At 42.2% G+C, this 54,914-nt stretch overlaps 2 protein-coding genes and 1 long non-coding RNA gene across 4 annotated transcripts; 2 read left to right on the top strand and 1 right to left on the bottom strand.

The window, feature by feature from the left end:
* The first annotated feature begins 3,175 nt into the window (after positions 1-3,175).
* On the top strand, positions 3,176-14,190 carry ankrd6a (ankyrin repeat domain 6a). Its single transcript, XM_071471084.1, has 14 exons — positions 3,176-3,325; positions 3,444-3,542; positions 4,663-4,761; positions 4,944-5,042; positions 5,328-5,426; positions 6,287-6,364; positions 7,276-7,380; positions 7,518-7,685; positions 9,656-9,835; positions 10,027-10,179; positions 11,479-11,592; positions 11,944-12,244; positions 13,388-13,725; positions 13,978-14,190. Exons 1-14 carry the CDS (start codon positions 3,176-3,178, stop codon positions 14,188-14,190), a joined length of 2,196 nt encoding a protein of 731 aa, XP_071327185.1.
* Positions 14,191-26,118: 11,928 nt separating this feature from the next.
* On the bottom strand, positions 26,119-31,525 carry LOC139614000 (uncharacterized). 2 transcript variants are annotated; one of them, XR_011686873.1, is made up of 4 exons: positions 30,319-31,525; positions 28,031-28,163; positions 26,378-26,618; positions 26,119-26,242 (listed from the first exon to the last, which is right to left on the bottom strand). It is a non-coding gene; the product is annotated as an uncharacterized lncRNA (long non-coding RNA). The 2 variants fall into 2 exon arrangements; XR_011686872.1 differs by lacking the exon at positions 30,319-31,525 and having other exon boundaries at positions 28,031-28,696.
* A 707-nt stretch (positions 31,526-32,232) lies between these two features.
* Positions 32,233-46,331, top strand: LOC139613997 (NLR family CARD domain-containing protein 3-like). The gene is made up of 10 exons (XM_071471058.1): positions 32,233-32,731; positions 34,310-34,441; positions 34,554-34,694; positions 38,170-38,248; positions 38,403-38,631; positions 38,908-40,708; positions 40,825-40,998; positions 42,403-42,576; positions 44,860-44,906; positions 45,069-46,331. Exons 2-10 carry the CDS (start codon positions 34,353-34,355, stop codon positions 45,596-45,598), a joined length of 3,264 nt encoding a protein of 1,087 aa, XP_071327159.1. The 5' UTR covers positions 32,233-32,731; positions 34,310-34,352; the 3' UTR covers positions 45,599-46,331.
* The last annotated feature ends 8,583 nt before the right edge of the window (positions 46,332-54,914 follow it).

The following is a 54,914-nucleotide window of genomic DNA, read 5'->3' on the forward strand; positions in this document are numbered from 1 at the left end:
CTCGCCTCTCTCTCTCTTTAAGCTGAGCTAGCAAACAGCTGGCATCCTCTGTGCACATGTTCACACAGTGAGTAGTGAGCCTGCTGTTGATGCAGCAGCATCATCCTCTTACACAACGCCGACACAGCCAGCGACACTTTGAAAGGCTTGTTTATTTGGATTTTACATGGATGCTCCTTTTTGCTCCGGCAGAGAATAACCTCGTCTACAGGCTCTGTGGAGGGAAAGGTAAAACACACAGCACCGCTCTGCTTTTCTGCCAGAATCTATAACTGAACAAATTGAACCTTTAACTGAAGCCTCGTGGAAATATTAATGATCACATTGAGAAGATATTTGAAATATTTGAACAGTGGTGAACATGAGCTTCTCTGAACACAGTTTTATACAGAGGCAGTTTACTATTGTTATATCTGTCATTAAACATCACTAATTTCACTATTTTGCTCCCTGCTTCTTTGATGGCATCTCAAGGTGATTCAGGTATAGTATAAGTGTTACTAATGAAATTGTGGTTTTACAATATGAAACAATACAGTATTAAAGTAATAGTCCATTTAATATGAAATATGTTTAACCTTCATGAGAAGATCAATACCAATCTCCAGCACTGTCTCCTACAAAATGATATTTTACAACTAATTAGCAGCAGGAAAAGGTTTTGAAAGAAAACAGTGCAGGACATGTCAGACCAGCATAATGAGGACAAACCTGCCAAACTTTCACTGACCACTAAAGCAGTACAATAATCATGACATTTTTATGGTTGTGTTGAGGCTCTCACAGCACTGGGTTCAGGTTAGATGGTGATGAAGATGGTGGTATTCAACAATGACTGGAAGCACAAAACAGGACATAAACAACAGGGTACAAACCCAGTGGGCACCGTATGTAAATAACTTCAGAAAGACAATGGACTCTAACTGGGGTTGGCTAATTTATATTGTGATGTCATAATTAACAGCATTTGTCATTTTTTTAAAGAAACTTCTCAGAGAAATTTTGAAAAATTCCTGCATCAGTAGAAATCATTTCAAAGGTCCCAACATTCTAAAAGTAGATGTCCATGTGTTTCTTGATTATAGTTAAATAAATGCAAACAAACCAAGTGAACCCTTTGGATGTATCTGAATTTATGTATAAATTGTGAGATGTCCATATGTTTGTGATTATAAAGCAGGTCTAGGTTCTATATTAATACTGTGAAAGTATCAAAGCCTCAGTCCACAGAGAAATGCACACAGCCTGTATTCAGAAACTGAGCCTTAAAACCAGCCGTCAGGACTTCTGGAACTTTGTGATGTCAATAGAAAAGCAGTCACCGATCTCAGCCATGCCCCAAGCCCCGCCCACTTGGACCCACCATCCAATCTTGCAGGATTTGGTTTCTCTGAGTGTTTACCTGAAATCTGCTATATTTGTATTGGATCAGTCAGAAAACAGTCAGCCAATCAGAAGAGAGGTTCAGATCCTCTCTTCTGATTGGCTGACTGACCGATTGTTACTAGAGCTCCAGAGAGAAACCTGAAAGAGGAGATGTAAAACTACTCTGAGATGGTTTTTGATTCTTAAAACCCCAAATACTTCAGATAAAACACTGGAGAAGTTCAAATATGGAGCTTTAAAAAATCATGAGCACAAAATATCAAAAGACATTTAATGCAGCCGGGCTCTGAACCAGCCAGAACACCAAATAACACCATAAAACATAGAATATCATACAGTCTGAAGTATAATTACAAATACAGACTAATCTCGATCATGTGAGAAGTCATACATACAGTCATACAGAAGATAAGTAGTTGTGCTACTGATGGGATCAGTGAAAAGAACAGAACTAGAGAAACTGACGAGCCCAGGAGTTTCAGTGATGTATGCACACATGCTTTAGGTTTAAGACTGTTTATAATCACCAACAAAGATTAAAGGTTGACCCCTGACACAGAGCATAATCTGATCAGCTCTGATGCACTGACAGGAACTCCTTTGTCAGATGTGTGACAGTGAGGGAGCAGGACAGTCAGTGTGAGAGACATCAGGTCAGTGTTAGTAGAAACATCATGCTGGTGAGAGTGTGACAGACAACCCTTGAAATTTACAGCTTCAATTTCATTTACCTGACCAATAAGAAAAGAGAAAATGAACAATGTACCAACAGAGGGTAAAAATGTTTTAATCTCTGCTTAGTGACCATCTGTGAACCTGGTGGAGCTTTTAGCAGCAAATCTTTGTCAGGTCCATACAGGAGCTAAAGAAAGTAAATATTCAGCTTCAGTCAGAAACACAACTCAACAGTAAAGCAGCTTTATTGAGTCTCGTGTTGTCCATGCTCTGTTGTCAGTCCCTTCATTTAAAGGTTTCTAGTGTAGTCACTTCCTGACTGAGCTGGAGGATTTAACATGAACTAGAACCTTCATTATCTGGTTTTTGGCTGTAGAGCCTATGTTGATATGGTGAACATGTCGGTAACCAGCAGCTTATTGAGACATCCAGCAGACACACAGAAACATGATCATTCATGTGTTGTGGTGTTTGTGTCTCCTGATGGATCTCAGCCCAGTTTTCCATCTCCACCAGCTGCTCTCTGACTGAGTTTATTGAAGCTCTCTCACTGGACAGAGCTCCCTGCTGCTGCTGGTTGATGAAGAGACTGAGACTGAACCAGAACAGTTATGTTTCAGGCTGTAAAACCAAAACAAACGCTGAAAAGTGCTAAAATGCTGTGTAGCGCTTACTAAATGTTAGACATTTTACATACTAAATAAAGTCCTGTGACCCATTTATATTATAAAAATAATGATTATAAATGTTTTAAATCAACTTCTCATAATATTTAATATTAATATTTGGAGTTGGAGCCTTTTCAGATATGACTGAAGGTTTTTTGCCTTGAACCTGGTCTTCAAGCCTTTATTTTAATTTTGGCAGTAATAGTTATAATTTTATAAAACATTAAAATAAAAATTGGATAGGATAGATAAGTATTGAAGTGACTGCAGGTTTGTAGGAATATTATTTAAAATATTATAGTGTTATTTTTGTTACTCAAATATATGAATCTATTGTTTTACTGCACATAAATGCACATAAATGTATATTTGTTTTAAAGTATCTGTCTATGGACATGCCTGATGCACACATATACAGATGTGTCTGAATGCGTGTGTCAGCAGTGATGAATGAACAGGCACTGGTCCACGTCCCTCCCTCATCATGCTCAGGCCCCGGTCACCAGACGGCCCTGCACCGAGCAGCCATGGTGGGGAACAGTGACTCCCTGGCTGCTCTGATTCAGGGAGGCTGTGCTGTCGACCTGCAGGACAGAGTGAGTGGACACACTGCTCATGTCGAAACCCGTTCACACTCCATTCACACATTCTCAAATGTGTATAACTGACAGAATGATGATGGTTTGTGATGTGAGGGTCTGATTTCTGTTTGAGGACGGCAACACCGCACTGCACGAGGTGTCCTGGCATGGTTTCTCTCAGTGTGTCAAACTGCTAGTGAAGGCAGGAGCTGATGTGCACATCAGGAACAAGGTAGGACAATAATGATAATAATCACATACTTTATATGTGACAATATGAAATTTACCATCACAAGGTCCAGTTGTTTGGTGTTTCTGAAACTTTCCACATCTTATGGACTTCCACAGCAGTTAGAGCTGCTTATCCAGTCTCAGAGATCTTAATACAGATCCATGTTTTGAATTTTGTTTTGTTTGACGTATAGAGAGCACATGAAGCTATTTCATTATCATGTGTTATATTCTAGGTGAAAAGCCAAAATTTTAGTGACTTCACAATCCCAAAACAGAAATATTGAGGGCATCGATGAATTTTCACAGTGAAGCTTTAAAGAAAGTGGAATAAGATGGATCTCTTCCCCCACCTTGTTCCTCTATGAGTTAATAGCTTTATACTCCTCATCTACTTCTTTCCGTCACCTCTGCTCCGTCTGAGCTGAAACTCACAGTTAGGAGGGGGCGCTCACTTCAAACCTGACAGAACTTGTTCTGGGGGCCAGTGGACCCAAGAGACCTCAGTCTGTTGGGCAGAAGACAGCAGAACGGAGACAGAGCTGGAGACCTTGGGGGGGCATCCCAAAGGCTGCGCAGACAGTCCATGGCAGGGATGAAGGCAGGATCTCACTGAAGGCTGATGGCAAAGGCAGGTCCCCTCAGGAGGTCAGCGTCACAGGTGGAGCCCCTCTGGAGAACAACCAGGAGACTGGTGAGGAGGCTGGAGCTCCAGAGAAGCAGCTGGCACTAGGGGTCAGTGTGAGAAGATGTCAGCTGGTACACCAACAGGAGACCAGGAGCAGATGTCAGCTGGAGCACTGACTGGAAATTGGGGGCAGACTTGGCATCTGGTGTTCAGGAATAGTCTCAGGAATAGATGAGGTGTTGACCAGGAGCCCTGACACCAGAACAGGAGAGGTGTCAGGTGGTCAACTCAGGAAATATGATTCACAGTTCACTACTTTCTTGTAAAAGCTGTTAACAACATGTACAGCTCTTGTTTGGAATAGTTGTATATTGAAATGAATGTGTCAAAATCAGAGTGTCTGCTTGTTTTTACAAACTGCTGTTATAGATGATGGTATCACAGTAAGAAGTAGAGATGAGAGCCTCTGTAGTCACTGTATATGTTGATTCAGGCAGGAAACACCGCCCTTCACCTGGCCTGTCAGAACGCACATGCTCAGACTGCTCGCCTTCTGCTGCTTGGAGGAGCCACACCAGACACCAAGAACAATGTGAGTTGTCCAGTATCCCACAGTGAAAGTGATGTTCCCTGATGAAAACATTAGCTGACTCTTTTCTCCGTCTCTGTGAGATAGTTCAGGTATTGTACCACAGTAAGAAACAGTGTCACTGTGCACTTCATCTTGGTGTCCCTGGATAGAGGACTAAACCAAGGACTCTGCTTTGGTTCCAGGTGGGTGACACATGTTTGCATGTGGCTGCTCGCTACAACAACCTGACCCTGGTCAAAATCCTGCTGAGTTCACTGTGCTCTGTGACAGAGAGAAACCGGGTACAGTACATTAACCATCAACATGATATTCAGACAGATACGCCACTAAATGTGCAAAGTTTCACCGCAAACTTTTTCTATAACAAACCAGACAAGGAGCTTTCCCTAACCTGAACCAAAAGCTTAACCTTAACCAACAAATACATGGACAATTTGCATATTTGCAACCTGCCAAACACATCAGGCGACAACAACAACATATCCTCTGTCAATGCACTGTTGCATATTAGTTGTGTAAAATCGTAATTTCCAGGAAACAGGGTTGGTGTCTGTGTTTGACTGTAGGGAGGAGACACAGCGCTCCATGTGGCTGCTGTTCTGAACCATAAGAAGACAGTTCAGCTCTTACTGGAGGCAGGGACTGATGGGAAAATCAGAAACAATGTAAGTTCTGTTTTACAAGTAAAAACAGTAGAAGAACAGGGGAGACTTGCAACACCTGGTACATTTCTCTCTGTTACGCAGAGACCAACCAAACCTTTATATATTAAACTTATATCTGTCTGCTAATTACCCACACAATTTAAAGAGGATTACATAGGACATATCATTCACAATATTTATTTGAATGGAAGAATTCAGATGTTGCAGCTGACCTCAACCCAGGGGACAGCTGCAACATAGACCAGGGATGGTTGCAACATATAGAAAATACATTAATTTCAATAATTAATTTCTGCCTTTGTCTCAATAAGCATAGTACTCTGAAATATGCATTGTGTTACAGTATTGTAATATTATTTAATTATCTATTTATTTATTTAATAATACTTATCAAAGTACAGTTATTGAGTTTTGCTTTGTGTAAAACATAGAACCTACTTTGAGTCAAAATAGTCCCATCAGCCATGACAGAACATCATTTGCTAGCTAGACACATTGACCTTGACACAACAAAGTTGATGAGACACAGATTCAAACTAAGTACATTCTGATTAATTGATAAAAAGTTCAGGGCAGTTAAACTTTCATACCACAAAAACAAGGTTTGTTTCAACAGCAGATGTTGAATGAATCTTCTGTCCTCCTGGTCAGCGGAGGCTCTAACTGAGCACGTGCAGTATGAGTGTCATCACTTTAGCATATTTCTGTTGCAACTTGTTGCAACTGTCCCAGTCTCCCCCAGTGCTTACACCAGTCATATTATGTGTAGTCTGAGGCCCTTCTCTATGTTGCTTTGTGGGATAATGAGATCTTTATTACAACTAATAGTGTTGTGTATGTGACACACTGTTGACTTGCAGGCAGGAAAAACAGCACTTGACAAAGCCAGAGACAACAATCATAAAGATGTGGCACTTCTCCTGGCCAGAGCTCCTCAGGTCGGTGACCTCAATATGAACTTTTATCAGATCATAATCCAGATTGAGTCCAGATGTTGTCATGTTTTGACAGCAGACCAAGTCCAAATTTTTCAAACAAGTTTTTTAATCCATGATCCAATAAAAATCATTACACACAGAAACCTTGCACACTGAGACCGGTGTGCTTTTATTATTCTGTAAAAAATTTGTAATAGCGACAAAACAGAGTCATCAAGCAGTGATTTTGTGGTTCTCTCACAAAAAATATAAAATACTGGTCCATCCGATCCTGAGAAGCATCATCAACAACAGGGAGAATTTCACCTGCTGATACAGGATCATCTCAAGGTGTACTTCAGGTACAGTTTGATCTGCCACTGACAAAACTGGAGCCATATATTACAAAGAAGACCGCTGTTCAGGGCCAACAGTGGCTGGTGGTGTGTCTATGGTAGGGACACACACACAAATACACACATCATTAGTTTAATGGCAATCTGAGTTGTGACATCAGAAATGTGCGCGCTAGTTGATCAGGAGGTTCAGGGCAGCCTCAAAACGCTGCAACATACAAGATCATGGTCAATAGCTGAGCTGCCTCATTGCCTAGTTTATGCACACAGTGTTGATTTGACTTTAATTTATTGTTCCACCAATTTATCAGTCACAGACATTGATATTTGCATGTATTGTGGCTCTTAGTGGTCAAACAACTGTCTAAATGCTTTTGACAGATGCAAAAGATGCTGAAAATGGAGCCTGTTCTGAAAACTTAAATGAAGGACAAGAGTTTTGGAGTCAGTGTGTAAACGTGATTGACACAGTGCAAAGTCGTATTTATTTTATATTTTTAAACAAGCAATAATTTTGGATGAAAATGACAGACTTGATTTGCAAAGGCCTTTACTGTGAACAGCTATTGTCCTCAGGTACATCGCTTCAATCGAGGAAGAACGATAAGGAAACGGAGAGAAAGACTAATAGCTGAGCACAGGACCCAGTCTTTCACCAGAGTAGAAATACTACCCAACAAAGTAAGAAACTACCAAAAATTTTAAATCTTTGTAGCTTGTGGAGACAAGAGAATGGGTCTCATGAGCTATTTTTCAGCTTTTATCTTGTGTTTGAATTAAAATTCTTCTGTTTGTTTCCTCTGTCCCTGTGTCCCGAGGGGGACAGCAGTTCACTGGTGGAGGAATGTCCCAGCAGTGAACAGATGGAGAGCAGAACTGCTGTCAATAAGGCGGGTCCTCAGCATCAGCAGGAGCTTTACCACAAGACCCCAGTCACCATCAGCAGCCCCCACAGCTGCCACAAAAGAAGGAGAGTCAAGAAGAAGGTGGGTCCACAACAGAGACACCAGGACCAGGATGTTCAGCTGTCATACAGAGAGGCCGCCTATAGCAGTTCTGAGTCACACTTCCATCTGCTGACAGGGTCTTCAACACCAGGGGTTCATCAGCTGCCAGGCAACTGTTTTATTTTATGTTTTATTTCCTGGTGATTCAAATAATTTGGTGCAGTAGAGTCTGGTTGCACCACTAAGGGTTGCAAATGTATCTTTTTTAACTTCTCAAGTGTTTGCTCTGAGAAGAACCTGATAAGGCTGCACTCTGCTGGAAGATACAGACACAGACACTTTATTCTTTTGTGATTTTATTACTTGAATGGCCAATGAGGCTCAATATGAAGTGTTAAAGAGTCTCTTGAGGCAGGTACAATCAGGCAGATCTGTCTTAAGGTGCAGTTCCTCCAGTGGCCACTAGATGGAGGAGCCAACAATGTTTGATTACATACAAGTCCATTAAGAATCAGAATCAGAATCAGAATCAGTTTTATTGCCAAATATGTTTCCACATACAAGGAATTTGTTTTGGTGATTGGTGCAATTGGAGGTTCTTGTAAACAACAGGTTTACACAGTTTTAGTTTCTGCCTGTATGTGGGAATCAGGTGGACCATGACATGGTCAGAGTGGCCCAGTGCAGCCCGGGGGACGGCGTGATAAGCACCACTGATTGTGGTGTAACAGTGGTCCAGAGTGTTCCCCTCTCTGGTCGGGCAATTAACAAACTGTCTGTATTTGGGCAGTTCGTGGTTAAGGTTACCTTTACCAAGGACAATAACTAAGGTTGGTCCGCTCCACACACAGTATCTGCTGTGGCCTGTGGTGGGATGTAAACACCGACCAGGATGAATGAAGTGAACTCACGGGGAGAGTAGAAGGGCCTGCAGTTTATGATGAAAGTCTCCAGGTCAGGAGAACAGTGCTACAGGATCACTGTCACGTCTCTGCACCAGCCACTGTTAGCATAAAAGCAGATTCCTCCACCTTTGGTTTTGCCGGACAGCTCTGTGTCGCGATCCGCTCTGAAGAGTTGGAAGCCGGCCAGCTCCAGCGCAGAGTCCGGAATCGATCCACACAGCCACGTCTCCGTGAAGCACAGGACGGAAGATGAAGAAAAGTCTCTGTTCTTCTGCACCAGTAGCTGAAGTTCATCCAGCTTGTTGGGCAGTGAACGCACGTTGGAGAGAAAGATACCTGGGAGCGGTGTGCGAAGTCCGCGCCGGCAGAGACGCGCAAGCGCACCGGCACGTTTTCCTCTCCTCCGGCGTTTCACTGCGAGTTCAAACTTAGTGTAAAGTTTTTTCCAGTGGGATGGCAGCAGCCACTGAGACAAACAACCAACAGGAAGAAACACAGCATCCAAAGAGCTCAGCTTTTTTTCTTTATTTATTGTATTGGTGCATGACACACACTTATTTACAGCATTGCAGAGCATCATGGACTCCCCATCTCCCCACAACCAGGACACCCAGAACATAAAGGTTCCCACATGAACTATTACCAACACACAAAAATGGGTGGAGTCTACAACAAGTGTTGCAATAAGTGTACACATTATGTACAGTACCTAAAATTTTCCTTGCACAGTTCTCTCAAAAAGCATATGATGTTTACATTTTACTCAAACTAACTTTACTAACCCCAAAACAACACAAACCAACCAAACATAACCAAGCTCCTTTCCGATGTCCCCCCTCTCCTCAGTTCACTTGGTTTGCCCCAACATGGCTGATTGAACACACCAGGCCCCTGTCAACACGAGTCTGATTGGCACCTCCATGACAGCACTGATCCCCAGTTATCACCTTAGAGAGAGAGAACGAAAACAATAACATGCCCTGGAAATTAATCTAACATAACACATCAGTCAATTAAACAAGATCCATCTTTAGCCAATTAATACATTAAAAAGAATCACGTTGTAAAAAAAATGTAGAAAACTACATTTGCAGGTTTTACTAACAGTGTCTTACTTCTGCTCCTCTGAAGGCTCTGAATGAAGATGATGTGAGGAAAGGAAAGAATGGCGTCCACTTTAACTGGGGTCTGCTCCGTGATGATGATGAAGATGGCTCTGCTCAGAATGGGAAATCCTATCAGCTTTACACACTGTACCGTGACAAGGATGACAACATCAGACAGGTTAAAGCAGCAAACATGAGTTTATGAAGCAAATTTAAGCTTAATTTATGAATCAGAAGGTTCCAGAGCTCAGTTAGTCATCGACCTTATCAAACCCACTGTGTCTGGAGCAGGAGCAACCATTACCAGGGTACTCTGGGGAACTGTTTTTGCTGAGTGTGCAGCTTATGACTTGTGACCACTCTCTTTAGGCGCCTGCCAATGGATGTCAATGTAAGCCCCTCATCAAGAAGCTGGAGGGTCAAATGAAAGCCACACAAGAGGAGATGAAGCTGCACATTCTGACTGTCCAGGAGCAGGTCAACAGCAGGATGGACCAAATGGCCCAAAGGAACAGACACCAGGTCTACGTCTACTCTGGTCCTTCATAAACCAACGGTTCAGTTCATTTTCAGTGACTGATAAGTCTGAGCATTGTGCTACGACACAGCAGAAACACTGTCAATTAATTCTATAAATTTAAATTCAAATGACATCATCACTAGTTTACTCTTTTTGGTAATTACAGTTTTAACAAGTCCAACAACCGGTCGAGGCAGACGGCCGCCCACCCTGAGCCCGGTTCTGTTGGAGGTTTCTTCCTGTTAAAAGGGAGTTTTTCCTCCCCCCTGTCGCCAAGCGCTTGCTCTTTGTGGGAACTGTTGGGTTTTTCTCTATAACAAAGTAAGGTCTCAACCTTACCCTGTAAAGTGCCTCGAGATAATGTTTATTATGATTTGGTGCTAAACAAATAAAATTTAATTGAATTGAATTGAACAAAAAGGATAGATGTGGAGTTCTTCACAAAACTGAATCATAATTTTTGCTCAGTGGTTCTCAATCTTTTCCAGCTCATGGCCGACCTCTCAGAATCTGTAAATGGGGTACCTCAGTGGCTTAGCTGGTAGAGCTAGTACCAAAGCAGCCCTGGTTCTGTGCAATTGCCCAGATATATATGATGAAATTTGGACTGGACATGCTCTGATCACGCCATTGTAAAATTTCATATCAAAAAATCTACAGGTATGATCCAGATTCTTGCAAGAACCGGCAAAGGGTAAATTAAAAATGTTGGCAGCCCACATTTGACCCTGTAACAATATGGAGGCCAAATGTCTTCTCAGAGCACTTTATATTTTTATCTTCATGATAATAATCGAACATTCATGATGGACTTTCCAATTTTTCTTCTTTGTTTTACGCAGGGACATCACTTGTTGATTCACCATCTGACTCTCTTCCCTTTTAACTCTAACTGTTGTCAACTATCTTAGCTATCCATTCTGATTCTCCAGTTGTTGCCATGGACGTAATCTTTGAGATTACATCCTAATCAGACTGAGATATAAGTATACGATGTGGTGTCGGGTGACATAAAGGTTTTTTACAGTCTATCTAAGCTTATCACAGTGATAGGCTTTAATACAAGAGAAAAAAGCATTTCAGTTTTATTGTTTTTAAAGATCATTTCATTTTAAAACATTTAAAAACATAATTTATAATTTATCATTATTGTTTGTTTATAATTACATCTTTTCACTGAAATTATACTGTTCTGCAAATTATTTGTCCGCCAACTTTCACAGCCTGCCAGAATTTTAAAAACATTACATAACAGGCTGATTTTTCCACAGTCTGATGATTCTCCTCTTTGGTTCGGGCAGATTAAAGTGTTGAATATGCTGAACCATGAGAGAGCAGCAGCAGAGAGGAAGAACATGATCTACAGGATTGAGCAGAGAGCGGCCCAGGACAGAGAGGAAGCTTTGAGGACACAGGTATCACTCTGGGAGGATCTCACTTTACGTTTGTGGTCTAAGATTAATTTTAATAATGTAATGAAAGTCAAAAATTCTTTGATTAATTTTAGATATTGAGATTTACGTCTAAGCCCATAATTATATTTTTGGTACAATGCAAATAGAAGTGAGAAATAAATAGTCATTTGAACTTAATCTCACAATTTCAACAATGAAGCCAAAGCATCAGGAAAATGAAGAACAGAAAGTGAAGCTTAATGTCGACTGGTTTTTGTCTTGTTTGTCCCTCAGTATCAGAGAGACTGATGATAAGATCTGATGAGATCACAGGTTTGATCACACAGCAGCTCTGTTTCTTATCTCAAGCAGGCAGCAGTGAGCCATGAGCTGAAGAGGTGGTGCATGTCTCACCTGAAAGACATGGATGTCCATGTCCCAGCTGAGGCCCAGTATTACAAACTCCTCCCCTCCCCATCTGTGGAGCAATCTGTGGCAGACGCTGATCTGGAGTCACTCCCCCTGCTGTCTGTGGCATCTGGAGACAGCAGCACCTCACTGGCCAACTACGTCAATGTCCTGCCATCTAGATCTGCCTGCAGTCTGGAGAGTCTGGAGCTGGAGCGGACGGGCAAGAGGACATACTTTGAAATGAGAGTGGACAGGTCACCAGGTATGTCCAAGAAAAAAGTCTAGATGCAGTGAAAGATGAAGGTTTCAGTGACTTATGGCTGTTATCACTGCAGCTGCATCAACAGGCCAGTGGGACAGAGTTTCATAGTTAAAACCACATTTTCACAGCAGAGAGGAGGAAATATCTAAAGCAGAACTTTTGTGTAGTTGGTCCAATAGTCAAATCAAGTTTTGATAAAAGTCACTCATTTATGGAAATCAGTTAAAAAAGAAAACACAGAATTAGAAGCTGCATTGAAACTGAAGATTTCATGGTTTTCCTCTAAAAGATGGAGAAAGTCCACAGCTCCATTACTGAAGTCACAGTCCAGATCCTCCAGGTCAAACATTCCTCCAATACAGTGAAAGTTGTTCAGTCACTTGAGTTAAGGTACTGGAGCACTTGATTTTAGAAATTCTAAGTATTTAAAAGTACATTTTTATGTTAACACATTGTTGTGTTGTTACACATTTACACAACCTGATGACTCTGAAACAACCTGCAGACTGAGTGAAGAATATGATACAAAGACTGTAGAGATGGACATAAAAACACAACTGAACCAACAAAAGGAAAAAAGAGCAGCCAACTACTATGACCTATCTGTTTTAAAGTTGATCTGGAATTAAATTAACGTTACCTCAAGTTGGCGAGGGGGGAAAGTCAGAAGTCAGAAGAAATAATACTCACATAAAGTACAGATACAAATAAATAAAAATGGTACTCAAGTAAATGTCCATCCCTGCTTAGTAGTTGTTGTAGGTCACAACTGACCTCTATTACAACACAGCAAACATCCATCGAGGAAGACTACAAGAAGCAATTGAAAGCTGCAGAAAAAGCTAGTTAGTGGACCTTGAGTTAAGATTAAGACAAAATAAAGATTAAAATAAAAAAAATTTTTTGGGAAGCACACAGTGGAGAGATGACAAGAAGCAAAGGGAGAGATAGAGAAGGACGACATCAGTCAGACTGAATCTGAAATTAAAGTTTTTCTATGAAACGTGCTATGATTGTTTCTTTGTTGAGAGGAACCTTTAATGTTTACATCTCAGCCACTGAATGAATGAGTTATTGAACAGATTATCTTCTCATTTTGTGTTAACTGGATGATTTATTTTGTCGCAACCCCGCTCCGACCAGATGACTATGAGAACACAGCCCTGTTTCCTCTGCCTGCCAACCACACCTCAGGCCTCCCTGTGCAGGACGGCCACATAGCAGCAGTGGTGCCGCTGTGTGGGGAGGTCTTCTCAAGCAGCAGCAGCAGCCAGTCCAGTATCAGCGACCAGGGACCCAGACTCATCACACATCAGGGTCACAGGTACAACAGGCAACACAGGAAACAGTTTGTGGAGCTGATGAGCACCCGCAGGCCTGCAGAGATACACGCTGACGGAACCAGAACCCTGGAGTTCTTCATCGCCTGTCCAACTGAACCCACATTCAGCCAGGAGAGGAAGAACCTGCATGCTATGGAGGTGAGTGTACTGATGGGTAGGATGAGGTGTAGATAGGTGATAGGTGTACTCCCCCTCCTTTCGGTCTTTATGCTAAGCTAGGCTAATTGCCTCCCAGTTCTAGGCTTGTACAGACAGATATTAGTCTTCTCACTGCCAGAAACAAAGAAAACAGCACATCTGTCAAACTGCTGGACTGTTCCTTTAAGCAGAGAGGAAAACTAAGGAAGGAAACTTCAGTCCGCTTGAAGAATGTCATTGTTTTCCCGTCAGGTGACTCAGTGTTTCTTTGACACGGTGTCGACTCAGTTGGAGCGCTGGTATGAGAGGAAGATTGCAGAGGTGGAGCAGCAGACGGAGCTCATAGCCCAGCAGGACAGGAAGGAGCTGCTGCAGCAAATCAGCACACTGGAGGAGGAGCTTCAGAGGCTGAAGACCAATGAGAATGAGGGAAAGCTAATGTGTCCTGACAGTCATCGGTGCTGAAGGGAGACTAAGAGAGAATGATCTTTTTCAGCTTGATCAAACATTTAAACACATGGATCAACTTCTCTCCACTCGACCTCCCAGCAACAATGACCAGTCAGACCAGTTCTACGCAGCACCTGAGGACACTGGTCAAATCTGTCTGGATGATCAGGATACGACTGATCCTCCTCCAAACCTGTCACCTTCCAGTTGTTGTCAGACAGTTTGACCTTTGTGCTCACTGTGTTTGTGTCAAGTGTGAGTTCACAGTAATCTGATGGAGAGAACAAGACACAGCTGCAGTTATTGATCAATCATCTTATCAGTTATTGACAGTTTGATGATGATTCATGACATTGATCTGACTGAGTGATGTGACAGGTGAATGTTGCTTTGCTTTGTTTTCATGAATCAAATTAAAACACACTTACACTTCTCTTCCTCTTTCCCTTGTTCTCTGCATGAGCACAAACCCCCCTGCTGCTGATTGGCTGTAGCAGTGCTGTGTGACTTGATGCGAGCCACTTTATTTCCCACAGAACAGACAGCCAGTGGACTGTGAGGAGATGACAGTCATTTCCTCTACCTCTAATGGACATATTAGTTCCATTAGAGCTCAACTGATCAATAATGAATAACTGTTTTTGCTGTTGGGACAGACATTGAGGGAGAGAAAAACAATTGTATAAGTCATCATGAGATTCATGAGGCTGAACATTACATTTAGATTCAGTATCATTTAGATATTTCCTGAGTTCTGGCTTATTCGCCATGTTTTCTGACACAGTTCACGTTTCATTGATTTACCTCAGTTTGTGTAAACTCAGCAGGAACCAGGTCTGTATTTTCACTCAACACAATCATTTCTCATCTCTAACTTTTACCATTTTTTGTAAATGTTAAGAAAAAATATATAAGAATTGTCATAGTTCATTGTGCAAGATTTTAAAAAATGAATGATTTTAGATAGAATCTACAAGATGTTCAGTAAAATAGAGATGCAGTGATGGGTCGATAAATTGATCAGTTGATCAAAAGAAAATTAATCAGCAACTATTATGAATCAGTTGATAATAATAATAACACTTTAATTGTGTAGCACTTTTCGATACAAGTAACAAAGTGCTTCACACGAGTCAAATATAAAACATCCAACAAATCAATTAGAATACCCAAACAAATCTAGGTGAAATATAAATAAAATTAAGAGGACATCACACGATAAAATCTTTTTAAAAAAAATGTGTCTTAAGAGGTGAAGAAGATAAAACAGGGACAGGGAAACAGGGAGTCTCATCTCCTCTGGTAGGTCGTTGCAAAGTCTAGGGACCCTGACAGCAAAGGCCTCCTCTGGTTTTCAGCCTTGACCTTGGAACGACCAACAATGAACTACCAGAAGATCTCAGACTGCATCCTGGCTCATAGGGGGATAAAAGTTCAGAAATATAGGGAGGGACCAGGCTAGACCTGGCCTTAAAGGTAATTAAAAGAATTTTAAGATCAATCCTAAACAAAAAGGCAGCCAGTGTAGAGATGCCGAGACCAGGGTGATGTGACCACATTTTTTGGACTTATTTAGCTACCAAGCTGCAGCTTTTTGAGCCAACTAAAGGCTTTGGATTGATTTTTTACCGAGGCAGGTGTAAAGAGAGCTGCAGTAGTCCAGGCAGGAGGAAATAAAGTTGATGGTTTTAGTCATTTTTTGTTTTCAGTCTGAAACTTCTCAGATGATGATTTGCTGATTTTCTTTGTCATATAAACTTAAGATTTTGGTCTTTTTCAATAAAACAATCTGTAACATGATCTGTGGGGATTTAGACACTGCTCAGTGTTTTCTGACATTTTACACACAGAACATTCATAATAGAGAAAATGACTGTCAGATGAGTGGATGATGATTTGAAGTCCCAATGAAGCAGACTCCTCCCAGCGTCTGTTATCTGATTAAAGTTTAGTTTCGTTTTCTCCGATCCCGGTGATGCAGTTTCTTTTCTCCATGAAAAAGGTAAGGAGACATTTTTCACTCTTTTCCTCTAAAATAACTCTTTGCTCATGTTGTCAGGGCTGCTTGCTGCCTGCCTGCGCCTGTACAAACTGCAGAGTCTGCTGCTGACTGATTTTAATCTGATTATGTTACTGTGACTCAGAGCTGAAACCGGACAGTCTGGACTTTAAACATGTCCGCCCTGTTGTGTGGATAATTGCAGTGAAAAAAAGAGTAGAAGCAGAGATAGTTAATGGTCAGTAGTTGAGCAGAGAGTCGTTTTTACAGTGGTTTACTGTGTTTTCCCGCCTGAATCTGCCTGTGGAGGAGGCGGAGATTAGCCGCTGCTCTCCCGCTGTCTGAGCCACTAGATGCGGCCTGAGCTCGGCCGGACAGCCGCTGGAGAACGCTGTGACTTTCTCTGTGGGTGAATGGTCTGCCACTAGATTTACTCTACAGGACTGGGGACCACTCGGTGTGGCGGGCCGAGGGGCTGACAGGGTTTTTAAGGCTTTGTATGATGATATGCCGCATCCGATAACACTGGAGAACAATTTGAAAAAAACTTTCTGTTGAGTTAGATTTTTATGCTGATTAAAAGTAAAATTGGCATGCTGATTCCAAAATTGCAGTCAGTTTTTTTCTAGCACGTCAAGTTTTTTCTCCACAGCTTACCCCCCAGATAAGCAAAATTCCACTGATTAGATGTAGTAAGACTTGCCAGCTGATTACGATTGGACTCATCAACAGCTACGTGGCAACTTGTTTGTGCAGTCACAATTGAGACAGTGCGGCGAGAGGAGTGTGCAGCTCCCAATGGGTCAGTACCAATATTCCCTCTATTTTTTCATGTGTCTGGGCATACACAAGCTCCCTGAGCACACTGAGGACCATGGTGAGCAACATCAGATGTGCCCGCTGTGGCCACACCAGTATCACACCTGATCAACACCTGGGATCATAGCAAGTTACATGGCTTATTAAAAGAATCAAATTACAGCAGCAATTTCCATCCGTTTACTTTTAATATAAGTGATTTGGCCCACTTAAAATGAAATGCACTGTTGTTAGCTAGCTAACTTGCACGGCGCTGCGGCGCGTATGGGAAGGGCACCTACGTAAGCAATGTCAATGCTGTGATTGGCTGTGTAGCGTAAGTGAACCGTATCGTATCATTGGCTGGACATCTGTCACTCACTGTGTTACACTGCAAAAAGTTACAGAAAAAATGTTATTGCTCTAGTTAATTTACAGTTTATGTTGAATTTTATTTTATGTGCTGTATAGATTTTCTTGTGCGCTGAGAATGTGTGAGCAGTGCGCGATTGCGCAAGCGCGCAACTTAGAGGAAACATTGGTCAGTACTATCAATATCTGCAAACAGAAAGCTAGCATAGTAGGAATTAAGAGGATTTGTGCTGGCTTTTCTCTTAACCTTGTAACCATGGGCATACCGTTGTAAGTTCTATTTCGTTTTATACTGTTTTTTTAGTTTTCAAAGCTTGTAACTATTCCATCTTAGTACTGTATTTTTCATATGTTTTAAGAAAACGGGGATCCTATAGTTCAAAAACTTGACGTGATCAGTTTTGGATTCCGCACCCAAAAATTAGTTAAAAACAGCTGTCAGACCTAACTCAACAAAAATTGTGTTCCCCAGTGTAAGTCATAGGCTCCTGGTTCTCCACTAATGTTGCTTATTACATTTTACATGAATACTAGCCTGATCAATACTGTCTGTTACTCCCGATCGCTGATCAATAACTGAACATGTTGTTGTCAGAGCTTTAGTGAGACTTTATTATTTCTTTCTCACGCTTGGCTCAATATTCAGGATCAGATTATTCAACAGTGGTGGAAAGTAACTGAGTACATTTACTCGTGTGCAGTCGAGGTACTTTCAAGTTCTGCTACTTTATACGTGTACTGCAGCTCATGTACCTGACAGATGTAGTGACTGGTCTCTTTCCAACTGCAGATTGTAGTTTAAAAACACATGATCAGCGCATAAAACACATGATCAGCATATAAAACACATGATCAGCATATAGAACACATGATCAGCATATGATTAAAAATGAAACCGCAACATGTTTGTCTCGTGACTCTGTTGGTTAGAGCAGCTCAGAGATTCATTTGAGTGGATGAATAAGACAAGGACCAGCTGGACACTGTCACTGTTTCAATGATAGTTCATGTCTGTAGTTAAAGTCCTTTACAGGAAACTCTGTCAGCAGTTATTAGGAATTTACACACCCATAAACAGTCAATAGTGTTAATCATTAAAGAGTAAAAAAAATAATAAATGTTAAGAATCTTTTAGAGCCCCAACAGTAGTTTGATCAACAGAAAACATGCAGAAATTTTGACAATCATCATTTTAACTCTATTCTAAATACAATTCTATAAATTGTCAGTGTCAGTAAAATGACTGAATGTTGTAATATTGGAGCTTTGATGTGAAATAAACTCAGTCCCGGTTGTTGTGTGTGAAATAATCAGCTGTAGCTTGTTTCATAAAGTCATTTTCTACAGGGACTCTGTAGACTCAGAGACCGTGTAAGATAAACTCAGTGGAGCTGTCTGTGTCACTGCAGCCTCATGACTCCATCTAGTGGAGTGATAGTAGAACTACAGGAGCTTCCTCTTCCTCACACTGCTGTATGCATTCACTGATATGAACCAGAGAAGCAGAGTCAATATTTTTAGAGCTGAACAATAAAACAAAATATTATAAAAATCACAAGATGGCCAAGTACAATATCCAAATCGCAGGAGCTGCAATTGTTATTTTGTGTCACAACAGACCATAAGTGAAGCATGTTGGTGCTATAAAGCCTACAAATCATATTCTCTGGATATGAGAACATTCTTATTTGGTACAAGCCCCAACAAAAATCACAGCAACATAATTTCTCAATTTTTTTCTTGAAAAATTACCTTTCCAACTTAAATTGTGACTCATATCGCAATTGCAATATCTACTGAAATAATTGCAAAATTATGATTTTTTTTTTTTTTTTTTTAAGCATTCAGCCCTAATATTTTAACAGGAGAAAGGATTTCAGTTGATGCGTAGATGAATGATTTGTGTTTTGTCTCCAGGTGAAGGTAGAAAGTGTGTGTGAGCTGATGTGGATGTGAACTCATCAGCATGGATCAGTGTGAGGACAGAGAGGAGGGAGCCCCTCACTCTAACACCACTCTGTGTGGGGACTATGAGAGCCAGACCAGAGCTCAGAGGTGAGATGAGGATCTCTAACTGTCCATGACTCTTCTCCATGTCCGAGATCAGCACTCAGATCATTGCTCCATCAGTATTCAACCTCAAAGCTCTGTGTGTGTTGTGTTGAAGCCCAGAGCAGAAGCACACACCAGACTCTGCTGGACCTGGACCCGGGCCTGAACCTGAACCTGGATCTGTACCCAGCTGTGTGTCTGTGAAGAGTGACCGGCCCATGAATTGTCCTATTTTTTTCAGCCAATCTTAGTTGTTAGTTGTTGTGTTTAATAAAAGATTGAACTTATTTTTCATCAGTTTTTATCCAACATGCACATCTATCAGTTCTGTGTTTGTTTCCGGATCCAGCAGCAGAGACCAGACTCTTCTGAACTCAGCTGTCTGTCTTTAAAGAGCGATGTGTCGAAGCATTTGATTATTAACTTTAAAGGACGACGTCCATCAGCTGATCAGATGTAAGCTGTAACCAGGGTAAGAATTTCACGATGACCCCACCTTCTGGCCATGATTTACATATTTATAGAGTCTGGTTAAAGATACATGATACATGACAACAGACTGCGTCTTAAAACATGTCTTTTTTCTTATTCATAATGTGAATAATCTATAATTTTCATGTCTTATTTTCTTGTTTTTCTTCAAAGTCAATTTATTTATTTGTAGGTATCAAATCACTCAGTTGCTTTGTGCCCTAAAACTTTTGTGACACCAAAGGCCAAACTGCCATGCTCCAAAATGATGAAATTCCTAGCCTGGCTGTAACTGACAGCAAGACTTGGGTTATTGTAAGAAATAACTCGTTTTTCAAAGTATTTCCATCTCTCGTGAACGTCCACACTGGAAGGTTGAGGTAAAAGTCTGGCCATCATAGAGAGGGGGGAGACATGATGTGGTTTAAATACAGAGATAACATCTCCCATGTTCAGTCTTTCCTGGAAGATATTCAGAGAGTTCACCTCAAAGTGACAGAAATAGTTAAGGTTCTTCAGCAGTGTTGAGTGAGGGAGGGAGGGCTGTATGGAGGGTTGGTGAGAGCTGCTGGGACTAAACCAAACTGGTGAAGCCAAACATTGAGCTGGAAGCTACAAACAGCTGCAGGCTGAGCTGTTGATTCTCAGTGGGATCAGCAGGACTAGTAAACCTTTACCACTACAGGGAGTGGTCTGATTCACTGTTCACATCCAAACATGGACCATGAAGTGATGGTCACGGTGAGCTCACATTGAGGTCACATTATGTCTGTCCACACAAATCTGTGTGGACAGACATAATGTGAACTAATTCTTCATGATTCCTCCACAGAGTGGACCAGGAGAGCTCAGAGGTTCCCAGTGGTCAGTCTGCCCAGCAGCATCAAATAGACCTGGACTCCATATTTACGGTCTGTACATGTACAACAACTACTTTCACATCTGCTCACAATAATCTCCATGCTGCACTTTTAGACCAGTAGATTGTCAGTCTGTCCAACATGGATTTGATGTTTGGCTCCATGATTTTAGTTTGATGCTGTCACTCATATACAGGGGTTGGACAATGAAACTGAAACGCCTGGTTTTAGACCACAATAATTCATTAGTATGGTGTAGGGCCTCCTTTTGCGGCCAATACAGCATCAATTCATCTTGGGAATGACAGATACAAGTCCTGCACAGTGGCCAGAGGGATTTTGAGCCATTCTTCTTGCAGAATAGTGGCCAGGTCACTACGTGATGCTGGTGGAGGAAAACGTTTCCTGACTCGCTCCTCCAAAACACCCCAAAGTGGCTCGATAATATTTAGATCTGGTGACTGTGCAGGCCATGGGAGATGTTCAACTTCACTTTCATGTTCATCAAACCACTCTGTCACCAGTCTTGCTGTGTGTATTGGTGCATTATCATCCTGATACACGGCACCGCCTTCAGGATACAATGTTTGAACCATTGGGTGCACATGGTCCTCCAGAATGGTTCGGTAGTCCTTGGCAGTGACACGCCCATCTAGCACAAGTATTGGGCCAAGGGAATGCCATGATATTGCAGCCCAAACCATCACTGATCCACCCCCATGCTTCACTCTGGGCATGCAACAGTCTGGGTGGTACGCTTCTTTGGGGCTTCTCCACACCGTAACTCTCCCGGATGTGGGAAAGACAGTAAAGGTGGACTCATCAGAGAACAATACATGTTTCAAATTGTCCACAGCCCAAGATTTGCGCTGCTGGCACCATTGCAACCGCCGTTTGGCATTGGCATGAGTGACCAAAAGTTTGGCTATAGCAGCCCAGCCGTGTATATTGACCCTGTGGAGCTCCCGACGGACAGTTTTGGTGGAAACAGGAGAGTTGAGGTGCACATTTAATTCTGCAGTGAGTTGGGCAGCTGTGGTTTTATGTTTTTTGGATACAATCTGGGTTAGCACCCGGACATGCCTTTCAGACAGCTTCCTCTTGCGTCCACAGTTACTCCTGCTGGATGTGGTTCGTCCTTCTTGGTGGTATGCTGACATTACCCTGGATACCGTGGCTTTTGATACATCACAAAGACTTGCTTGGTCTTGGTCACAGATGCGCCAGCAAGACATGCACCAACAATTTGTCCTCTTTTGAACTCTGATATGTCACCCATAATGTTGTGTACATTGCAATATTTTGAGCAAAACTGTGCTATTACTCTGCTAATTGAACCTTCACACTCTGCTCTTACTGGTGCAATGTGCAATCAATGAAGATTGGCCACCAGGCTGGTCAAATTTAGCCATGAAACCTCCAAAACTAAATTGGCAGGTGTTTCAGTTTCATTGTCCAACCCCTGTAGTTTTCTGTTCCAGCTGCTGGAAGAGAACATGGTCACTTTTGTGAAGAACGAGCTGAAGAAGATCCAGAAGCTTCTGGGTACAGATTACCCAGAATGCTTAGAGATTCAGAGGGAGGATGAGGAGGTGTTGGACAGTGAGGATGAAGAGCAGAGGAGGAGCAGCAGAGAGGCATTTGTGAAGATCACAGTGAATTTCCTGAGGAGGATGAAGCTGGAGGAGCTGGCTGACTGTCTGCAGAGCAGTAAGAGGTTTTCTCTGAAGATTCTCTAAAGTGGCAATGAGCAATTTTCCAATCCCATAGTTTCCAAATGATATTAATGTTTGCACTCCTGTTACAAAGACCAGAGGACTTTCTGTTTTATCAACTCCATGTGCTATGTTCATGTATACATTCTTTATTACATTAAAATGTCAAATTGTTTCTCACAAAATGTGTTCATTCAGGAACTTCTACTGCAGTTTGTAAACTTAAAACTAACCTGAAGGAGAAGTTCCAGTGTGTGTTTGAGGGGATCTCTAAACCAGGAAAACCACATTTCCCTTCACTTTCAGAGAGATGAATGTGCTGAAAGAGAAAAAGTTCAGCTTTGTGGAACTTGTTCATCACTTCTTCACTGAAACCAAAGAAGCAGGAATTTGCAGGTTTGAACAGTTCCAGGTTGTGTTCATCTTTGACGGTCTGGATGAGTGTCGACCTCCTCTGGACTTCCACAACAGAGTCCACCTCAGTGCACGTGTTGCTGACAAAGCTCATCAGGGGGAACCTGCTTCCGTCCACTTGCCTGTGGATAACCACATGACCTGCAGCAGCCAATCAGATGCCTCCTGAGTGTGTTGACATGGTGACAGAGGTCAGAGGGTTCACTGACCCACAGAAGCAGGAGTACCTCAGGTGGAGGTTCAGAGATAAGGAGCAGGCCAGCAGGATCATCTCCCACATCAAGACATCATGAAGCCTCCACATCTTGTGCCACATCCCAGTCTTCTGCTGGATCACTGCTACAGTTCTGGAGGATGTGTTGAAGACCAGAGAGGGAGGAGAGCTGCCCAAGACCCTGACTGAGATCTACATCCACTTCCTGGTGGTTCAGTCCAAACTGAAGGTCAAGTATGGTGGAGGAGCTGAGACAGATCCACACTGGAGTCCAGAGACCAGGAAGATGATTGAGTCTCTGGGATAACTGGCTTTTGGGCAGCTTGAGAAAGGAAACCTGAAAGAGTGTGGCATCGATATCAGAGCAGCCTCAGTGTACTCAGGAGTGTTCACACAGGTCTTTAAAGAGGAGAGAGGACAAGGACAAGGTGTTCTGCTTCGTCCATCTGAGTGTTCAGGAGTTTCTGGCTGCTCTTAATGTCCACATGACCTTCATCAACTCTGGAGCCAATCTGTTTTCAGAGGAACAAACAACCTCCCAGAAGCCAAAAAGAAGAAAAATCCAATCTACAGAGACAAACTTCTACCAGAGTGCTGTGGACAAAGCCTTACAGAGTCCAAATGGATACCTGGACTTGTTCCTCCGCTTCCTCCTGTGTCTTTCACTGCAGACCAATCAGACTCTTATACGAAGCCTGATGACACAGACAGGAAGTGGCTCACAGACCAATCAGGAAACAGTCCAGTACATCAAGAAGAAGATTGATTTATGCTCTGTTATATGTGGTTGTAGATGGTTACATGTCAGTGTTAAACGTTTTGATATTGGTACATAGCTAACATTAGCATTAACAGCTATTTACGTAGTCGTCCAGAAGAAATGTTGTGAGCTAAGCATCAAACTTCATTCTTTACTCACCAAGCTCCAGTCATGGAAAGCAATGTCAATGTTAACTTTTGCTTTGCTTCTATTACTATTATTTATTTTCCTCTACTTAAGTTAGCATGCTAACCAGCTGACTCCAGCCCATTTGGCCCATCCTACATTCTGATAGCGAGTCAATTCAATTCAATTCAATTCAATTCAATTTTATTTGTATGGCGCCAAATCATAATCTCACCCCCTCCTTCCTTTAATGCCGACCATATGCTCTAGTCTCTGTAATAGAATCTTATGATCGATGGTGTCAAATGCAGCACTAAGATCTAGTAGGACAAGTATAAAGACAAGTCCATTGTCTGAGGCTATGAGGAGATCATTGGTAACCTTAACCAGAGCTGTTTCTGTGCTGTGATGGACTCTAAAACCTGACTGGAAATCTTCAAACAAACCATTTCTGTGCAGATAATCACATAACTGGTTTGCAACAACCTTCTCAAGGATTTTGGAAATAAAGGGGAGGTTGGATATAGGTCTATTATTGGCTAAAACATCTGGATCAAGAGTAGGCTTTTTAAGTAGGGGTTTAATTACTGCAACTTTAAAAGCCTGCGGTACATAACCAGTTGATAAAGATAAGTTAATCAGACTTGATATAGAGGTGTCGATTAAAGGAAAAACTTCTTTGAACAGCCTTGTTGGAACGGGGTCTAGAAGACAAGTCGATGGTTTAGATGATGAAACTGTTGAAGCGAGCTCAGAGAGATGTACAGGAGAAAAACAGTCCAAATATAAGCCAGTTACAGTGGACTCTGAGGCTGCTGAACTGGACAGTACATCTGAGCCAGCTGTGGGGAGGAGATGGTGAATTCTTTCTCTAACAGAGACAATTTTATTTGTAAAGAAGCTCATAAAGTCATTGCAACTGAGGGCTAAAGGTATAGATGGATCAACAGAGCTGTAGCTGTCTGTCAGCCTGGCTACAGTGCTGAACAGAAACCTGGGATTATTCTTGTTTTCTTCTATCAATGATGAATAATAGAATGTTCTGGCTTTACGGAGACTTTTTTTATACGCCAATAGACTGTCTTTCCAAGCCTTTAGAGATTCTTCCAGGTTAGTAGAACGCTGGTCACAGTAGCTAACAATGGTCAAAGCTCTTACCAAGAATAATGTTGGTTACAAATAGATAGTAAAACTTACAAATAGCTTCTTTCATCATGTCAATGAAAACTATGACAAAAAATATTCAACCTGTTTCTTTATTATGAAACCAAGACTAAAACTAAATAAGTAATGAGAAGTATGACATTAAAGTGGTTACATTTCACATTTGTTGTCAATCAACCCAATTAAATGTTACAATGAAAGACCATAAATATTAATAGAGGACCATAATACTAATGATACTAACACTAAGGTGGGCCGCCGGGTTGCCCGACTAATGGCTGCCATGTTTGTGCCGCCATCTTAGAACACATCCGCCAACAAGGGACACATCTGGGAAATAGCTCTGCCTTTCATGTTTTTACGTTCAGTGGCAGCGTGACCGAAACACAGAGGGCGATTAGTCAGAACGTTGTCCTCATCACTGCCTGGCAAATTCAAACACCTGCACTTTCAGGTCAGAATGGAGGATCATACTTATTCATTATCACAGGAGAAGGAGTCCTCTTCACCAAGAAAGCGAAAACGAGAATTGAAAAGGCAGCGTGACCAGAGACACGAGAAAACAAGGGTGAATATTGAGTTGCTTTTCCCAGATGGAAAGCGCTCATGAAAGAAAAGGATTTTAAAAGGGACGCCGAAGTTGCCTGCTTTCTTCTCAACAGGTAATTCAACCTAACAGTCTAAATGGCAAGTTTTTTCATTGCTTGGCTGCCTAAAGCATGTTCATAGGCTCATAGCATAACATTACAAGCAGCTCAACGTTGTCCGTGCTCATCCTCGCCCAGGTCCTACCCATTCTGATCCACTGCCTTTGCCTCTCTGTCCTCTCCCTCTCCCTTTCCCTCATCCTCTCCCTCTCTCTACCATTGAATCACCTGATGATGATCTCTGACTCTGTACGCAGAGAAAAAAAGCTTTACCCGACTAATACCATATAGCTCATAGCACCATTGTAGAGTAACATTAGCACTTTGCAAAGTTTGTATTTGTTTGCAAATGTTACTGTCTGACAACAACAGGAAGGTGACATGTGGAGGAGGATCAGTCATATCCCGATCATCCAGACAGATTTGGCCAGTGTCCTCAGGTGCTGTGTACAACTGGTTTGACTGGTCGCTGTTACTGGGAGGTCGAGGGGAGAGGACAGGTGATATATCAGTGAGTTACAGAGGAATCAGAAGGAAAGGTGACAGTAAAGACTGTGTGTTTGGAAGGAATGATCAGTCCTGGAGACTGGACTGCTCGAATGGTGCTTACCATGTCTGGCACAACATGAAAGGAACTTCCATCCAGAGAGCTACAGAGTAGCAGTGTATGTGGACTGTCCTGCTGGAACTCTGTCCTTCTACAGAGTCTCCTCTGACTCACTGATCCACCTCCACACCTTCAACACCACATTCACTGAACCTCTGTATCCTGGATTTGGGTTTGGGTTCTGGTCCAAGTCAGGTTCCTCTGCGTCTCCGTGTTCAGTGTAGCTTCTTCTGAGAGTCTTCTCCTGTTAAACAGATGGTTAAATCTCTTTCATTCACAAACATGTTTTCAGATTACTGTATTCAATCTTTTTTTTTTAACTCTTGTAAATTATTCTTTTTAGAATAATTTTGATCATTTCTTCTTCCTCTTCTTTAAAGATGAAAGCTACAATTTTTACAGGACAAAAACATTGTTGAATTTTACTTTTTTTTTTTTTACATGTTCAGATCCTCAAACCATTCCAATGGCCAGCAGGATAGCTAGTATGTTTTCTTAAGTTACTATGTGTTGAGCTTTCAGGGTTACAAGGGGACCCTCTCAAGGACCTATGATGGTCCCAGACTCTACTTTGAGAACCAAGGCTCTCAGTACCTACCCCATGACTCCCCCACAAAGGTCTGGGCTACACCCCTAATATTTGATTGGTCAGTGGTATGTCGGTTGACAGGTTTTAATCTGATCCTCTGAAATTAACCTGGTTAAGCAGGTTAGGAGTTCAGCATCAGTTGCTGTGGTGATTTATAACAAGTGAACCACCGTCGTAGGACTGAACACTGGAGTTAAATCCATTACAGACCTCTGATATATCATCATCTTGTCAGGACTCTGGCTCAAACTGAAAAGGCAGAATCAACGCCATTGTGACAGCCACAACCACAGCTACTGTAGTTGCTGGCATGCGGAGCGAACACGCTGGGCACTGATTGGTTAGCTTCAGAGCGGGGAGGGGCCTTAAAGAGCCCAGAGCTCTAACAATATAACAACCCTCTGTCTTAATCGTTGTTTCAGACAGGGTGAATAGAGTACAGTATAAGATGTACAGTAGAAGAAAAATAGTGTCTTTCTGGAACACTGAAGCATATAAATGTATAGACATAAAGAATAAAATGATGAACACTAAAGATGGCCATAATATGTCCAATCCTGATTTTATAACTATATCATCATCTGAAATCAGCAACCACATAAGACAAAGACTGAGCTGTGATTCCAGCTGTATTTACTGTCAAATGATCACTCAGAGAGAAAGTTAGAAGAGACAGAATATCTCTCTCTCACGGCCTCCGTGTCCATTGCTGCTTTGCCTTTCTGCCACTCACTGAACCAATTAGACACACAGAGAGGGCATTACAAGCGAACTTTTCTATGGAAAGTATCTAAGGTTTGTCCAAAAAGTCACTAGCTTTGTCACTAGGTGCTTTTTAGAAAAAACTAAAGGGGTCTGAAAAGTTGGTAAATTATGCCACAAATACATTACGTTGACAACACTGTCTGTGTTTTACAGCAGCTGGCATCGATGGAGTTGCATTACTGCCATCTCCTGGATTTAGCTACATCTAAAAATCCTCAAATTCAATTTAAATGCACAGTATGTAACTTCTGCTGCAAGGGGTCTCTCAACTGACACAAAAACAAAAGACAGCATTGGCTCACGTCTTGAAGTACTGTGGGCTCATGGCAGTTGTTGTCTTCACCATCATTGCTGTCAGCTTCTTCCAGTTTGGTTTCCTTCAGTGTCAGTCGTTCAGGAGGTTTTTACCAGGAGCCAAATTATCCACAGAGGTGTCTTCTCCATAACAAACAGACCAGAAATTAATAGAAATAATGAATAAAGCAGTCTCACTGTAAAGTTAATGAATCTCCAGCAGACACAGGACATCTTCAAATGGCTGGAAACTGAGACTGCCAATCTTTGTTTTTTGATAACTTATGAACCAGACATTCATGAGGTTTTTACTGGCAGCCAAGTGTCAGCACCGTCTAGTATGATCTTCAGTCCTGTTCCCGTTAGCCCTACTTACTGTGTCCCTGTCATAATGTCATTTCTTTTACATATTTACAGCCTCCTTTCTATTGCTCCTTGTGAGGGAGCTGGGAAGCATCCCTCTCAATAAGGTGAAAAAACACACACACTGACTGTGTAAAGTTGGACAAACTAATGCAGGAAGTTCATTTTTGTTATGGTGTGGTTTATTTTGAACTCTACAAACCACTCCCTCTTTGAGGCCTACTTCTGGCAGCATGTTTTCATGGAGTGCAAACATGAGACTGCAGCTACAAGGGTTCAGCTGAGGCTACTGAGTCTTGTTAGGCTGAACCAAGTGGTCAGAGAGGAGAGAGAGGGGGTAAATGGCTTTGGTTAAGTTTGGGCTGTGTTTCTTCAGTGTGTTTTGTATTTTATTTATCCTGTATTAGGTAGTAGTCATGTGTAATGTGTGTATGTAAATATGAATAATGTTAAAATGTATATATATATATATTTTACATTTACAAGACTCCAGGCTTATATACTTGGTGAGAAAACAGCATGAAGGGTCAGAGAGGGGTTGTCGGGTTGCCAGGTTGTGGGGTTGTTGGGTTGTCACCTCTGCAGTTGGAGTCTGCTGCCCTGGAAAAGGGTTAGGAATTCCAAGACATGTCACGGATCCTTTGCTCCATCACTGTAGACAATGACATACTGTAGAGTAGTGTGGGTTCGGGAGGCAGACACCCTCTCTACCTTTAAGATCAGGCTTAAAACTGTCCTGTTTGGTAAAGCTTATAGTTAGGGCTGGCTCAGGTATGTCCTGACCCATCCCTTAGTTATGCTGCTATAGAGCTAGACTGCTGGGGGATTCCCATGATGCACTGGGCTCTCTCTCTCTCTCTCTCTCTCTCCACTACTTTATGCCATTAACTTTGTATTTTTTTCTCTCCCGTAGTTTGTGCTTCTCCTCTCTCTCCCTCTCTTTGTCCTCATTCTGCAGGTATCTCTGCCTCTGGAGCAGCAGGATCCAGATCCACCACTACACATCATTACTATTAACCACTGTTATCTGTCATTATTATTGATAACACCATTACCTATACAGCTGTTCCTGGTCTCTCTCTCTCTCTCTTTTCTCCTTTCTCCTCCCCCCACCCCCCCTTTTTTTATCTTCTCCTAAATCCAACCGGTCGAGGCAGACAGCCCCCCACCCTGAGCCCGGTTCTGTTGGAGGTTTCTTCCTGTTAAAATGGAGTTTTTCCTCCCCCCTGTCGCCAAGCGCTTGCTCTTTGTGGGAACTGTTGGGTTTTTCTCTGTAACAAAGTAAGGTCTTGACCTGACCCTGTAAAGTGCCTTGAGATAATGTATATTATGATTTGGCGCTATACAAATAAAATTGAATTGAATAGAGGTAGAGGTTCTAGAGGAAAGTGAGGATATTCTGAGCTTTTTTCAAATAATACAAAACATACTATGCAGTGTTTTTTAAAGCATCATTTAATAAATTCATTATTTTTTGCTGAGAAAAGGTCTCTTAAAGGTTACGTAAACAATCGTCACTGCCTCTAGATGTCGCATTAGACCACCAGTATCTCAGGCCAAAACAAATTCCTTGTCTGTCACACTCCTGGCCTCCATTCTACCACAACCCCCTTTCCTCCCTTCATTTTCTCAGTGAGTGAGGTTTTATGAATCCCAGAGTAAGTAGTCACTAAACACACAACAAAAAGCTAGACTGAAAAACGTGACCGTGTGTACAGGACAACAAACAAAAAAGAATCCAGACATTACCATTAGTCCATACTATCATTGCTGTGATATGCTCCACAGTAATGCTGACAGTTAGCCAGCTTGCAATAGGAATTTGCAATTTGCTGAACACATTTATAATAAGGGTAACAGCAAGTCAGCTAATGTTATCATGCTACTGTAGCTGTCACTAACGAAAACAGACATCTAACATTATGTTACCTACAAATTGAGGAGAAGAAAACCAGTTCTCAGTCCAGCTGAAGCCTTTAGCAACTTGTAGGGTTCTCCATCTCAGTAAGGACAGACCAGTACTGGCTCCGCGGTTGGACTGGAAAAGAGATTCAGATCTGGACTGATCCACTGGGACCAGCCGCATGAATGACGTTGACAGTGCAGGTAAGGACACTAATGGACACTGTGGGCGGTCCCTGTGTGTTTATGAACGTGGGGAAATAATAGTTTAACATGGAGGGTCTGACATGCACAAGAAAACGAAGGAGCACTGGACCTTTGTAGCACATACATTATCATTTAGAACAATTATGTCTGTACGTTTACCTGTGCTTAAACACACTGAAATATGCAACTGACAGCGCACCTCTCACACGTAGACATGACGGGTGACGCCTGACATCGCCGTGACATCATGTGTATTTTCCATCAACACAATGGAAATCTCACCAGCAGCTGACAAACATAGACGTGTGTCCAGACTTCAGTTCTCTCACTTAGCTAAGTAATCCAGTGAAGCGCCAAAGCCAGTTTACAGGGTGCGTGTATAGAAACAGTGACTGAAGACGCAGGCAGACTCATTGGTTCAGAAGACACTGCCTGTCTTGCGTGTGCTGCATCACTGCTACTGCAGCTTTGTCTGTCTACATCGAGTTTGCCTTGACTTTTGTTTACCCTCATTCAGGGTAGGACACACACACACACACACACAGAGCTTGAGCTTGAGGGTGAGGGGGGGGGGGTAACAGTAAAACACTGCCTTTTATATTATTGACATAATATAATTATAAACAACACTGGGTTTCTGCTATGACCATATAGAACGTGGCCTCCATCTCTCCATGCAGTCGCTAAAATGGTTAAAAAATATCATATTTATGTTTTTTTCATGTCATATTCATATGAAGTCCAGACATTGAAACTATAGTAAAAGGTGTGTTGTATATAATATTGCTGTTAATATTATGTTGTGTTATGTTAATATGACTATCAGCTGATGTCTATTTTTGCTGGAAGCAGCTCCTCACCAGTGAAAAATATGCAAGATGACAAATCTCTAGTTCACACAATGCAGCAGCATGAGAGGTGTCTCTTTGTGAATCAAAGGGTTAAATCATGTGTTTATGAAGTGTTTTAAAGGGAAATTTCAAAATATTACAATATATATAGTTTATCACAATATAGCCTAAAAATATTGCAATATTACTTATAGGTCATATCAACCAGCCCGAGCTATGACAGGACTGTCCATCAGTGAGACCAATCAGAACATGAGAAATGATTCTTCATAGATCAGAGTCTGTGTCTAAAGCCTCATGCAGTTGGTTTTTTTTTTTTTTTTTTACAGTGATGAATGCATAGTGAATGTTTCAGTGCAGAGGAGCTGATTGTCCACAGAGTCTCAGTGTTATAAAGAAAGACATTGAATAGATTTTATTCAATGTCTAGTTAATGGCACAATGTTTAGATTTTGAGCTGAGGATGAAGCCTCCATGTGTAATATTTGATCTCTGTCCTTACACTGATGACTGACTGATCACAAAAGAGGTCACGTTGGTAAAGACAGGACTTAGTTTACACACTAATATCCAACCAGGATTTTCATCTTCTCACATCATCAACTTCTTTAAATGAATAAACTCTAATCTGCACCTTCTACCATGGCAACAGACTCCTCTGTTTTTGCAGTGTTTGTTGTCACAGTTGAACTGACAGGAAGTTGTTCTGGACCTGGCTCCCCCGGGATGGTGACCTGTGTTTACTCTAGAGGTGTTAATACATGCTTGGATATAATGTTAAAAGCCCAACTAAAATGTGCATATAACTAATGTTAAGGTACCGATTTATTTATTTATTTTTGTGTTTCTGGAACACGCAATCCAGTCGAAGTGTACTGTGTTCACAACGGCAGTTCACAAACCAGTGGGTGACGTCACGGTGGGTTGCCACTTGGTCCAGACTAATGGAACCTCCAATCTGCCTCATCAGTTTGTCAATCATTCCAGACCAGGCATGTCAATCAAATAGGCCTGCCCTAAAAAATACCACTCTTTAACAGCTAATATCAAATTAATTAGAGAGTTGTTTTCAGAGGGACCATGAGGAGGATTCCATTCAGGAGTGAATTTGGGCAATGACACCTAAATGAGTGGTGTAAAAATTGTATTCACTGAGTATTAAAAGTTGGCGCTTTTTGAATGGGAGTCTATTGGCGCCAGAATTTTTACAGCCCCCAGCGGCCCTCAGTGGTATTGCACTTTAAGGCACTAAGGCATTGACTTCACTTCTCCCCCAGTGGACTGGAGTCCACGCCCTCTCTCTCTCTCTCTCTCTCTCTGTGGGCGTTTCCTTGCTGAGGTTTAGTTTCACTTTGAACAGAGGCAGACTGCTATCTCCATCTGAAGGTAACGTGAGCAGTTTTTAATGTTTTACTCGTTAACACAGTCTGTCGCTACCTGAGTTACCTAACGAGTTATTGTCGTTATATTGTTGTGTTATGACGGTGTTGTTATCGTAACGTTATTATAATGTTATCTAGTGGTGTAGTCTGCGTGAATACGCCATGTATCCACCAATAAAGCTCCAGAATTCCCGTATGACCACCTAAAAATGCACAAGGATATGTTAACGTAGTTTTGAGACAGAACTTGCATTCACAGTAAACCCACTAAAACAAAGTACACTACACCACTGATGTTATCATCAGTCAGACCTATCATTCTGGACGAGGCAGGAGGAGTTCTGTTCTCTGGATATTTGCAGTAGAAACGATGCAATAAGAGTAGAAGCAGAGATAGTTAATGGTCAGTAGTTGAGCAGAGAGTCGTTTTTACAGTGGTTTATTGTGTTTTCCAGCCTGAATCAGCCTGTGGAGGAGGCGGAGATTAGCCGCTGCTCTCCCGCTGTCTGAGCCGCTAGATGCGGTCTGAGCTCGGCTGTGACTTTCTCTGTGGGTGAATGGTCTGTCACTAGATTACAGACTACAGACTACAGGACTGGGGAGGACTCGGTGTGGCGGGCCGAGGGGCTGACAGGGTTTATTTTTGGGAGGTTGGTGACGTAATAAAAGTCCTCCTGGTTCTCCAACAGAAGCTGTCAGTGGAAATATTTTACTGAATGTGATCAATAGGTAATTAGGATCTTAATTACGATTTTTGTATTTATTGTTTTCGCTTTGGACAAAGGATCAGGACCTTCTAGGTCCAACTCTACCTGACTTCCTGACTACTTATGACAAGAAAGCATTCCAGCTGCTCTGGGAGGTGCTTATATCTTTATGAATGTTTACAGTGCAACTGAAGCTGTCTGTCAAAAAAATATTTGGTATTCTCACTGAAGTGATGCTTCAGTGAGAATGCTGTGTCTCTGTTGTTTGTTGCTGATACTTAATGCAGGTTCAGACTTTAGCAGTAGACAAGGTAGGAAACTGCCTGGAGTCCCAACTAAAAGGTGCTCCTGACAGCTATAGATGTATTAATAAAACATAAAATGACAAAATGAAATGAGTCCTTTACAGGAAGCTTTGCAATAATTAGGAATTTGGCTGTAATGGTCACCATAAAATGGTTCTGTGAATGATATTTTTATTTTCAGTGTCAGTGAAATGACTGAATGCTGTGAAATTTGAGGTGAAATAAATTCAGTCCCAGTTGTTGTGTGTGAAATAATCAGCTGTAGCTTGTTGCATAAAGTCATTTTCTACAGGGACACTGTAGATTCAGAGACTGTGTCAGATAAACTCAGTGGATCTCAGTCTGTCTGTGTCACTGCAGCTTCATGAGTCCATCCAGTGGACTGATAGTAGAAGTACAGCAGCTTCCTCTTCCTCACACTGATGTCTAACTGCATTCAACTGACACTGATATGAACCAGAGAAGAAGAGTCAGTGGTGGAGCAGCTGACATTTTTACAGGAGAAATTAAGTGAAGGAGGATTTCAGTTGATGTGTAGATGAACGATTTGTATTTTGTCTCCACATGAAGGTAGAAAGTGTGTGTGAGCTGATGTGGATGTGAACTCATCAGCATGGATCAGTGTAAGGACAGAGAGGAGGGAGCCCCTCCCTCTAAAACCACTCTGTGTGGGGACCATGAGAGCCAGACCAGAGCTCAGAGGTGAGATGAGGATCTCTAACTGTCGATGACTCTTCTCCATGTCAGAGATCAGCACTCAGATCACTGCTCCATCAGTATTCACACTCAAAGCTCTGTGTGTGTTGTGTTGAAGCCCAGAGCAGAAGCACACAACAGACTCTGCTGGGCCCGGGCCTGGATCTGGACATGTACCCAGCTGTGTGTCCTTAAAGAGTGGCTGTTCTAAACAACATTACATTGATTTTCAAGGACAACAACCCTCTGCTGCAAAAGGGTAAGCTGTTACTAACATAATGCAAGTATAAAATAAGTTTATTAAATGTGTTTATTCACAGCATCATTCTTCACATACATTTATAATCTTAAATCTGAAAGCTGTGCAGTAAAACCATTCTTCACACCGAGACCTGAATTGAACATTTCCTATACACACACACACAGGCACACAAAGGCTGCTCGATTATGGCAAAAATCATAGTCACAATTATTTTGATCAATATTGAGATCATGATTACTTAACACATTATCTCACTGGGTTTGGAAACACCATACCATTGCAAACATATTACACAAAACTGACTGACCATTTTAGCAGGCAAGTTTTAAAGGTAAATTCCTATACCTTCAAAGATGATTTTGATTTTTGTTGATCAAAGGTAACACTTTAAATGTGAACGGAACCACAAAATGTTCTTTAGGCCCTGATCGAGTGCGTTTTGCAGGTTGCAAAACACAAGGCACACAACGCTGCCATTTCTGTTGAAGACTACACTTTAAAGAGGGAACAGGGTGGTGCATTTTTCTTGTTGCAAGGTATCCACTGAATCACCCGTCTTTAGCATAACCTTGATTTTGTTGAGCAGTAAACCCACAGATCGTGTTACTTAAATACACTGCTCAAAAAAATGAAGGGAATGCTTAATCATCACGGTCTAACACTAAGTGCAGTGGACCCTGGGTTCCTCCTGGTCCAGGACAATGCCCGGCCTCATGTGGCCAGAGTGTGTAGCAGTGCCCCAGACTAACTTTTTTCACTACCATCCCGAAACAATCCCAAAAAACACTTTTAACTGTCCCAAAGTGAGTAGATAGTAGATAGTTAGATGTATGCTGCCTGCTGCACTCCTGTTTCTGCTCCTGATAAAACACATTAGTCTATGTATTTCTGAGTATTTCCTAATATTCAGGGATGGAAAGGAGATAAAAATCGGCCTTGGATTTTTGTCTTAGACTGACTGACCAGAACCACCTGGAGCCGCCTTCACATGTAGCCCTTGTCACACTTTACAAGAATCATATAGTCAACAGAGGATTAATTAGGATGATTTCTAGAACAATACTTGAAATAGAACAACTGGCATTTTTATTTACTGGCTTATTTTTATTTTTTGAAGTTTGTAGCCATAAGAGTGAGATATAAGAGTTCAGACTGGACAGTACAACAAGATCCTGAGAAATAAACTCAGACTAGATTCCTGTTGTCTTCTGTCCACTGCTTATTGTGTAAAACTGGACCCACCTCCTGTGTACTGGGAGCTGTGGTCCGGAACCCACTCAGCGGCTCTACTCCTCGTGTCTGTCTGCACAGTTACTGCTGCTGGATCAACAACTAGCCTACTAGAAACATCTGGATTTTCCTGGATCTTCAGCCATTTTTTTACTTTGTTATTCATGTAAATGAGTCAGCTGATCATCTGATCTCTCTCCCTCCCTTGTCCCGCAGTTAACTCAGCACACCAGGAATCCTCCTGTGTCTCCAGATCACCCACTCAGTGCCCAGTATTCACAGAACATGAATCATTTCAGCACCGACACATCCGGTGATATTCAGTGATAAAACACCACAGTCATATGTTGAAATATGATAGTTTTTGTAACAACACGAGAACACGCACTTCAGCTCAGCACTCGGTTCAGATCCTTTCATCCTGGAGGCATCCTGGCTTCAATTTCTGTTCATCCCGAACACATTTCCTATCATCCCCGGGACAATGGGACATCCTTAGTCTCAAGCCCTGGTGTGTAGGGAGTTCCTGGATGATGAAGGCACTGATACCAAGGCACTGATACCATGATGCACGTTCCCCAAACCTGATTCCAAAATTGGCGTTGTGTATTGGTGCATCCAATGCTGCCAAGTAGCGCCACAGGCTGTCTCACTGATCACCTGTTGTTCTCACATCAGCTCAACAACAGCTTGTAAATTCTCACATACATTCTCAACCCTCTCACCTGATCTGCCTCTTTCAAAAATCCCCCCATGGATTAATGACCACACCCACTCTAAAAGGAGAGAGTTACACAAAGTGGAGTGGAAATGGAAAGCTCACAAACTTCATGTTCATCATGACCTTATGAAAGATTTAATGAAGAGATACAATGCTGCAGTTAATGATGATTGAGCAACTTCTCCCTGATATCCCAGGATGCCTAGAATCCAAAAGTACTGTTTAGAACACTCAACTGGATTGTGAGCAGCTTCAAATACTTTTTACCAAAAAATAAATAAATAAGATCCCAGGCTGACAGCACCCACCCTCACAATTTACCAGTTCCAGAACCAGTAAGTTGCAGATCATTATGCCTCCTTTAGCTCATTTACACCGGTGTCACTAGTCACACTCACTGGGATAATAAAACAAATGAGGTCTTCATTTTGCTCATTGGATGTGGTCCCCATAAGACTACAGAAGTACCTCTCAAATGTGTCAGTTGTTAATAGCTCTCTGACTTCTGGCTATGTCCCTGCCTATTTTAAAACAACTCTTATTGAACCTCTCCTTAAAAAAAACTTACTTGGATCCTACCACTCTGACAAATTGCAGACCTGTCTCTAAACTCCCATTTCTGTCCAAAACTTTAGAAAAAGTTGTCTTCAAACAGCTATTGGCACATTTAACAAATAATAACCTTTCTGAAATATTCCAGTCTGGCTTCTGTTCGCTCCACAGCACTGAGATGGCTCTTCCTTAAGTTTGCAAAGACCTCCTAGTGGCTGAAGATGCAGGTTATTTCTCCATTGTAGTTATTTTAGACCTCAGTGCTGCCTTCAACACGATAGATCACAACATACTTCAACAGATTGGAGAAGTGGGTAGCACTCAATGGATGTGGTCCTAAACAGGTTCAGGTCATTGGTTTCTTGGTGTCAATGGCTGGCTCAGTTTCATCTTCTGCTAATTCACCCTATGGAGTTCGTCAAGGTTAAGTCTAGGGTTCAGTTTTATTTTCTATTTATATGTTCCCTCTCTGCAACATCATCCATCAATACAATGTTCATTTTCACTGCTATGCAGATGATACATAACTACACCTACTAATCAGAACCAGTGACCAGTCCAACATAGCAACCCTCCACAACTGCCTTAATGATGTAAAATACTGGATGTCAGACAATTTCTTACAATTAAATCATACAAAATCTGAAGTCATCATACTTGGTCCACCAGCAAAAAGAATTAAAATCATAGAATGCTTCGGTCAATTAACAAATTGCATTAAGCCATGAGCCAAAAATCTTGGAGCAATTTTTTTTTAATCAAGATCTGTGTTTCAAACCCAAGTTGAAAAAAGTTGTTCAATCATTTTTTTCTCACTTGAGAAACAAAGTAAAAGTCTTGATCTGCATTATAAGAAAGACTTGTCAGGAAAATCTTCTGATTCAATATTATAACCAATCAAAGGACCTTTACTTTGTGTCTGTTTCTGTGTGGACAGATGTGAACTAATTCTTCATGATTCCTCCACAGAGTGGACCAGGAGAGCACAGAGGTTCCCAGTGGTCAGTCTGCTCAGCAGCATCAAACAGACCTGGACTCCATATTTATGGTCTGTACATGTACAGACTACTTTCACATCTGCTCACAATAATTTCCATGCTGCACTTTTAGACCAGTGGATTTTCAGTCTGTCCAACATGGATCTGATGTTTGGCTCCATGGTTTTAGTTTGATGCTGTCACTCATATAGTTTTCTGTTCCAGCTGCTGGAGGAGAACATGGTCACTTTTGTGAAGAACGAGCTGAAGAAGATCCAGAAGCTTCTGGGTCTAGACTACTCAGAATGCTTAGAGAGTCAGAGCGAGGATGAGGAGGTGTTGGACGGTGAAGATGAAGAGCAGAGGAGGAGCATCCGAGAGGCATTTCTGAAGATCACACTGAACTTCCTCAGAGGAATGAAGCAGGAGGAACTGGCTGACTGTCTGCAGAGCAGTAAGAGGATTTCTCTCTTTTTAGCCACTAAAACATTATATTATAAGAAACGTATCATTCAAGCATTGACAATGACACAGAGATTTCCTTCCTTGTTTCTTTGGACCAGTGGCTGCCTGTTTGTCGTGCCGTCGTTTTAGGAAACAGGACTGCAGGGCAAGGGGCAGTGAGAAGTCGCTAAGAGCATGAATTTGTTTGGACTCTCACTTGACCCTCTTGCAGCTGAAAAAGTTAGATATAATGACTTTTAAAAAAGGTGTGTATGTGTTCTTCCAGAATCTCCAGCTATGTGCCAACCTAGACTCAAAGCTAAGCTGAAGGAGAAGTTCCAGTGTCTGTTTGAGGGGATCGCTAAAGCAGGAAATCCAACACCTCTGAATGACATCTATACAGACCTCTACATCACAGAGGGAGAGACTGTAGAGGTCAATGATGAACATGAGGTCAGACAGATTGAAACAGCATCCAGGAAACCAGACAGACCAGAAACAACCATCAGACAAGAAGACATCTTTAAAGCCTTACCTGGAAGAGATGGACCAATCAGAAGAGTGATGACAAAGGGAGTGGCTGGCATTGGGAAAACAGTCTTAACACAGAAGTTTACTCTGGACTGGGCTGAAGACAAAGCCAACCAGGACATACACTTCATGTTTCCCTTCACTTTCAGAGAGCTGAATGTGCTGAAAGAGAAAAAGTTCAGCTTGGTGGAACTTGTTCATCACTTCTTCACTGAAACCAAAGAAGCAGGAATCTGTAGGTTTGAACAGTTCCAGGTTGTGTTCATCTTTGACGGTCTGGATGAGTGTCGACCTCCTCTGGACTTCCACAACACTGAGATCCTGACCGATGTTACAGAGTCCACGTCAGTGCACGTGCTGCTGACAAACCTCATCAGGGGGAAACTGCTTCCCTCTGCTCGCCTCTGGATAACCACACGACCTGCAGCAGCCAATCAGATCTCTCCTGAGTGTGTTGACATGGTGACAGAGGTCAGAGGGTTCACTGACCCACAGAAGGAGGAGTACTTCTGGAAGAGATACAAAGATGAGGATCAGGCCAGAAAGATCATCTCCCACATCAAGACATCACGAAGCCTCCACATCATGTGCCACATCCCAGTCTTCTGCTGGATCACTGCTACAGTTCTGGAGGATGTGTTGAAAACCAGAGAGGCAGGAGAGCTGCCCAAGACCCTGACTCAGATGTACATCCACTTCCTGGTGGTTCAGTCCAAACTGAAGAACGTCAAGTATGATGGACGTGCTGAGTCAGATCCACACTGGAGTCTAGAGACCAGGAAGATGATTGAGTCTCTGGGAAAACTGGCTTTTGAGCAGCTGCAGAAAGGAAACCTGATCTTCTATGAATCAGACCTGACAGAGTGTGGCATCGAGATCAGAGCAGCCTCAGTGTATTCAGGAGTGTTCACACAGGTCTTTAAAGAGGAGAGAGGGCTGTATCAGGACAAGGTGTTCTGCTTCGTCCATCTGAGTGTTCAGGAGTTTCTGGCTGCTCTTCATGTCCATCTGACCTTCATCAACTCTGGAGTCAATCTGCTGTTAGAAAAGAAATCAACCTCCCACAAGTTTGAACCAAGAGAAGATGAATCTGCAGAGACAAACTTCTACCAGAGAGCTGTGGACAAGGCCTTACAGAGGCCGAATGGACACTTGGACTTGTTCATTCGTTTCCTCCTGGGTCTTTCACTGCAGAGCAATCAGATTCTTCTACAAGGTCTGCTGACACAGACAGGAAATGGCTCACAAACCAATCAGGAAACAGTCCAGTACATCAAGAAGAAGATTGAAGACACTCCTTCTTTAGAGAGAAGCATCAACTTGTTCCACTGTCTGAATGAACTGAATGATCGTTCTCTAGTGGAGCAGATCCAAAAGTCCCTGAAATCAGGACGTCTCTCCACAGATAAACTGTCTCCTGCTCAATGGTCAGCTCTGGGCTTCATCTTACTGTCATCAGAAACAGATCTGGAGGTGTTTGACCTAAGGAAATACTCTGCTTCAGAGGAGGCTCTTCTGAGGCTGCTACCGGTGCTCAAAGCCTCTCACAAAGCTCTGTAAGTGTAGAGATAGTTGGATTTATTCATGATTATATAAAGACACTGCTATATTTTCAACAGGAGAGAAAATACATAACTTGAGTTGTTTTTCTTTTTCTTCTTTTTCTTTCCAGACTGAGTGGCTGTAACCTCTCAGAGAAAAGCTGTGAAGCTCTGTCCTCTGTCCTCAGTCCTCAGTCCTCTAGTCTGAGAGATCTGGACCTGAGCAACAACAACCTGCAGGATTCAGGAGTGAAGCTGCTGTGTGCTGGACTGGAGAGTCTACAGTGTACACTGAAAACTCTCAGGTCAGGATTCAACTGATGACCATTAAATCTCATTTACAGAAGAGCAACAGCTTACAGCAGCTTGTAGTGTGTTTGATACATTAAGATACGAGGGGTGCCAATCAGAGTCAAGCCTGACAAATAATAGTCAAACTGTACAAAACAATAAAGCAAATAGTGAAACAGCATTGAAATACTCAACATAAATAAACTAGCAAAAGCAATAGTTCCACAACTCAAATTAGATTTCAATGTCCAACCAATCAATCAAGGAAGTTGTGTGTGTGTGTGTGTGTGTGTGTGTGTGTGTGTGTGTGTGTGTGTGTGTGTGTGTGTGTGTGTGTGTGTGTGTGTGTGTGTGTGTGTGTGTGTGTGTGTGTGCGTGCGTGCTTTCAGTCCACTCATTAAAAAGTCAATTTTGGTTCAACTGAACCCAAAATAAGTCCAGTTCAATCCAGTTTCACCAAGTAAAGAGAATCAACTCAAAAGTCAGCTCCAAGTTTTACTGCAGATACCCCACAACACCAATTAACCTGGAAACTGCAGGTTGTTGAAAGAGCGGTGTCACATAACAACTGTACTAGCTTTGTACTAGCTGGCCTGGCAGTCCATACATCTCTTTCAAAGCTTGGAGTGCTCAAGTGAAGGGCTCTGGGTTGTGCAAACATGCCTTGGCACCCAGGAGCTTTAGGTGGCCCAATAACAACAGATATTTGCAATGTTAATTCAGGAGGTTGTGATTGCTCAAGAGATTGTGAGCAAAGTTGCTCTCTTTGCTGCTATCAAAGCTAGGCATGGTAGGCTTCAGAATGATCGTAAGTCTCATCTCCCCTGGAGGTCTCCAGTGTACCACTTGTTGATCAGCTCTGAAATCAGTATCTTCAGGCTCCATCATCTTGATTTGATACTTGATTTGGGCTAAAGAGCCACTTTTTTATGCACGGACACTTACCTTCTGGAAATTAATTTGACTGGCTGAATAACACCCAGATGTTACTACAGTTAAAGAGTATGGTGAGTGGAAATAACTCTGGTGAGGTGTTAACATCTTTTCCTGATGGTGGAATGGGTAGTGCTACCAGTGGTCTGCCATTAGCAGACAAAGAAACAAAGTACAGGATTTTACATAGGGATAATATCAAATAATATCAACATGAAACAGTTTTGCATGGGTTAAACATTAAGAATAGAAGAAAACAAAGTGACAACATGTTTCAGGGTCATTTCTACAGGGGATGTACCAACTACCCAGTAACAGTGACAGACCAATTTCTATTGGTGAGAATTTCACACATGCATGTTGGCATGCTGATGTTACCATTGAACTCAAAGCACCACTTTTTCCACCATGACTGTAAACTCTTTTTGACGGCACACAGCAGTATCCTCAGAGTATCTGACGTGTGTTGTTTTGTATGTTTGCAGTCTGTCAGGCTGTATGATCACAGAGGAAGGCTGTGCTTCTCTGGCTTCAGCTCTGAGCTCCAACCCCTCCCATCTGAGAGAGCTGGATCTGAGCTACAATCATCCAGGAGGCACAGGACTGAGGCAGCTGTCTGCTGGACGGGAGGATCCAGACTGGAAATTAGACACTCTCAGGTATGAAGAGGCCTGCATCCACAGACAATGTGTGTCAACCCCAGTATTTTAGTTCATGATGAATGAGTGTAACATAAACAATCAAACATATAGGGTGGCTTTTTTCTTTGCTCACGTAGACATTAGTTGAACATAAAAATGATTGAACATTATGACCATCCGCCTAATATTGAGTAGTTCCCCTTTTTGCCGCCAAAACAGCCCTGACCCTTTTAGACATAGACTCCACTAGACCTCTGAAGGTCTGCTGTGGTTTCTGGCACCAAGCTGTCAGGAACAAATCCTTTAAGTCCTGTAAGTTGCGAGGTGGGGCCTCCATGGATCAGACTTGTTTTTCCAGCACATTCCACAGATGCTCAATTGGACTGAGATCTGCGGATGTGTTCCTCAGATTGTCGACTCTAACGACTGTCGTTGGCACATGGAGCACAAAGGGAACCAATGACATCATCAGCCTTGTGAAAACCCCTCCCAGAGGTTAAATACCTGGGTCTCCACACCAGATAGTTGGACCAGTCCCAGCCTGGTCAGGTGCGAGAAAGAATTGATGAAGCCTCTTGAATGAGAGGTGAAACGTCTTCCTAGACAAATAATCAAGTCCAGTTGCTTTCGATTTAAAACTCCTTTGAGATGTCTGACAGAGATTCACATGGTGGAGTCTTTGGGATCTGCCCCCTAATAGACACTGAATATGATATGCTTAAGTCAAAGATTGGCCAAATATTGCGGGTGGCGAGGCAGAGCAGACCTGGCATAATGTGTGACATATTCATCCTGGTGTCCAGTACAAAACATGCCACTGTTCAGACTCTGTAATGTGCAAATAAACTGATTAGAAAACTGAAGTCAGAGGAGGTGACTTTGAGGTTTCAGTACTTGGGAAAAGACAGTTCACTAAAGCTGGTGGTGTTCACTGATTCATCCATGGAAATCTTTCCAATGGAGGGACTCAAGGTGGGCACCTAATCATGCTTATGGGAGAGGTTGGAAGATTCTCGCCTATATGCTGGCAGTCAAAGAGGATCAGGATAGTTGTTCGAAACACTTTAGCAGGAGAGACTTGGCACTTGGAGATGGCAACGACAGTGCAGTCTTCTTAGCTACACTCTACTCAGAGCTCACCACAGGTGACTGTACAGGCAACAATTTGCCTATTGTGTGTGTGTGTGTGTGTGTAACAGACAACCACTCTCTTTTTGATGCTGTCAAATCCACCAAATCAGTCACAGAGAAAAGACTGACTCGAAATTAGCAGTATCAAGGAGCTCATCAACTCTGGGACTATTCAGCAGATCATATGGTCAGCAACTAAGGATCAGCTAGCTGATTGCTTGACCAAGAAGGGGATGTCTGCACTCGTGCTGCTGAGAGCTCTCAGCGAAGTTGTCTGGCAGCTTAAAAGCTAAATGGACTAAACAAAGACTTTTTCTTTACTGTTCTACTGTAGTTATTAAAGCTGAAACTTTAAACCTGGCTATCTGTTAAGGCCACTAAAAAAAAGGAAAAACAAATATTTTCTTTGCACTGTTTTTCCTTAAAGAGAAAAAGGGGAGTTTGTTATGTGCTATATTTCCCACTGTGCACGGGCGAATTACTTGTATGTTCTGACTGAGGAAGTGCGGAGTCAGTCGTTGTTGTCGTGCTGAAGTTTGAGTAAAGTCTTGAAAATGTACAGTTGTTGTTGTAGTTATTGAGCTATCAAGCAATGTATATGCACCCGGCCATGCACATGATGTAAAAGAAAACGTGATTCATCAGACCAGGTCACCTTCTTCCATTACTCTGTCCCACATTACCTTACATCCCACAAGAGCTGCAGCTCTGACCCAGTCATCTTACCATAACAATTTGGCTCTTGTCAGAGTTGCTTGCCCATTTTTTCTGCCTCCAACACATCAACTTCAAGGACAAAATGTTCATAATAATCATATTGTTATGGCTGATCGGTGTATTTGCTGTAATTTATGCTGTTTGGACAGATCTCTCTGTGTTTGAAAAAATATACCTTTCTGCCCTCTGAGGATCATATCAGTTAAGTCTCTGTGCAGTGACAGGATGTGTTATATCTCAGCCTAGTTCAGCACAAACAGAAAAAATTATTTATTAGTGAAGTATGATGATTAGTTAAAACTGTGCTTGAATTTGACTCTACAGAGAGGAATTTTGAGATGTTTGATTGAAGTTTGTCAAAATGTAATAACATTCTGTGGATGAGAGCCATGTAATGTCCATGTTTACAAGCTGAAAGAGAGTGTGCTGGTCTGACCCCCCTCCTCCTTTCAGGGTGGAGCCTGGTGGAGTCCAGTGGTTGAGGCCAGGTCTGAGGAAGTGTAAGTGTGTTTTTAATTTGATTCATGAAAACAAAGCAGCACATTGATTCATCTTCAAATTGTCACATCACTCATTCAGATCAATGTCATGAGTCATCACCAAACAATAACGGATCAGATGCTAGATCAATAACTGCAGCTGTGTCTTGTTCTCCCCATCAGATTCCTGTGAACTCACAATCGACACAAACACAGTGAACACAAAGATCAAACTGTCTGACGACAACAGGACGGTGACACGTGTGGAGGAGGATCAGTCATATCCTGATCATCCAGACAGATTTGACCACTGGCCTCAGCTGCTGTGTACAACTAGTTTGACTGGTCGCTGTTACTGGGAGGTCGAGTGGAGCAGAGCAGTTCGTATATCAGTGAGCTACAGAGGAATGACAAGGAGAGGAGACAAAGACGACCGTGTGTTTGGATGGAACGATCAGTCCTGGAGTCTCAGCTGCTCTAATGATGGTTACTCTTTCCGGCACAATAAGGAAGTGACATCCATTCCCTCCTCCTTTGTCTCCAACAGAATAGCAGTGTATGTGGACTGTCCTGCTGGCACTCTTTCCTTCTACAGAGTCTCCTCTGACTCACTGATCCACCTCTACACCTTCAACACCACATTCACTGAATCTCTGTATCCTGGGTTCGCAGTCTGGTGGCCTGGTTCCTCAGTGTCTCTGTGTTCAGAGTAGCAGAGCGTCTCCTCGTGTTGAACTGTTCAATCTGTACATGTCTCTTTATCTCACACACATTTTTACATGAATGTATTAAATTATTTTATTTTTTCTTCTAAGTGAGGTTTTGATTCATAGGCAACTTGATCTTTTGAGCCCAAGAGCAGAGAATAAAAATCTTTTAGAGCCACTGTCGAAGTTTCTCAAAGTATTTGAAAACCTCAGCCATGAGTGAGCCAGACGATGTGGGTCAATGGATTATGCTCCAAGAACTGGAAATCAAATGCATCTAGTCAAATTATTAGAGAAAAGTTGAAACTAGGGCCACTTGAATTGGTTGTACATACTTGAAGATGTTTTTCAGTTCTGGAACTAAAGAGGAAACTTAAAGGCTTTGTCAGTACTATTTTTATTAATGGCTTTCAATTGTATCTTGTGACCTTCTTCAGCACCATAAAATGTAAAGTGTTGTTGCTTTGGGGGAGGACTCCCTTCACTGAGTAAGAGACTGACTGAGAAAAGATGGTTTAATGGTTTTTAAAGAAGCTGATGATTGAAAAATATCAATGGTCAGAGATCAGTTTGGACTATGAGCTGCACTTACTGTGAACCTTTTATCAAGAATCTACAGTGTTCCAGTTGATACAGTGCATCCGGAAAGTATTCACAGCGCTTCACTTTTTGTTATGTTACAGCCTTATTCCAAAATAGATTAAATTAATTATTTTACCTCAAAATTCTACACACAATACCCCATAATGACAAAGTGAAAAAAGTTTGCTTGAAACTTCTGCAAATTTATTAAAAATAAAAAAATATAACATGTACATAAGTATTCACAGCCTTTGCTCATTGCTTTGTTAAAGCACCTTTGGCAGCAATTACAGCCTCAAGTCTTTTTGAGTATGATGCTACAAGCTTGGCACATCTATTTTTGGGCAGTTTCTCCCATTCTTCTTTGCAGAACCTCTCAAGTTCCATCAGGTTGGATGGGGAGCGTCGGTGCACACCCATTTTCAGATCTCTCCAGAGATGTTTAATTGGGTTAAGTCTGGGCTCTGGCTGGGCCACTCAAGGACATTCACAGAGTTGTCCCAAAGCCACTCCTTTGTTATCTTGGCTGTGTGCTTAGGGTAGTTGTCCTGTTGGAAGATGAACCTTCTCCCCAGTCCAAGGTCCAGAGCGCTCTGGAGCAGGTTATCATCAAGGATGTCTCTGTACATTGCTGCGTTCATCTTTCCCTCCACCCTGACTAGTCTCCCAGTTCCTGCCACTGAAACACATCCCCACAGTATGACGCTGCCACCACCATGCTTCACTGTATGGATGGTATTGGCCAGGTGATGAGTGGTGCCTGGTTTCCTCCAGACATGACACTTGGCATTCAGGCCAAAGAGTTCAATCTTTGTTTCATCAGACCAGAGAATTTTGTTTCTCATGGTCTGGGAGTCCTTCAGACGGGCTGTCATGTGCCTTTTACTGAGGAGTGGCTTCCGTCTGGCCACTCTACCATACAGGCCTGATTGGTGGATTGCTGCAGAAATGGTTGTCCTCCTGGAAGGTTCTCCTCTCTCCACAGAGCAACGCTGGAGCACTGTCAGAGTGACCATCAGGTTCTTGGTCACCTCCCTGACTAAGGCCCTTCTGCCCCGATCGCTCAGATTGGCAGCCAGCTCTAGGAAGAGTCCTGGTGGTTCCAAACTACTTCTTGTCTTATCTGTCGTGCCTGCGCAGTGTGCACTTTATATGTTTCACCGCGGGAGAGTGGGAAACGTCCTTTCGATTCCTTTGTATGTCTTAACGTGAAGAAATTGACAATAAAGCTACTTTGACTTTGACTTTGACTTCCATTTACGGATGATGGAGGCCACTGTGCTCATTGGGACCTTCAATCCTGCGGAAATTTTTCTATACCCTTCCCCAGATCTGTGCCTCGATACAATCCTGTCTCGGAGGTCTACAGACAATTCCTTGCACTTCATGGCTTGGTTTGTGCTCTGACATGCACTGTCAAATATGGGACCTTACATAGACAGGTGTGTAACTTCCCAAATCATGTCCAATCAACTCAATTTACCACAGGTGGACTCCAATCAAGTTGTTGAAACATCTGAAGGATGATCAGTGGAAACAGGATGCACCTGAGCTCAATTTTGAGTGTCATGGCAAAGGCTGTGAATACTTATGTACATGTGATTTTTTTTGTTTTTTATTTTTAATATATTTGCAAAAATTTCAAGCAAACTTTTTCACTTTGTCATTATGGGTTAATGTGTGTAGAATTTTGAGGTAAAAAATGAATTTAATCCACTTTGGAATAAGGCTGTAACATAACAAAATGAGGAAAAAGTGAAGTGCTGTGAATAATTTCCGAATGCATTGTATACCCGAGACCTCAGGAATGGGATTGAGACACATAGATACAGTGCTAGGTCACACAGAATTTTAAGTGCTCAAGGAGTGTAAGATAGATCACCTTGTTGCCTTGCTTTATGGACTTGCGCAGGTAGACTTGCTGATCTTTGCCCAAGTAGGTCTTCGCATGAGGAGGGTGGCACACGAGGTCTGACGCTTCCGCTGATGCTTCAGTGACAGTTTGTTACTCAAATAGTATGAGGTTAATTGAACACGGCTGTTCCCATGTCAGGTTTGATTGAAAGCACCTGAGTATGCCTCTGAATTAGCAGCACAAAAGGATTTGTTTCTGGGGGCATGTGCTCCTTCATACGTGGTGTGATTGCAAAGCAATTGTTTGCACCAAAAAAGCATTAAGTTGCTGAAAAACAGTCTTTTCTGATTTGTCTAAAAAAGGTAGGTTGATATGGACCTGTCGTTATTTACAGAGATTAGATTAGACTTTTTTAGAATAGGTTTGATTACTGCAGTCTTCAAGACCCTTGGGAAAAGGCCTGACTGACAATAGCTATTGACTATCTGTAATAATAATCTGATGCTATGCAGTTAAAAAGATCTTCAGAAAAGTTTGCGGGTGGAGTGTTGAGGCATCAGGTTGTAGGCATTAGGCTGTGAACAGTTTCTGTCCAGGTTCCAGAATCTAGGAGGTGAAAAAGTTATCATATTAGCAAAAGCAGTGTTTTATGGTAGCACAGGTGACATAGTAATTTTACCCAAGATAGAGTCACATGCAGTTTGTGTTATCCTCAGATTTTTTTCTGTGAAAAAAGAAGCAAAGTCATTACATGAATAGGCCAATAGTAAACCTGCATGTGTGCCTTTACTGGCTCCAATCTTTTATGCCCATTAGAGCCATTAGATGGTGTCATAGGTTTCTCCTCCACAGGAAGCTATTCCCCATAGTGTAGGCCACTGCATTGTTTAGTTTTGCAAGTCTACTGCCCAAGAGACACTACAGGGTGTCTGTCAATGCAATACCACAGTCAACTACATTTCCTTGTTGTTTCTAAAAAACTAGCTTAACCTCCCTCCACTCCAGACACAACAATGGAGAACCCCTGGGCAGAGCAGTTTATTTCTTCTTTAGTGCAGAGCCTAAAGCCTGGTTTCCAGAATTTATCTGTGGGTTAAATTCCAGTGACTATAGTAAAGAAATAGACTTGCTACCCAGTGACAGGTGTGATGCTCAGATTGCATCCAGCGGCTCATTGTTAATGAACTTTCTTCTGAACTTCCACAGGCAAACCAGTGCCTAGAGATAGGCACTACCACAAAGAGAGCAGGAGAAGGTCATACGCAGAAATTCTGGCCGAGAAACATGGCTAGCCAATACATGGATCAGACAGTGACGGTGCCCTTGAATGCTTCTTCGTCTCCAGCTACTCTGAGTGTTACAGGCCTTTACCACAATTTAGAGCACAAGAGCCCCAGAGTTTGCTTCTCACAGTACTGACATAAGACAGATTTTAGCTCAGGACATCTTCCTTGCAGTTACATAGGCAAACTGGGTTTGTCAGCAACAGCCACATACCAAAACTCTGAATGAATTCAGACACCATTGTTCAACTCTGCAGGTAACCTTGAACAACTCCTAAGTTGAACTTTCTTGGTGAGATCAGTATTACCAAAAACTAGCTCAGCCCACCATGACCTTACAGAGCTAGTTATACACATGTCCTGTGTTGGGCCATCGTCCATTCAAGATGGTGCAGACATGTTCTTTTGTTCCACAGAACAAATGAAGGCCATTTGAACCCACAACACTTCATGTTCACACCTGGGTATGACCGCCCCCAGGGAGCTTACTGACCAGTGAGTGTTGGTCATTGTGTGACATGTGACCCAAGGTATCACCAGACCATTAAAACCCACCCGTTGCCATTTTGTTTCCCCTCTTCCAGTTGCCATGGCGCCGCGGATGGCTACCTCGGTGTGTTGGTGCGCACTTTTTTGCCTTATTTTCTTTGTAAACCCAGTTTTCTGCCTTGGTTTCCGGAGCTCTTTCACAGAGAAGAGCTCATTAACATCAGAGAAACAACTCCAGTGGATTTTTTTCCACCTTTCTCGACTCACCTGTGGAATTATTGGACATTTTGGTCAGAGGTGCACTGACTGTTACTCTCGCAGTGAAACACCGCGTCTCCGCCGGCGCGCACTCCGCACACCGCTCCCAGGTATCTTTCTCTCCAATGTGCGTTCACTGCCCAACAAACTGGATGAACTTCAGCTACTGGCGCAGAAGAACAGAGACTTCTCTTCATCTTCCGTTCTGTGCTTCACGGAGACGTGGCTATGTGGATCGATTCCGGACTCTGCGCTGGAGCTGACCGGCTTCCAACTCTTCAGAGCGGATCGCGACACAGAGCTGTCCGGCAAAACGAAAGGTGGAGGAATCTGTTGTTATGCTAACAGTGGCTGGTGCAGAGACGTGACAGTGATCCTGCAGCACTGTTCTCCTGACCTGGAGACTTTCATCATAAACTGCAGGCCCTTCTACTCCCCCCGTGAGTTCACCTCAATCATCCTGGTCGGTGTTTACATCCCACCACAGGCCAACGTGCAGGAGGCACAGCAGGCGCTCGCCGACCAGATACTGTGTGTGGAGCGGACCAACCCGGACTCCTTAGTTATTGTCCTTGGTGACTTTAACAAAGGTAACCTCAACCACGAACTGCCCAAATACAGACAGTTTGTTAATTGGCCGACCAGAGAGGGGAACACTCCGGACCACTGTTACACCACAATCAGTGGTGCTTATCACGCCGTCCCCCGGGCTGCACTGGGCCACTCTCACCATGTCATGGTCCACCTGATTCCCACATACAGGCAGAAACTAAAACTGTGTAAACCTGTTGTTTACAAGAACCTCCAAGAACCTCCAATTGCACCAATCACCAAAACAAATTCCTTGTATGTGGAAACAACTCCTCTCTTCCTGGCTTGTTCAGGAACAACAGCTCTCTTCTCTCTGGCCCCCGTGGGACCAACAAAGCTCCCAGCACAGGTTAGCACCAAACTGCTACCTGGAAAAACAGCTCTCCTCTGCAGGCCTGTCCACAGCACACTGCTACACAACGCTCTTCCTAAACAGCAGCACTGTGAGTGCCTGCTTAAAGTCAATCAAGAGTGGACAAGTTTAATTCAGTGCCAGTGGCTACAACACAAAGTCTGCCTGCTGATTTTACAAGTAACAGGAGCCACAGTAGAGTTAGCATTGAGCAGCTATCTCTGGAAGAAGAACAAAGGAGTGACCAGTGACCTCCTCAGCAACACAGTTGAGTATGTTCACACACATTCTTCTAGCACCTCCCAGTGATAGGACTTGCATGCATCTAACTCTCTTTTAACCTGGTACCCTTTAGACTACTGAACTGGTCTAGGCAAAGAAACACACTCTCTCTCCCTCAGCAGCCATTTCCAAGTCCACCATCTTTTGTAGTTTCTTTGTTTACCGCCATCTTGTTTGTAGTCTTTTTTTATGCCATGTGGTTACAGCGACTGTTTTGAATCAGCCAGCTCTTTGTTTATGTCCTTGCAGACACACACACACACACTTAGTAGATTAGACATTGTATGTTTAACTTTTAATGTTGGACAAGGAAGACTATTGCCAACCTCTACTCAGTAACAACATTACTTTCTGTTGATATGGTAACTTTGGTTGTAGTTATTGAGTGAATTATTAATCAAGACTTCCAAATTAAAAGTAACATTTGAGACTGTACAATATTGACTATCCTTCTCCTGCTTCAGGATGGTGCCCCAAGGATGACTCATTTTTAGGATACCTCATAATTAATTTTAGTTATTATTTAATATTAGTAGTTTTAACATTAATATTTTGTTAATTTCTGAGCCAACAATTGTTAAACTGCCAATGCCCCAACAATTAAAAGAAACTTGCCAGGCATAAACTTTATTTTAATATTTACTGATACAGTCTGAGGCTAACACAAAACTGGAGTTGGTTAAGATGTTGGTTAAGACAGGAATGGTAGATATTGGAGCTGCTCCTTTCTGTGTGGGGTGGGCTGTATCACCAACTGTGTGTCCATACCCAGTATGCAGGAGGAGACACATGCTAAAAGGGGGGTGGGGTAAGGACCCAGTTATCCTAGATGTCAGCATGCCCTGTAGGGCTGACTGCGGAGAGATTGTCTTTGTCTTTGTTTTGTTTAGATAAGCAGGAACGGTCAGTGCCACATTGTAAAATCTTGTCATCTCATCTTTTATCTGTATCCTTAGTTTGTCTGAGATATCTCTGAGAGGTGAGGAGGGAGGGGAGGGAGGTTAGGAATGCTCCATTGAAGAAAACAGCGATCTCCTTTCTTGACCCCTTCCAAGTACCAACAGTGGGATGCTTGAGGTCATAGGTTAAGTTGGCAGTAAGCCTATGGACCCCAACTGTGTTTAAATGAAACCCATCCAGTTTATTACAGTTTCATTAAAACTTTTGGTATTTAATGCCAGCAAGTGGCTAAAACCATCACTTACTTTCCCTGCAGTGGGGATTGGACCTGACAAAAATATCTGAGCTGGGACTTCCTGTTCGAAGTCAATGATGTGTATAAAGTCCCTTTTTAAAAACTCTGAGCCATGTACCATTCCAGGACGGGTGTTATTTGTCCCAACGTGCACAGTAAGAGTGCCCATGCCTGGATAATCCAATAACACTTGTGGCATTTATTGGACCATGTTGCTTACCATTATTCTGTGATCTTGTCCTTTTCATTGATATGACATTAGCTTTAGCAGCTTTAGGTCGGTTGTTTACCTCCGAGTGCCGCCGAGAGATTCTTCATATGGGCTTAGCTCTATCAAGGGTCCAGGAGTTAGCTTCTGAGCTAGTGATGCTAATGCTAAGTGTGATATTAGCGTTGGGCTCACTGACAGGTAGCTCGTCTAGAACACTAAACTTTTCTGCAGCTGAATTTCTGTTGAGACATCTGTCTGTGACAGATATCTCAACAGAAGTGGTCATTAGCAGAAGTAATCATTAGCTAGCCATCTGTAGTACGGCACTGAACTGTTCCCTGTGCCGAGGATAGAAGTCCATTTTGCTATTCCACTACAGACGTTTTCCTTAGCACTGAAGTAATCAGTATTGACTTTCTTTGGCAAAAAAGGTTTAGAGAGGTAGAAAATTTAAGAAAACTTAAGAAAAGCAAAGGTAGCAGAGTGCTGAGAAGAGCTGAGCAAAAAGCATCTGATCTAATTCTAGTAAGTAACCGTGCATGTTACATCATCATTATAACTAAAGGAGGCAGAAGATTAACTGAGTATCCAACACACCATGCAACGAGAACAGGTGAGAGGAAGCTCATGGCCTCCATTTATTTGTAACATGAATGTGTCCATGTTATAATTTACTTTCCCCTAAATACAACTACAGATCTCACAATTAAAAGATCACCCAGATAGCAAAATAAATCCAGCCACATGCTTATTTTCTTCTTGCTCAGATCTTGCCCATATACAGAATGATCGTCAGATGCTACAGCTGGACCATTTCAGGTGCACACTCAAAATCTTTTGGCTGTCACTCAATAACTGAGGATAACAGCCAGACTCTGCTCAGATGTTTAAGTATATGGGCCAGACTCGGGCAAAGGACCAAGGCATATGTTGGGCCAGAAGTTTCATTTTGCTATCAGGGCTGGATCTCAGAGAGCTTAAGGTTATTATGTCTTTATTTAAAATAGAAAATCAATTAGGGTAAATCCCTCATTTACAATGATGTTGAGTGGATAAAAATACCAAAAAAGGATAACAAAAAAACCAAACATGTAAATACAATTATTAACTAATGACAGGGATCAGTTAAAATAGATACAAACATAAATTGAAAGGTTTAGAGGTTAAGAATCTAAAATGACCAAGATGAACCACCAAATTAATTTTTAAAGTGCCTTGTGGTGAGTTCCAGGTAGAGGGTGCAAAGAAGCCAAAAGCAGCTCTTCCAATGAACTTGAGGGACATGGAGTCATTAGTAGCAGTGATTATTCCTGGTGTAATGTGGTCCAGTGGAGCAAACTAACATGGAAGTAAGATATGAGGGCACTTTTCCAATAAGGTCCTTATAAATAAACAAATGCAAATCAAGCCTTTTTATACAGAATGCAGTGATGACTGTTATGGGCATCACCAGTAGTGAACCTCAGAGCAAAGTGGTAGACAGCATCAAGGGGCTTTAGAGTTGCAGCCACAGCATGCAAGATATTTATATAGCATGACTCCTTAAATAATGGTGCCACTTTCAGTGATAATACTTTTCAAATCAATATTTTTGTCTCTGGAGAACAGCGTAAATTGAGATTTGTCTGCATTTAAAATTTATTTATGCTAATTGAGAGCAACTTCTCAATCAGTAAAACAGAGCTGGAGAGATTCTGCAGCCAACTGTACAGTATCCATAATGGAATACAAAACAGTATGATCAGTGTAAAGATGGATATTACATCCATTTGCAGAAGAAACAATATTGTTTATGTTAAGAGTAAAAAGAACAGGGCAAGGATTGAGCTTTGGGGGACACCATTTGCAATTTGTACAAATTCTGATTTGACAGCTCCTATAGCTACATATTGCAGACTGCCCATGAAATAACTATGGAAATCATTAAGTGCAACTTCATCAAAACAAATTTAATTCTCTTCTGCTTCTTCCTTTGTTGGAGACAGTGGGAGATTAATGCTGTGATGTGCTGTTATTAGTGTGTTAACACTAAACAGGTCTCTACAGTCTTTGGGATTGTTCTGGTGAAGCACTTTGAGTGCTCAGAGTGGCTCTGTTGGTCCAGGAGCAGTTAAATCAGCTGCAACTGAATTGTTTCCAAGTTTCTTTGAACTGATTGAGCCTGAAATAAAGTCTGATAAAACAAATTGTTTGTAGAGGCAGGTCACAGAAATCAACTGACAAC

Source organism: Trachinotus anak, unplaced genomic scaffold (genome assembly GCF_046630095.1).
Source record: "Trachinotus anak isolate AG129_WGS33_773 ecotype Australia unplaced genomic scaffold, CSIRO_AGI_Tana_v1 ptg000033l, whole genome shotgun sequence".
In the NCBI taxonomy this organism is placed as follows: Eukaryota; Metazoa; Chordata; class Actinopteri; order Carangiformes; family Carangidae; genus Trachinotus; species Trachinotus anak.

What these genes read in the sequence shown, in the direction of transcription:
- ankrd6a (XM_071471084.1), top strand. Translation starts at nt 3,176, where the DNA reads ATGAATGAACAGGCACTGGTCCACGTCCCTCCCTCATCATGCTCAGGC. An exon ending in ATGTGCACATCAGGAACAAG is followed by an intron (nt 3,543 to 4,662) that starts GTAGGACAATAA and finishes ATGTTGATTCAG; the next exon opens with GCAGGAAACACCGCCCTTCA. An exon ending in CCCAAAGGAACAGACACCAG is followed by an intron (nt 10,180 to 11,478) that starts GTCTACGTCTAC and finishes TGGTTCGGGCAG; the next exon opens with ATTAAAGTGTTGAATATGCT.
- LOC139613997 (XM_071471058.1), top strand. Translation starts at nt 34,353, where the DNA reads ATGGATCAGTGTAAGGACAGAGAGGAGGGAGCCCCTCCCTCTAAAACC. An exon ending in GGCTGACTGTCTGCAGAGCA is followed by an intron (nt 38,632 to 38,907) that starts GTAAGAGGATTT and finishes GTGTTCTTCCAG; the next exon opens with AATCTCCAGCTATGTGCCAA. An exon ending in GAGGCCAGGTCTGAGGAAGT is followed by an intron (nt 44,907 to 45,068) that starts GTAAGTGTGTTT and finishes TCTCCCCATCAG; the next exon opens with ATTCCTGTGAACTCACAATC.